A 72,089-nucleotide genomic window follows, 5' to 3' on the forward strand; every position below is an offset into this window, starting at 1 on the left:
ATTTGCAGAGGAGTATAGGAAGTATATGGCCTTTTAGCTATGATTAAGTTATGCTATGTGCAAAATTCTACCAGACGGCTTCCTCTTTCATTTCTTTCCGTCAACCCATATTCACCTACTATGTTTCCTTCTCTCGCTTTTCCTACTCTCGAATTCCAGTCACACATCACTATTAAATTTTCGTCTCCCTTCACTATCTGAATAATTTCTTTTATCTCATCATACATTTCATCAATTTCTTCATCATTTGCAGAGCTAGTTGGCATATGAACTTGTACTACTGTAGTAGGTGTAGGCTTCGTGTCTATCTTGGCCACAATAATGCGTTCTCTATGCTGTTTGTAGTAGCTTACGCGCAATTCTATTTTTTTATTCATTATTAAACCTACTCCTGCAGTGCCTCTATTTGATTTTGTATTTATAACCCTGTATTCACCTGACCAAAAGTCTTGTTCCTCCTACCACCGAACTTCACTAATTCCCACTATATCCAACTTTAACCTATGCATTTCCCTTTTTAAATTTTCTAACCTACCTGCCCGATTAAGGGATCTGCCATTCCACGCTCCAATCCGTAGAACACCAGTTTTCTTTCTCCTGATAATGGTGTCCTCTTGAGTAGTCTCCACCCAGAGATCCGAATGGGGGACTATTTTACCTCTGGAATATTGTACCCAAGAGGACGCCATCATCACTTATCCATACAGTAAAGCTGCATGCCCTCGGGAAAAATTATGGTCTTATTTTCCCATTGCTTTCAGCCGTTTGCAGCAAGGCCGTTTTGGTTAGTGTTACAAGGCCAGATCAGTCAATCATCCAGAATGTTGCCCCTGCAACTACTGAAAAGGCTGCTGCCCGTCTTCAGGAACCACATGTTTGTCTGGCCTCTCAACAGATACCCTTCCGTTGTGGTTGCACCTACGGTACGGCTATCTGTATCGCTGAGGCACACAAGCCTCCCCACCAACGGCAAGGTCTATGGTTCATGGGGGGGGGGGGGGGTATGAATACCCATTTCGTATTTCACTGGTGCCTAATGTTAACGCTGGCATAGACTTCATATTCACAGATTCAATGAATTCCATATTACAGCATTAACGGGCTCAAAATATTAAATGTCAAGGTGAGTCGTGGTTTAGTGGGGGTGGGGGTACAAGGAGGCAACACACCAAGTTTCACGGTTTGCCGAACTGGTAAGTTTCGTGGCGATTATTTCTTTTGTTTCTCTAATCATTTACTGACACACAAATGTTTTGTAAACGCCAGAAGTTAATTTCCAGGCGATACGCGTCGAAAGTCTTCATTGGTTTATGGTAACTTCGTTCTCGTTTGGTTGACTGGACTGTCAAGCTTATCTTTGGAATGGAATGTATTTTTGGTAGAGGAATAAGCACACACAGTGCGAATACACGCGGTATGACGTGACTTTATATGACGGTCCCTTGACACCTAGTGTGTCGGCCATTATTAAGACTCATGTGGGAATAAGTTACTGATTCATGGAGTTTGATATTTGTTCTTTGAGACTGGTGTTTGTTAACTGTACGATATGTTTATTCTTGTCATGCTGCGTTCCGGCTGATCTGTTAAATAAAAGCAATTATCTTTATATGTCAATGTTAATTCGGCCTACATAACTATTGATACCAAAATAAGAGTTGTTTCACATTGGAAAACTGCTTTTAATTTACCCTGTAATACGACATTCTCATGGAAGATGTGCATGAACGGTTACACGCCATCGGCAGTAAGATCCAGCAACTGCAGCAAAAGATTGAGTTATTGGAACTTTCTTCGGCTGTACAGCAGTAAATGAGCACAATTCCATGAGATCATTGGATACACACATTGCAAAAAGAAGTAGCATCAAATGAAACGAAACGAAGTTAGCTGTTCTGGTGGTTTCCGATATTAAAGGAAAACGGTCACTGTTCCTAAAAGTGTTGTGTTCTTGCTATAAATTATATCATACGTTTACCCACAACAGGTTATGGGCCCAGATTTGAACGTTTCAGGTTCTGAGAATTATAGTATTCGTTTGCCAAACTGTTTTTCCATTTACCAGTTTATTCGTGAACTGCAAAACTTTTGGAATGGCAGACACAACGCTTTAGCTGAGTGATGATAGTAGACGTACAAACACTCGCAAATTGTCAAGTGATGATCAGTGGGAAATATGGAAATGGCAGATTGAACTTTGTTTAAAGGAACATTCTCTTTATTCGATTGAATATGGTATACGTCAGTGTCCGTCATTATCGGGAGGAGACGAACCGTCCAACGCATATCGGCGCTGGCAACGGGACAATGCTCGGGCAACTCGTATCATTGGAACGGCGCTGCTATTTATGTAAGAAAGAAGACTGACGTAAAAGAAATTTGGGATACCCTTACGTCACTGCATGAAAAATCTTCATTGCAGCGACTGTATCTGTTGTTCGATTGTTTCTAAGAAACGTCAAAAGATGACGTCATGTCTGTAACAAAACACTCGTCGCTACTCGCGAACATTTTCCATGACGTGTGCAGTGAGCTGAACAGAATTAATCCAAATGTAACTTTGCTCCTTTCGCTGCTCCACCATCGTATATTCAAAACGTTAGGATCCGAGTATCAGTTTTACAGGTCAACCTGGTATTGTGTTCTTGAACCTGAGCAGACGGCAAAGCTTCTTATTGAGAATTTGCGTTAGATTGAGAATTCACTATTTACACAGGCAGCTGGTGCTTTCTACACAAAATCAAAATCGGATGAGCAACATCAAAAACAGAAGAAATTTGCAACAGAGGGGAGTAAGCCAAAGAAGAAAGAAAGTTGTACATGTCTGTATTGGAAGAAAGCTGGACATATTGTCGAAAACTGTCGAAAGCTCATGGCTGCAGAATAAGCAAAAGCGACAACTAACAACAATAATAATTCGAGTTCCGGTCTAAAAGTGAGCAGCAAACCAGATACATTTCTAGCCACTAGCTTGTAGTCTCATGTTAATTTTTATAGTGCAGATTCTTGGATTTCGGACTCTGGCACGACACGGCTACATTCGAAAAGTTTCCCATTCCACAATGTGTACAGACTGCTTGCAAAGAAATTGTTTTTGCACATGGGACTGGCAGAATTCATATTGAAATATTCATAAATAAAAGGTGGCCACCTACTTTGCTTGAAAATGTCTGGTATGTACCTTATGTCAGACACCAACTTTTCCCTGTCTGTCAAGCTACACAACGTGGATATAATGTGACTTGTGATAACAAAGGTGTTATCATTCGGTGACATAGTGAAATAGTTGCAACAGGAAGACTAGTTGGTTGAGTATACATTATGAACATCAGAGTTTGTACTCCGGATTCACAAGTAAAGATTAACTTAGCAACTTCAGAAGAACAACTACAATGTTGGCATGAGAGACTCCGTTGTCAAGATAAATGTCATACAAGAGATGTGCTCTCTCGTTTCGGTATATCAGTTAAGTGCCCTGATACCACATCGTTTCGTGATGGATGCGTTCTTGACAAATCCCACCGTAAAGCATTTAGCCACAAACTGTCGGTGAATTGATCAATGCAGACGTTAATGGGCCCATGTCTATTGATTCTATAAATAATTTTCGTTACTAGTGATTTTCAAACATGGTTATTCTCGTTTCGTTCGGATATATTGCATGCGAAATAAATCTGAAGTGGCTAACAATTTCAAAACATTTTTGAAGGAGTGTGATGCGGTTGGTCATCATGTAAGCGAAGGCTGCAGATTCTAGGTTTGACAAGGGAATGAAATATTCAACGACATAGGCTTCTAAAACGTAACAATGCAGAAAAACTTTAGTAAGGTAAATGTAATGCATTCTTTCAAAAGACAATACAGAATCCTTGGCAATAGAAGAGATCTACAAGTGAAATACAGCACAACACCAAAATTCTGCATAAAACTGAATAATGCGAATAGCTTAATTCATCACATGACAGAGACCTATACAGTAGTTAGGAGAGGGTACTTTTAAACACCTCGAAATCTTCAAAAATATCTAAATTTTTGACATAATACTAATAGGCATGCATCTGGGTCTTCCTTCTAACAAAAAATATTAACTATTACTTACAACTGCTTAATATTTATGCTCTATATAATACTCTCAGTACACTCAAAACCCATGCACTAAATGACTTACAAGTCAAATGAAAATTAGACTTAATTTATGACAGACCAGACGAAGATGAAGGAGAGAAGTGGTAGTGTGTAGGGGCATGGTTGGCTTATCGCAAGGCGACAGCTGTGCCAGTCCACACGTTTATGTCATGCAGTCTCTGCTCATAGTAAGTGTTCACTGCAATTTACACGAATCCAACATAATTACCTTCAACTTCATTAACCACAGAACCTTTTGTCTGCTCACCAATAACCTTAATGAAAAAGCCTCATACATCTCTTCATATCTTCCATCTGGAAGATAACAGCTGGAAGTCGCCATGTCCTCTCTTATAAAATAACATCTTACATCACATCATATCAACATTACTTCGCTGCTCTCTGGGTGTTAACAGACGGAAGTCATCATATCTACTCTTATCACCTTACAGGGGTACAACAGATAAATTCTCTTTCATCATTATAACTCCTATCACTCATTACATCGTAGCTTGGTGCACTGAGTTAATGAGTCAAGCAACTACCACTTACGAAAAATAGAAGGCATGGACAGAAAAATAATAAAAGGTCAGGAAAGAGAATGTAGAGAGACGCAGGAAGAAGAGAAAGAGAAGGCAGAAAAAGTTCATTCCTTTCGTTCCAGCGTCCTATCGGTTTCGGCAACACAAGTGCTAATGATGTAATTACGACTGTGTATGAAGTTGAGACCTAAAGTCACCTAGTACCAGTAATAAACTATGGACATTACCAGGATTGCCAGAATCTAATGGTTTGTCGCTTTTCTTACAAGGCCTAAACGGTGATCTCGCGTTTGTGCCTGATCTTGCAACAAAAACAAACTCTCATCAATGTAAAACGATTTAGTGCGCCAATAATTTCGGAAACGTTGCAGATATGGTGTGGCACAGGACATTACAGAGCCCTTAAAGCACTCACATCTGTGGAACAGGTAGTAGGAACCTAGTGTCATCAGACGACACAGAAATGATGCTTATAGGAAAGACAAAAGAAAAAAAAGTTGATTATGACACCAAAACGAAATGGAAGAAATTCCATGAATGACTGGGAGACTTTGTGGTTGCCAAACACATTGTGCAAGCTGCATATCCCCAGAGATTAACTGAAAGCCCTGAAAAATATACCTTAAGAAATTTCTCATCACAACGACTAAGCATGACATACCTCCATGACAACAGAATTAAAAAGAAGGATAAGAAATTTACGGCAGTACACATGGTCAATCGAAGTGTGTTTCTAAACTAACATCCGAGCAACATACATCTAAGGGGCTTATCTAAGAACAAATGCACATTCAGCATACCTCATAGTAATTAGACTCACAAAAATTTAAAGTTCAAATTGTTCTTGTAAATAAAGTCACGTCCAAAGAAATGGCAATAGCTGTGTAAGAGGCAAAATTTATACTATAATTTACTTATCTCTAAGTTCCTCTCTGGATAAATGGCTGCAAGGCCTCAGCACATATCAACACTCACAGTACAGTTGTTGGGTTGCGATGCATGGAAGAGACGGTGGTGCCGGAGGCACGGCGGCTGAGGGCCGTATGCAAGCGGTACTCGTGTAGCAGCAGAATGTATGGCGAGGCGGCTGGCTGCACGGCATTGAAAGTATGCACCAGAGCATTGAGACCAGGACCCTTACAGAGTCAGCAGCAGGAAGCTGACCGACTGTGAAGGTGGAACGACGCCTCAGCAGGTGGGCCAGGCAGCTGGTCCTCAGCAACAGCAGAGTCGGCGGCGCGGGTATCTTGGCCAGTGCATAATGGCAAGACTTTGTTTCCTGCCACACTGCGTTCAGTGGACGAGCGTCGTCAGTGGGTGATGCAGGTGGGTGATACGCAACTGGATGGTGGCGGCAGTGGCAGGGAAGCTGCACCGACCATGGATAGGGGGCCCATGCGCTCTGTGAATCACAGCAGTGGCAAGGACATATCGTGCATATTCCTTTCGTGCTTCCGCACCTGGCTCAGAGTTAGCTGGCAGCAACGGGGATGCTGGGCCTGCTGCGACCATCAAATAGCGCCAGAGCGCACTTACTACTCACGTGCACTGTGAGGTGCAACTCAGTGACTCAGTGAGCTTGTGTCGGTGCTGTGTGCTGCTACAGGCAGGCAGTAGATTTTGCCCCAAGTGCTGGTATGTGCAGACATAGCATCTGGCATGGCATCATAGCCAACGCGCTGGAGCACACAGGCTCGACTCGTGGCACAATAACAGCAGTGAATACTGACTGACAACATCAGACATGAACTAAAAGTAAACGACCACCGTATGGACAGATCGGTGGGAACGAATCACGATACTGACTCCAATCTACATAGGCAAGGAAGTGGGGAAATTATTGTTGGATCCGACTTATTATGACAGTGTACAGAAGGTCGAGCGGTCAGGAGTTGTAAGTAGGCATCCAGGGCTCCTGTTGAATGACAGTACAGGAAATTAGGTAAAATAAAGAGAATATGTTTCAGTGTACGGCATGGAAGGGGCACGCCTAGGGTCTGAAGTTACCAGGGTTAGGCCAGTCTAGTAGCTCAAACAACTAATTGAAGTGGGCAGTGGAAGGGGATGTTAACTGATGTTGGTGGCCACTCATGGAATGCAGAGCCAGAGGCTCTGCCTCCCATTAAGGACATCTGTTCTGCTCGAGGTCTGGATCACAAGACAGAGAGGCAACTGTGCTCTGCACTGCAGAATGCTCCAGCATCCACACGCGTGACCTGTAACCCACACATGCTATTGGCTAAAGCCGATGATGTGAATTCACTAGCAGTATCAGTGTAGGGCTCAAGGCGTCTCTTGTCAGCAGCTTTAGCTGGACAGATCTGTCTCGGTTCTGAAAGACAGTCAACTTGTATCAAGTAGGCATAGCATACGTTGCTCTGGGAGTAAACTTGTAAAGATTCGACTGGGCCATTAAAACAAATTTTTTAAACCAATTCCCTAAAATATTTCTTGACTGGCTGCCATCCTGTACAGTATATACAAGTCCAACCGACCTTCACTTAACCACTGTTCAATAACATATAATTGAATTCTTTTGTTTTTTCATAAAAGAAATGATGACAAGATACAGACAGAAGAAGAAGAGGAAGAAGAAGGTGCAGAGAAGTGCACATATAAAAAAGCAAGGAGGAAACAAGTGAAACGATAATTAGTAAATTATCATAACTTGAAGATGTTTGCCACCTATTCATTTCTGCAAGCAGTTTCACAGTTCTCTAAAATAAGTAAATGATCAGCTAATGTTTGTCCAGTAAAAGCTGCATTGTTCATTGTAGGCATGACATATGCAGCACTTGAATCCTTTTATGTACTTCTGATACACTTAGCATAGCCCGAAACCCTAAAATGTGGACATCCACAACAGAATTGATATCCAGACTTCTAGTCTGGACCTTGATAAAATGGTAGAATAAGGCGAAGACTGCTGATGTGATATCATATCTAACTGTTCTAAAAAGGCGTTTTTTTTTAAAAAAAAAGAAGTTTGACTACTATACCTCTTACCTGTAGTATAGCCCAGGTAATCAGTACTGGTTCTTTTTTAGATAAGAAAGTGCGATTGCTGCAAAACAGTGACTGTGATGTTCCTATTGAGATCCAAACCAAACCATTTCAGGACAGCCAAATGAAACATTGTTACTTCACTTTTATGATGATATCGTATGGCTATATTAGATAAGAAATGAACAAAATAAAAAAGGTTATAGCTTACACATCATGTATATATATTGTTCTTTAGATCCCATGCCCCTTGTGTATTTTTCACTGGATTGAATCTTGTTTAAAAGTTCCTTTTGTTGGCACAAATAAAATTTTACACATTCAACTGTCAGGCTATTTCTCTCCTTTATCCACTTTGGTTGTATTAAGGAGAACAACATCTCAGCACGCGCATTGTATGCTGGCACTTCAAAGAAAAAATAAGCAATTTTAATTAATTCTCTAAACTGCTCTTCGCTGCTAGACAACTCAACATGCTTGCACCATTTTTTCTATCTTGGTTCAGATTTTCCATCATCAGTGGCCATGATTTCTTTTTTAAGTTTGAAAACTGATCAAAACACTTTTCATCATAAATTTTGCACACCAAAAGATGCAGGAAGCCTGTGTTAATGGGTGCTTAAGCCATACTGGGTGTTACAAATGGCTTACATGGTTTAAAAATGGCCAGATGGAAGTTAAAGCTCACCATCATTCATGAAGCCCTCTGATGGCTACCGACGACGCTCATGTCAGGAACGTGAACGAAGATGTGCTTGCCAATCGAATACTGACTGTCCAAGAGATTGCAGAAGAATGTAACAATTCAGTTGGATCATGTCATGAAATCCTGACACATTATCTTGGAATGCATAGTGTTGCCGCCAAGTTCGTCCCATGGCTCATGATTCAATACCAGGAAGACCTTCACCTCGCAATCTGTGAAGAGCTTTGGATTCGCGAATGAGAACGAGATGTTTCTTGAGAGAATCATAACTGGTGATGAGAGGTAGGTATACAAGTATGACGTTGAGAGCAAGTTTCAGTCTTCACAATGGGTCAGGAAAGGTTCTCCAAGACCAAAAAATGCTTGTCAGGTCAGGTCAAATCTCAAACCCATGCTGATAGTTTTCTTTGACTTTGAAGGATTAGCTCATCATGAATTCGTGCCACAAGGACAAACTGTTAATCGATGGTACGGTCAGGACGTATTGTGGTGCCTGTGAGAAAGTGTGGCGAGACAATTCATGGATCTTGCATTATGATAACACACTCGATCTTGAACAAGCGGTCTCACACGAGGGGAAATTCCTAAGTCGGCTTTCGTATATAAATAAACGTCCGTATTGTACGGATTTTTCATTTAGCTGATGCTGTCTGCAGACTCCTACAGTGGTGTACCAAAGAAGAAAGAACATTGAAGCATAAGTTTATCTCGATCAAAATCGCTATTGATCTTGATGAGTTCGTGTGATAAAGTACTGAAAAGTGAAACCACATCTTAGAATACCGACATTTATTTCCTAGCGAAAATATATACATACAAACACATGAAACAATTTTTATAAGGGAGTAAATAGGTCTCTGTTATCTTATCCATTATTATTTTCTTACATAACTGATCACGTCAGAAATAACTGAATTTTTCTGTTTCAACAGAGATAACATTTTCACTTAAAATGTTGTTTAATGGTAGTTGTTCATCAACTTATGTGCTTATTTATGCACAGTGTAAGTGTAAGCTCTGTTCTTTCATTGTAAAACATAAGTAACCTTCCGCTTTCAGATATCTGATCTACTGCTATAATACGAGTGAATGCGGCGAAAGTAGGTTAACTTCCGATGCTACTGGGCGACGACACCGTCAAAACTTCTCTCCCGAGAAACCAAGGAGTTGCGAGAAACCATGAAAACGACGTGCATGTGACAAAGCCACCATGTGAAAGGCTTTATGGAATGTTTTCAGGTGACGTGACAGCAAGTGTGAACTGGACTTACTGCAGCGCCACATTTAACTAATTCATTCTCTTCCCTGAAGTTAGCGTAGTACACAATACGTCAACACAACGTCAAATGTTTGTTGCCAGCTTCGGAGTGGAGACGATGCGAATACACGTGGTGAAACTTTTGCCGCTGCTGTAGATGGGGACACGAGCAACGAACGTAGATACAGACATATTGCGAACTTAGTCGGGAAAATTACTGCAAAAAGAAAAATGTTTATAAACTCAGTGTATATGCGGTTTGCATGCGCAAATAACGGTAATCCGCAAACCGGCGGAAAAACGAACTCCACTACATTTTGGCGCGACGGAAGTGCTCTACCGTGTGCCCTACTATGTATGAGGAGCTTTGCCCATTTCCGCTTTTGAGGTATAGCATCTTTGAGTGTAGCTGTGTACTGTGTATTGGAAGTGGCTTGTCATTTTGTTGTGTTCGTTGAGGTTAGAATTAAAGAGGGACAATGCCAGATTTTCTTGGAGATGACATGCGAAAGGTGAAGAAAGAGGAAAAAGAAGAAGAGAAAGAGATTAAAGGTTGGTGTAGCTTTCATACGTTGGGTGTAATTTAATAAATGGACGATTATCAGTAAGATTTCTCTCTTTCTGTGTTGATGTTCCGTGACATTTTAAAGCAGTGTGAAGTTGAAGAAGAATCCGTGATCAGTTTATGTATGGTTGGTTTTCGTTCAGTTTATAATGTTTAGAGTTTGCTCATCTTGTTTCTGATCATTTTTCATAAGCTCTGTGCGTAAAAGTACAAAAATACTGTAAAGGTTTAAAAGCAAGGCTGCAAGTCAAGAGGCTTGATTTTGAGCAATTGGGGTCTTTACTGACAGGATATGCTGCTTTACCATAGTTTATACACTTTCTTAAGTAATAGCCTTTACCCTGCTTTTAAGCATCATAAGGCCATTCAAGACGACAGGAGCCACGAGTTGTTGGTAGAAAATGAATATTATTTAATTATTTTTCGTGTTATTAAGCCAACTTGTTTCAGGGATGTGTAAATTTAAGAATTGTGCTTTGGGTATACACGAATGTGATAATGCATCTGTTGAGCCGTTCTGATTTAAGGTTTCTGCAATTCCGATAAATGCCAGGATGGTTCCTTCAACAAGACCATTGCTGACCACCTGTCCTGTCTTCATTAAACAAGTGTGTGTGTGTGTGTGTGTGTGTGTGTGTGTGTGTGTGTTAGTATGACTTATGTCTTTGTATGTATTATGCTGACAAATCATACATCATTTTCAAATGATCATTGACTGAATAAATTATGAATATTAAATACTAAAGATTGTAAAATACGAAAGATTGCAGTAGACTTGTAACTACAGAAAAGTCTTCTGTTGCAGCTCTGGATGAAGGTGATATAGCACTTTTGAAGACATATGTAAGTACCAAAAATTTTGTCATAAAATTTTGTTGTGTATGAGCCATTTATATAAAATTGTGATTTGTAGGTACCTAATTATTATAAGTTACACCTTTTTACTAGTCATGCAGTTGAAAAACCTGCCTTAAAAAAGTTTATTTTGACTGGGAGTTGTATGTCAATAAGACACTTGATATTTGCTTAAGCTTACAGTGTCAACTTTGCTGTTGATATCTGATGTGTGTGTTGTGATTGTTATGAGGGATTAGAGTAAATAAAGTCTCAGAATAACAGTAAATTACAGCTGTTATTCAATATGCTAGTTGTGCACGAATTACATATACATATGACTTCTGAGGGCTGAGTGCGATTGTGAGATGAGGGGGTATTAGAGACTGATACCATGAGAATTGTGAAATTCATGGTTGTTTTTTGAGCATGTTTCCATCAACATAATTCAGAGAGGTAACTGTTTAGGGGGAGGATCCAGATGACACAGATTCTGAAGCAGCCATTGGAGTAGAGTACCTTACATTCAGCAGCGACTTCTTTGCTGTGTAGTCAACTCTGATCTGTTTGGTGGTGGCCATTCATTAGTATGGATTGTTTGTGGGCAGTCATGCTTACATAAAACATACTATGTAGAAGATGCGTCAGAGCTAGTGTATGATGTGACTGCTTTCATAGGTAGCCCTGTCACTGATATGGTAGGATATACCTGTCATGATATAGGTATAGGATATACTGGGTGGTTGCATGGAACAGTTCTTGCACCTGGATCCTACACAGGGATATGATCCATGTGCCAAGGAGATTGGCGTAGAGGCATTCATATGCAATAGGGATTTTTTGTAGATTGAGTGGGTGGCAGAATACCACTTTTATGGTACAAACTGTATGTATGTCAGATGACCAACTAGTGGACTGTTTGGAGGGTAATGTGTTTCTGTGAAAGCTTTAAGAAGACCTTCACTATTTTGGGCAAGGGATTGTCCGACGCTTCAGAAGTGCTGTCCATGGATAGCCAGACAATATGAGAGGGATGTTTTAGTATGGAGATATTGCAGCTATCAAACTTGAGGTACTGTTCATAGTTAGTGGGCTGGATATGGACAAATTTATATAGAGCCATCAGGGAAATGGTCAACATCAAATAGGTGTCATACTTGGGCAGGGAGGAGCATATGAAGCAGGTAGGAGAGATATACATAAATGATCTGACAGGCAGGATGAGCAGCAACTACAGCTGTTTTGCTGATGATGCTGTATTGTAGCCTATAGGAAGTTGTTGTCATTGACTGTAAGAGGATACAAGGTGATGTGGATGTAGTTTGTGTGACGAATTGCAGCTTAAGCTAACTGTATAAAAATGTATCTTAATGCAGATATGTAGGAAAAACGGTCTTGTATATATTCACATACAGCAGTAATAGTGCAATGCTCGACAGTCAGGTAAATATCTAGACATAATGTTGCAAAGTGATATGAAATGGGGTATGGTGACGGTTGTAGGGAAGGTTGAATGGTTGACTTCGATTTGACAGAATTTTAAGAGTGGTGCACATATAAAGTCAATGGAAGTGTCAGATTCCACCTGTCTGCTCTGACCCATGACATAATGGTGGTGTGGTGTGTGATGTCACTATGGCAGTGTTTTTTGAGTTGGGTGTGTTTGTAGATGTCATGTTGTATTTGATCATGTCCTCTGGTGGTGGATGTGGACGTGCTGAGTTAAACGTGTGGTATTGGGTTCATGTGAGTTTTGGTTGTCATCATGTTAACATGGTTTTGAGTTTAGGTAGTTGCTGCAGTAATATGGGTTGTGGAAGTGTTTTCGGTGGGTTCTTGTTTGTGTGTTTGATGTTTTTGTGAGGTCTGATTAGTTTGATGTTTGTTGTGGGGAAAGAATTCTAATTTTTTATTTGCTTTTTTGCTAGGTATGGATATGACAGTGATGTTCATGAGTGTATCATTACATTCTGAGATGGGTGATTTTATTATGTCAGACATACAGTTTCTGCAGATGTTCGGTCTTATTGCTGAATATGTTAGGTGTCACGTTTGTGGCAACAATAAAAGTTTGACGAGAGTTCTGGCAGCTTGGATCAGGGGGTTTCTATATGTGGCGCTGGTGTGGGTGTATATTTGTGTGTGTGTGTGTGTGTGTGTGTGTGGGGGGGGGGGGGATCAACATAGCTGATATTGCCGCAGGCTTTGGTAAGTGATTTTTGTTTTGGTTTTATTCTGTAGTAATTATGATTTATTTGTATGTTGTATATTCGTGGTAGGTCGGCTGAGTTTTAATTGATGCAGTGAATATGGGGTGTTTGGGTTTTCGAGTTGTGATTTTGGTTCCACTTTTTGGAGTTGTGGGTGTTGATTTTTTTTTTTTATAAATAGCTGTTGTTGAGCTATATAGCGCAAGGGAAATTTGAAATTCCTTTGCTTTTGGTGGTGTAGGGAATGTTAAAATTTAATTTTTTTTATATTTGTTTTGGGATGGTGCGGTGTGATATATATAGCTTGTTGCTGCCCTAAACTCTGAATTTTTCGCCATTGTCCTGTTAGTTTCATTTATTTTTGGAGTGAGACATTATTGTGTATGTAGTGACGGCATTGTCATTTTGAATACACTGGAAGTAGCGGTTTCTGCCATATTGATGTCGTGGGTCAAAGCAACGGGTGGAATCGGATACTTCACTAATGTCGAATATAGAACACTAGTGTGACCCATTTTTGAATACTGCTCAAGTGTACTGCATCGTGAACACACATTCACCTCCAGTTATAGAGAATTTTCTCTTAATGCTTGGTATATCTTTCATGCATAACTAACAGTTCTGTTTAAATAATGAGGTCAATTCAGTCCTTACTTTGTGTTGCTTAATGTTATAGATAGCTTTGATTAATATTAGTCTTCCACAACTGTCTTCTGGTATCAACTCCCTAAGCAATTTACACTTTTTAGTGGTTAGCTGTTTGCAAACCTGAAGATATAGCAGCAAACAAAGTGACACCAAATCCGAAAAATTCTCACCTGCTCTGATTCACTTAGTGCCTGCTAACCACTGCAGCAGATGTATCCAATAGACAAAATTATCCAGTTACTACAGGACAAATTACCCGTCCTTGAACAGCAGGAGAAGTGGGTAGCATTCTGCAAGGTTCTAAGAGATGTAACAATTCGGGAAAGTGACATAAACTAGCAGCTAAGGAGGCCTGCGGGGAACCCATTGTGACAGTGCACAGTTTACCTGCAGGCTATCATTGTACCACTGAGTCAGAAAGCCGTGTAACTGTTGGATGATGAGTGGCAAGGACTGAGGGATAAAACTTGCATAGTGGACTCCACTTGCATTTTTTGTAGTTTATGTGCACAGGTGGGCATAAAAATAGTCAGGTATATATTCGTTATCAGGTTTAAGTCTCCTGAATTTACAACTTAGTTTTACTTTGTGTAATGAAAAGTGTGTCAAATATTGTGCATCTTAGGCACCAGACTACACTACAAATCATTCTGTTACCTTTTTTCATATTCATTGGCTTCACGAACTCTCAACCAGATTCACCTTCCAACTGAACCTAACCAGACTGAGAGACAGCAAGCTGCAGTTAGTGAAACCAACTGTGTAGCTGCAGCGGACCAATCACGTGGACAGGATGAAGTCGTCATGATCAGGCTGCGAATAGGGGACAGTTCAATGTATGGTGTACAATTTGGCGCAAGGATCTTGCAGTGTCTGATGCCTGTCGCATACAAATCACCACATGCCAAGTTTCAAGAGTGCACTACAGATGCATGTGTGTGCACCCTCAAATGCGCGCGCCGCACACACACACACACACACACACACACACACACACACACACACACACTCACTCACTTTGTTGAAGACTGTGACCCACAAACCTCCATCTGAAGACCTTGGACTGCAGTTCAGACAGTTCACAAAATTTTAAAAGCTTTGCAACACTCAGCTCACCATTACCTAAAACAGAAGTCGGCTGCCCACTTGCGTATGCTGCTGCTGTCTGATCAGAATATAAAATGCACTCTATTAAGGTGGCATGCAACAGGTATCACACATGAATAACCCTCCCCCTGAGTGTAAAGGCATGCAGTAATTGACTGTACCCTATTTGAAGACACGTGAGGATTACTTTACCCCATCGTAGTGACTGGTACGAGTTCCGTCACAGTCACATACTTAGCTTCACGAAGTTTTGTGTAGGTTTGTGTGTAAGGCCACAAGTCTATGCAAAAGAACTTCAAGGGAAATGTTATATATTTTATTCCAGTACAGGGTTTCTGTTAGGTAGCAGGGGTAAAATACAGGGAGGGAGGGCTATTTACAACTTGTACAGATAGGAGACACAGTTACTAGTAGAGGAACATGAAAGGGAAGCAGCAGTTGAGAAGGCAGTGAAGCAGGGTTGTACCCAATCCCTGGTGTTATTAAATCTGTACATTGACGAAGAAATAAAGGGAACCAAAGAAAAATGTCTAGTAGGAATTGTTCAGGGGGAAGAAATAAAAACTTTGAGGTTTGCTGATGATGACATTGTAATTCTGTCAGACAGTAAAGGGCTTGGAAGATCAGTTGAAGGGAATGGACAGTGTCTTGAAAGGAGGATATAAGGTGAACACCAACAAAAGCAAAACAAGGGTAATGGAATGTAGTTGAATTAAATCACATGATGCTGAGGGAATTAAATTAGAAAATGACACTTAAAAGTAGTAAAAGCGTTTTGCTATTTGGGCAGCAAAACAACTGACAATGGCTGAAGTAGCGGATATAAAATATAGACTAGCAGTGGCAAGAAAAGTGTTTCGGAAAAAGAGAAATTTAACATCATATACAGATTTAAGAGTTAGGAAGCCTTTTCTGAAAGTACGGGATGCGTCAAAAGAATCATCCGATTAAAAAAGGTCACTACTATTATGTTATTTGAGATATGTGCATGAACAATGTGCTGTTGAAAAGAGCAAATTATTCAGTTTTAAATGGTTCCTACTAAGTAGCAGCAGTGTGCACCCACTCCAGTTCTAGTAAAACTGGTGTGGGGACAACAGAAAGCATTTTGTGTTCTACATTTTGCATTGTGCTGGTTGTAAATAGCTGTACAGCGTGACTTTCGTACTCGGTATGGTGTGGATCATTGGCACAGAGCATTAGACGATGGGATGAACAATTCGGAGAAACAGGTTGTTTGTGTAAAGGCAAATCGCTGGGCCATCTCAGAGTGTCTGACACAGACATCCCAGCTCGACAGCTCAATGTGCCCCCGATGTCCAACAGGCGTGTGTTGCGTTGATGGTTACATGTGATACCATGCAAAAATCAGCTACTGCAAGCTCTTCGTGAAGGTGACAAACAGTAATATGTGGAGTTTTCTAATTTTGTTCTTGGAAAGATGGAGGATGACAGTTTTTTTCCACGCTTACTTTTTAATCCCGAGGCAACATTCAATTTAAATGGAAAGATGAACTGTTATAATGTGAGACTATGGGGTATGGAACAACTACATGAATTTGTACAACACGACTCTCCAAAATTTAATGTGTTTTGCAGTTCCACAGTAAAAGGCGTGTGGTCCATTTTTTCTCTGCCAAGAACACTGTTACAGGAAGCACATATATCTATATGCTTGAGAACTTTCTTTTCTCACAGTTGGAGACTGACTCGAACGATTTCATTTCCCAACAGGATGGGGCACCGCCACACTCCCATCTGGAAGTGTGGGAATTTTTAAATCAAAGGATTAGTGACCAAATGATTTAACCTTCCATTACTGGCCTCCAAGGTCACCAGACCTGACTGTATGTGACTATTTCTTGTGGAGTGTTTGCAAAAGACTCAATTTATGTGCCTACATTTCCTACAACAATGAATGAACTGAGACATCGCATAACGGCAGGTGTGGAAGCTGTAACTTAAGACATGCTTGCTGCAGTGTGGGAACAGTTAGAATACCACATTGACATATGTCGTACATCTCATGGGGGGCGTATTGAACACTTATGAAAAGGTATGAAAAAACGAAAACTTTGAGTTTTCCGTTCATTAAAAAACAAAATTCATTGTATGTTTGTTAGTTTCAGAAATATAGTCATGCCAAATCGGATGATTTTTTTTTTTGATACACCCTTTATTTGTATTGAGTGTAAATGTGTGTGGAAGTAAAACATAGCTTAGACAGAAGAAAATGAAAGCTTTTGAAATATGGTGCAATAGATGAATGCCGAAGAATAGATGGGATAGATCACATAACTAATGAAGAGGTGATGGTGTTACAGAAGTGTCAGATTCCACCTGTCTGCTTTGACCTAAGACGTCATCAGTATGGCAGAAATAGCTACTTCCATTGTATACAAAATGATGACAATGATGTCACTACATAAACATGCAACAAATGTGAATAAAAATAAAAATGAAAAAAAGTGAAACTAATTGTCAACTGCGGAAAATTGGGGATTTATGGCAGGGACAAGCTAAATATACAACAATTACAAAACATTGCACCACCCCAAAACAAATAATATAAAAAAATTAAATTTCAGCATTCCGCTACACCAACAAAATCGCAGGAATGGGAAGTATAGTGAAATGCAGCTACCGATACCAAAAAGAAAACACTTACAACCCCAAAAAGTGGAGTCAGGTATTTACCTTGAACATAGCTCAGCCACAGGTATACCAACAAACTGACACCTACATCTACATGGCTACTCTCCAATTCACACTTAAGTGCCTGGCAGAGAGTTCATTGAACCATTTTCATACTACTTCTCTAGCATTCCACTCTCGTATGGCGTGTGGGGAAAAAGGAACACCTAGATCTTCCCGTTCGAGCTCTGATTTCTCTTATTTTATTATGATGATCATTTATCCCTATGTAGGTGGGTGTCAGCAAGATATTTTCACATTCAGAAGATAAAGTTGGTGATTGAAATTTCGTAAATAGATCTTGCCGCAAAGAAAATCGCCTTTGTTTCAGTGACTGCCACCCTGACTAGCGTATCATATCAGTGATACTATCACCCCTCTTGCGCGATAACGCGAAACGAGCTGCCCTTCTTTGCACTTTTTCGATGTCCTCCGTCAATCCTACATGGTAAGGATCCCATACTGCGCAGCATATTCCAGCAGAGGACGGACAAGTGTAATGTAGGCTGTCTCTTTAGTGGGTTTGTCACATCTTCTAAGTGTTCTGCCAACAAAGTGCAGTCTTTGTCTTGCTTTCCCCACAATATTAGCTATGTGGTCTTTCCAATTTAAGTTGCTCGTAATTGTAATTCCTAGGTATTTGGTTGAATTGACAGCCCTTAGATTTGTTTGTTTTATGCCAATTGCCACTTTTTGCACCGTACAGAAATTCTCTCTAGGTCATTTTGTAATTGGAATCGATCATTTGATGATTTTACTAGACGGTAAATTACAGCATCATCTGCAAACAATCTAAGGGGGCTGTTCCGATTATCACCTAGATCATTTACATAAATCAGTAACAGCAGAAGGCCTATTACACTACCTTGTGGAACGCCAGATATCACTACTGTTCTATTCGATGATTTACTGTCCATCACTACGAACTGTGACTTCTCTGAGAGGAAATCGTGAATCCAGTCACACAACTGAGATGATACTCCATATGCATGCAATTTGATTAATAGCTGCTTCTAAGGAAAGGTATCAAAAACCTGGAAATCTAGGAATATGGAATTGATCTGAGGTCTCCTGTCAACAGCACTCATTACTTCTTGGGAATAAAGATTGCCCAAGAATGATATTTTCTGAATCCGTGTTGGTTATGTACCAATAAGTCATATTCTTCAAGGTGATTCATAATGTTTGAATGCAGAATTTGCTCCAAAACCCTACTGCAAATTGTCAGTGATATGGGTCTGTAATTCAATGGGTTACTCCTATTTCCTTTCTTGAATATTGGTTTGACCTGTGCTGCTTTCCAGTCTTTAGGAACAGACCTTTCATCAAGTGTGCGGTTGTATATGATTGCCAAGAAAGGCGCTATTGTGTCTGGAACCTGATTGGTATACCATCTGGACTGGAAGACTTGCCTTTCTTAAGTGATTTGTTTCGCAACACCTAAGATATCTACTTTTGTCACTCATGCTAACAGCTGTTCTGGTTTCAAATTCTGGAATATTTACTTCGTCCTCTTTCATGAAGGAATTACGGAAAACTGTATTTAGTAACTCCGCTTTAGTGATACCATCATCGTTAACATTTCCATCGCTATTGCGCAGTGACGGTATTTTTTGTGTCCTTCTGAATTTGGCATGCTTTTCTCATTGCTTCTGCAACACTGTTCTGGCGTGTTTTGTGTACCATGGTGGATCAGTCCTGTCTCTCAGTAACTTATGTGGTATGAATCTACCTATTGCTGTCGATACTGTATCTTTGAATTTGAGCCTTATCTGGTCTACACTTACATAATTAGCTTGCAAGGAATGGAGACTCGCTCTTAGGAAGGCATCAAGCAGAATTTTTATCTGCTGTTTTAAATAGATATATTTTGCGTTTATTTTTAGTGGTTTTGATTGATATGATTTTAAACCTCGCTAAAATGACCTTGTGTTCATTAATACCAGTATCCGTCATGATGCCCTCTATTAGATCAGGATTATTTGTGGCTGAGAGGTCAAGTGTGTTTTCGCAACCATTTACAATTCGTGTGGGCTCATGAACTAATTGTTTGAAGTAATTCTCAGAGAAAGCATTTAGTACAATTTCGGAAGATGTTTTCTGTCTTCCACCAGCTTTGAACATGTATTTTCGCCAACAAATCGAGGGTAGATTGAAATATCCACCAGTTATAAATGTATGAGTGGGGTACTTATTTGTAATGATATTAAAGTTTTCTTTGAACCGATAAACCATTATGTCATCTGAGATGGGGTTTGGTAGGAGCAGCCAATTATTATTTTGGTGCGGCTGTTGAGTTTAACCTCTACCCATAGTAATTTGCAGGAACTATCTATTTCAACTTCGCTACAAGATAAACTACTACCAACAGGCACAAACACACCACTGCCTACTTTATTTAATCTACCCTTCTGAACACGGTTTGCGCCTCTGTAAAAATTTCGGCAAATTTTATCTCCGGCTGTAGCCAGCTTTCCTTTCCTATAACAATTTCAGCTTAAGTACTTCCTACCAGCGCTTGAAGCTCTGGTACTTGTCCAACACAGCTACGACAATTTACAACTACAATACTGACTATTGATTTGTCGATTCTCGTCGTTTCTTTGCCCTGTACTCTTTGAGACTGGAGCCCTTTTTGATCTTTCCCGAGACTTTCTAACCTAAAAAAAACCGCCCAGTCCACCCCACACAGCCCCTGTTACCTGTGTAATCACTTCCTCTGTGTAGTGGACACCTGACCTATTTAGTAGAACCTGAAACCCCACCACCCTATGGCGCAAGTCGAGGAATCTGCAGCCTACATGGTCGCAGAACCATCTGAGCTTCTGATTCACTCTCTCCAATCAGCTCTGTACCAAAGGTCCGCAATCGGTCCTGTCGACGATGCTGCAGATGGTGAGTTCCGCCTTCATCACACTAGCAAGACTGGCAGTCTTCACAAACTCAGATAGCCGCCAGATACTAGAGAGATTCTTTTCTGATCCATAGCGACACACATTAGTGCCGACATAAGCCACCACCTGCAGGTGGCTGCATCCTGTACCCTTCATGGCATCCGGAAGGACCCTTTCCACATCTTGGATGACTCCCCCCGGTATGCACATGGAGTGCACATTGGCTTTCTTCCCGTCCTTAGCTGCCATATCCCTAAGGGGCTCCATCACACGCCTAACATTGGAGCTCCCAATGACAAGCAATCCCACCCTCTGCACTTGTCTGGACCTCTCAGGAAAGACCGGCCACTGCTGCAACAGGTGAGGCCCTTGCTGGCTCAGAAGTAGTTTCAGCAGTGGGCAGTACCTCAAGCCAGTTACGGAGGTGTAAGGGTACAGCCTTGCGGCCAGCACCAACTTTCGCCTTCCGCCCAGGGATTCGCGACCCCGCCACGGTTTGCCTATCACCACCTGGCAGGGATGTCCGAATCAGAGGGCACAGTGGCATCAGAGATTCCTGGCAAATTCTACAGGTTCCAGAGGTGCCAAAGCACTCGCCTCAGGTGTCCCATTGTCACTGTGGCCCAAGGCAATAGCCTGGAGCCTGTAGACCACGACCATCACAGCTTCCGGCTGTTTACGGACGGTGGTCAATTCCCCCTGAAACCGTACACAACAGGCACAGTCCCTATCCATCCCTAACATTTTTTCCTCTCTTTTTATCTCCCAAGCCATTCAAAACAGATGACTGACAACTACACGAATTTACCCTATACGGGTACTGAAACGTGATGCTACAACTCTCAAATACTATAATACGCCCGAGATTTGTGAATTAAACTATGCAAGTACCCAAAAACACACAAAGAAGTTAAGAATTAAACTATAATACAAATAAGTGAGCTACGAGTGAGACTTGCTGCTGGCTGCTGCTTATCAAACGGCGGCAGGGAGCTACAACCCCGAAAGGTGGAACCAAAAAACCTACTACTCAAAAACCCAGTACCCCACATTCACTACATCAATTAAAACACAATTGACGTACCATAAATATACAACACACAAAACATCACAGTTACTAGAGTAAAACCAAAACAAAAATTTCTTACCAACAAAATCCTCTGACAATACCACGTAGGTTTGCCACCACACGCATGCACGCTCTCAGGCCGACAAAGTCACATGTACATGTCCCTGGTCTGAGCTGCCGGAACTATCGTCAACCTCATGTTGTTGCCACCTAAAATATTAACCAATAAGACCAGACATCTGCAGAAACTGTATGACAGACATCATATCATCTCACGTCTCAGAATGTAATGATATACTTTGAGCTTCCCTATCTTATCCATACCTAACAAAAAATGCAATTAATAAAAAAATTAGACTTCTTTCCACAAAGCAAATACCAAACTAATCAGACCTAACAAAAATGCCAAACACACAAACAAGAAAAAACGCTACTAACTCACTCAACACTTCCATAACCCACGTTACCGGGCCAACTACTAAACTCGAAACAATATTAGTACAATGACAACCAAAACTCCAACTAACTCAATACCACTCATTAAACTCGGCATGTCCACATCCGCCACCAGAGGGCACCATCAAATAGAACACATCTACAAATACAACCAACTCAGAAACTCTGTGCCATAGTGACGCCACACACCACAGTACCATTTTGTCGTGGGTCAAAAAAGACAGATGGAATCAGAGATAAAAGAAATTTGTGGCACAACCTGACCAGAAGAAGGGATCTGTTGATAGGGCACAATCTCATGTATCAAAGGGCCACCAATTTCATATTGGAGGGAAGTATGAGGGGCAAAAATCATAGAGGAAGACTAAGAGATGAATATAGTAAGCAGATTCAGAAGGCTGTAGGTTACAGTAGTTATTCTGAGATAAAGAGGCTTGTACAGGATAGAGTAGCATGGAGGACTGCATCAAATCAATCTTCGGACCAAAGACCACAGCAACAAGAGGGTCTCTTTAAACATTCAGTCATTTTAAGAAAACTTCTCTCACCACATTTTGGTATGGGTGCCAAAGACTTGATACATTGTGTGCCCAAAAGATTGTATCAGCGTTGTTGGCAATCATGATGGTACTATGGTTGTGTTGTATATGCTTTGCTCTGTGGTAATCTTACCTCACCGTAGAGAAGTGTAGTTCTGGTACAGTCTTTTGGTGTACCACATTTTGATGGATTATGTTTCGTATTCACAAAAAAGGCAGCAATTTGTCTAGTTAATGGCTTGCCCTGTATTTAGATAAGTGGTTTTAATGTTTTATGGGTTATCTAGATTCCTGATAAAGTATTAGGTACGATATTTTACGATGTGTAGTGTGAGGATTCCTTGTCCTTTTCAACTTAGCTGACCAGTCAGTTTTCCTCCATTTTGATCTGCTTAAAATTATTCTTGCATTGGTTTTTTGTCAGCAAAGGCTTACCAGTTGTTATTTGTCTGAGAATCCTTTTTTTGTATTTCAGGGCCAGGGACAGTATACAAAAACTATAAAAGCAGTAGAAGATGATATCCAGACCATAATTAAACGTGTCAATGAGCTAACAGGAATAAAAGAATCTGACACAGGTTTAGCAGCTCCAGCATTGTGGGACTTAGCAGCTGATAAACAGACGTTGCAGAATGAACAGCCATTGCAGGTGTGTGAAGTGCTTTTAAGCTCTAAATCTACATTTGTAACTGAGTTCTGGGATTGAAGTATATTTCATACCATGTTTCATATTCTTTGTTTTTTGTTTGATTTGTCTCATTTTTACTTGTTTCCTTCACTTTCATTTCATAAAATCTCGAACAAGTACATTATTTTATTCTCAAAAGTGGATACTTGGTCAGAAATTTTTAGATGGTTATTGTGAGATGTTTGAAGCTAGGAATTGATTGTGTGTGAAGTGTGATTAGCAGTAGTGATAAGTTCATTTGTGCATAATAAGTTATGAATATATCTTTCTTGTTCATTATTGCTTGATTCTGCAAGACTGTTTCAGAATGTGTGCAGTTTCAACCATTCTGGCCAGTCTTGTGAAGTTCAATCAGGGATTAAATTTTTAAATACACATAATGCCACCCTCAACCTGAAGGTTGGTTAGATCACAAAAGTGCTTGAACTTGGCAATTTTTACATTGTCAAATCATTGCCAGATGTGACAGGAGTGATATGTGAAAAAGAAGAATCCTAGGTCCAACTGGGACTAGAATCTCAATCCTTTAGTATGTGTAGTCTGGCACTTAACCTTTGAAATAAGCCACACAGGTGGATATAGTAGCGAGAGAGTGTGCGCGCGCCCACATGCGTCCCCTTGGATAGCAGTTTGGCAGGTTTAATGGGGAAAAGCCGGTCGAAGTGGCCGAGCGGTTCTAGGTGCTACAGTCTGGAACCGCGTGACCGCTACGGTCGCAGGTTCGAATCCTGCCTCGGGCATGGATGTGTGTGTTGTCCTTAGGTTAGTTAGGTTTAAGTAGTTCTAGGTTCTAGGGGACTGATGACCTCAGAAGTTAAGTCCCATAGTGCTCAGAGCCATTTGAACCATTTTAGTGTTCATTAGTGGGGAGGGGGGGGGGGAGGCAGGAAGGGTGACAGACAATTAGAGGGGCAGACGAAGGGCGCAGGTGTGCAGGTTAGTGATGCGGGAGGGAGGGGTGGTAGATGCATGGGTTAAGCAGGCGACAAACATAAACCAGGAATGGTGCAGCACTCAAAGAAGATTACATGGAGGCATGAATTGGGAAGGCGTGACAGGGCACAAGACAGACAAAGGTAGGGAAGTATTGGTTGGAGGGTGTGGGGACAGTAAGTTAGCAGAGATTGAGGCCAGTAGGAGTACAGGAACAAAGGATTTGTTATAAGGATAACTCCCCTCTATGTAGCTCAGAAAAGCTTGTGCTGGAGGGAAAGAAACAGATGGTGTGGGTTGTGAAGTGAACATTGAAACCATGCATGTCATGCTCAGCATTGTGTTGTGCTACTGGGTGGTCAACTTTGTTCCTGGCCAAAGTTGTGGCAATGGGTATTCATTCTTGTGGACAGCTGGTTGCTGGTCGTAGCTATTAGGTGAGTGGTCTCTTACTCCTAAATTCTTTAGGATTGATAAATCACCTTTCTTGAGAATTTCCAGAAGTTTCCTGGGCAGCTTTGTTGAGAATTGTGAATGAAACAATAAGCAGTCAAAAACTGTTTGCACTATGGGAAAACAGTGCCCACAATAAAAAAAATTCAACGGGGGATTTGTATACTCGCCCTTAGAGTGCTTTTTCTCATACCTAGTGACTTTCATCTTTTCTAACATCTCAGAAACTGGCTTGCCTCAAACCATTTTGATTAAAGGTATAAACTGCAAAACTCTGTGCAAACTGGCTAAAATATTACGTGATAGAAATTTATGCCAAAGCTTTGAAGAAACTGCTGACTATACCAGAAGTGTTGGGAATAATATGGCAATTGCGTGGGAAAAAACATATATATGAACTTCTGACTTCTTTAATAATTGCTCTATTTTCAACAGTTTTTGTCTTTTCACTGAGTACTGTGTATTTTGAATTGCATCTTGTGCATCAATTTTTAATATATGTGCTGTAAATAATATTAATTACCGTATATCTTTGACATGTACAAAGTAATCGCTTTGATATCAGACTTTGCTCTCTTCTGGCAAACATTAATTCCAGCATATTTACCAGTGTTACTTTAATGCTAAAGTATCAAGAAAGTTCTTAACACATTAAAGTTGGTGTATTTGTATTCTCCCAAAGCACAGATGCATTTAAAAGTATCAAGATTTTGGTATGTGTCTTCTCTTGAAACAGATGGCATTTTATAAAGGGCCTGGGAGAAATTAGTATTATTAAAAGGCACATAACCATTTCAAAATCTGGGTTTAAGTTGTTCTTCATAGCAGCTCATTCAGCATGATGATACTTTTGACATAGATGTGAAAATATTTGTTGTCATTTTGTCTCCATGCCTGTTCTTTCGTCAATATAATTTTCTGTTAAGAAAAGCATGTCATTTGTTTCAGATGTTACGGTTTATATTAAAAATTATGTAGTGAAACATACATTAAGGATCTGAGTCTCTATGGAGGGCGTTTTACACATTTAAAGGGTATTCCAAACTAGTTAGTGAAATCCTGAATCCAAGGAAGTTTACGAGTTGTACATCTAGAATTTTAAATATAACTGCTGTATAGCTGATACCTGATAAAGAGAAAGGATTATTGTGTCTAGTGGATCACTGAAACAAGGAAGCAATTACACACACTTGAAGAAGAGTCTTGCTATCAAATATTGATGTAGAATTGGAGAAGGCATTATGTGATGTTCTGTGTTATGTAGAAGTAGACTTGGATTATGGTAAAACTGAAGATTTTATGAACATTTGAAATAAAATGTAGCAAAAGTGTTAAAATTTAAGTAGATTGAGAAAGTGCAAAATTAAAAAGTACTATAAAAAAGGTGAGGAAGAAAGTCTGTCACCACCCTCTTATAACCCAAGTCGATTCATTCATTTTGAAGTAAATTTAAGTTTGGGCAGCTGGTCACAGTTTCACAGAACTTGGCATGCTGAGATAGTGACACACTGTCGAGAGAGGTAACAATGGTAGAATTTATTTCAGTAGTTTTCATAGTACTTACCTATTATTATTCTTCGCTGTTGAAAGTTTTAGGCTTGTAATCCATGTCGGTGTTAGATACTGAAATGCAACTTCGTATACTGATCTAGGTAATGCTGGGCTTTGTTTTCTTAAATAATATGAGCACTGGTTGAGTTTCTGTTGTCAAATAGATATATTTTTAGTAATTGCATTTCACTTCATAATACAGTTAGATGAACCTCCATGCTAACTCAACACACACATAACTCACACTCCATACTTGTACTGAACAAGAATGAAGAATTATGTATAATAGCATGTAGCAAAGGAAATACTATCTTATATCAATCTATTCATGCAAAATCATCTTCGGAATATACATCGCTCAACAAAAAATTGGAGTACCATCGTAAAATATAGTCTAAAATACTAGAGGTCTCATTGACCTGGGCACTTCATGCATTATCCAGTTAGAGCCCATATACTGGATGGTGTTTACTACTGGCATGCTTTGTGGCAGTTTCCCTGGCATGTAAACATACTGCTGCCACAGCGGCACACAGCGAGCAGTTCAATATCAACAACAGCTTCATTCAGTTTGTTAGTGTTCGGCACTGCAGTAACGTGCCACATAGAGGCATGCAACACTTCGGTAAGAGTCAAGATAGTGGTTTCACACCCAGCAGGTCATACACAGCAAGATTTTGCCAGTCAGTTACATGACACTCAAAGTGGTATGTCTAAGATGTGGAGAAAGTACAGAGAGATGGTAAATGTAATTATAGACCTCGCAGTGGTCATCCTTCTATGAAAACACCAATGCAGAATCATTTCCTCCAACTGTCAGCTCGCAGGTGCCCAGCATCAACTGCTATAAATATTGGAAATGTCTTCTCTGGGACAACAGGGATATTTGTATCTCAGACCAAACAGTGCATCATTTCAGAAGGCCAATGAGAAGTTTGGCACTAAGCAAATGGAACCGACGGAATCGAAGGACCTAGGGTCCTGCACATCAACATGACACCATTGCAGAATGTAGTAATGTCATGTATGCTGATGAGACCAGGACTGGTTTTTGCGACCAAACACTAGATATGTTAGCGTTTAGAGGACAACTAAATGACACCAGGAACACCAATACAGTCCATCTGTTTGCAGGTGGAAGCGTAATGTTCTGGACAGCAGTAGTGATGGGACAGTGGATCCCTAAGTTCCCATGTACGGCAATTTAGCTGGTCACCAATACCTCAAAGAGGTTCTACAAATGACAGTAAGGCCCTAAAGACGTGATGTTGGTGACAACTTCATCCTAGTCAATGACAATACAAGACCGCACTGTGTCTTGGTACCTTCAAAGGTGCAACATCAACTGAATCCATTGGCCAGCACAGTCCCCAACATGAATGCAATTGAGCATGCATGGGACCTGTTGAAGGCGACCATTGCAGAGCATTTGAATCCACCTGACAGTCTTCATGATCTCGCTTAAGCTGCCATAGAGGAGTGGGACCTTGATGGTCTCATCCAGAGCAAGCCTCACAGAATGGAACCTCATCTGTGTGTGGGGAGGACATACTACTGAAAACTGATAATCATTTTTATGAGAGAGAGATTTTCACTGCTTCTGTTTTCAAAATGTATGTTTAGGAGACAGCTTGCTTTGTTTTGTAATGATTTTTTTTTGTAAGTAACATAAATCCTTCTTGTTTTCAGAAGGAATTATGTTTATTGTGTTAATAAGGTATCGTACAAACCTCAATGGGTGTATCTTATATAAGAAGTCATTGTAGTAAACTGTGTGATATTCCAAGCTTTTATTGAAGTGTGTACATTACAAAAAGAAAGTACAAACAATTGTTTATTGTTGCCTTTCTTTTTAAGAAGTCCATAGCAAATGTAGTAATTACCTAAAATGTTTATATGTGTTGATATTTATACATTTTCATATGGTTAGTTGGTAATGGATTTTTGGGTTTCGATTCTTTAACTTGGGACTCAAGTCATTTCATATTATTTGAGATCAGTTAGTGCATTTTGTCTCACCATAACCAGTTTTATTATAGTCTGTGTAAATCATGTTAAAGGACTAGCTGAGAAACCCGGTGTTTGGGTACTCACTTACAGCAGTGCATGAGACTTCGCATATATGGAATTTATTTTTCACTTAAAAAGCTTTTTTGTATTCAACATTTGAAGTAGTATGATTGGCAGTGCAAATGAAGAGCTTGTTTGTGTCACTAACAATTGAGAGCGCTACATGGCCAGATGAAAGCAATGTACACTAGGTTCCATACCCGCAACATGCATTGTGTGGCCTTGTGCTTTGTTTGTGGTCATGGCATGACACAAGGAATTGTACACATTTAAAGCAAAATGGTTAATCGTTAGGAATAATCAGGATTTAGTATTAAAAAAAAAATTTGCTCACCTACCCCACTTCTCGTCAAAATTACCACTTCTATGATATGTTGGAGAGAAGTAACTTTGTCTCTGTGAGTGAGAGGTTCTGAGAAGAGAGATAATGCACGGCATTTTCAGATTAACAATTGTGTGTTGCTTTCCCAAAGAGCGAGTTAAAGCCAGATGTTCTCAAGCTTTAGCAAGACTTTTCTCACAATCATCAATGGGTTCTTGAGACCCCACATAGTGCCCAGTCTCTTCGTCGTTCTGACACATTCAGGAAGACTCAGCCATTATCTAGATGTTTTAATCAAAAACAAAATGAAATCAAAATGTTTTGAGTAGACAGTTACAAAGCAGACTGAAGCAAAGCAATGTCATTAAGTTTTCAATACCCAAAGCAAAATCATTTATTCCATATATCCTAGCCAAATAAATTCACTATTTGCATTTGTAAAGACAAGAATGTGCATTTATTCTGTCACTGATGTAAACTTTTGAAAGAACATCTGCCACAAAGTTAAAAACAGCACCATCTATTGGTTCTTCGGTGTATTATGCCATCATGATCAAACTTGCGAACTACTAAGCTGAGCATACAGTTTTAGATAAAACTTTAAATTACAATATCTTTCTTTTTCTGTGATCAGATTTTGATGAAATGAGGCCTGTATCTTGCCCCAATCAATGCTCAAGTTACCTGTGAAAATTATATGTATATTCGTTTAGTAGCTTTGAAGATTGGCATGTGTAAACACACACACACACACACACACACACACACACACACACTCTCTCTCTCTCTCTCTCTCTCTCTCTCTCTCTCTCTCTCTCTATGGTTTCCCAGTTTTATTATTAGTACAGATAATGCGACATGGTAAAATCTCCAGAAATATTGAATGTTTAGTGCTAGAAGGAGCAGTAGAGGAACAAACTGTAGAAGCAGACAAAGATTAAATTTTTGAAACAGATTACTGGCAACATTTAATGTATTGTTATGTCCAGAGTAGGACAAGAAAGGAAGAGATGGGGTAGGTATCAGATTAGAGTAGCCAGTAGACTGACAACCATGGTTTTGATTTCTGGCCCAAAATGACAAATACTTAACTGATGTTGGCATTAGAATAACAAAGTGATTGGTAGCTGTATGTGAAGAGGACACACAACATGGCAAAAACCAGCTGGATGTTGCTCTGTTCTGTTTGCCATTATTATATTGCTCTGCTACGTCAGCTGCAGATTACCAATCATTTGCTGATGATTCTTAAGGTCAGTTATCTGACTGTTTTCATTCATTTTCTATATGTGCATGTTTCTCTATGTGGTAGTTTATTTGTCCAAGAGAATATTGGAAGTTATCAGTGATAGTCCACAGAAAAGTGATAAGACATTAAATACAGTCCTGCAAAGGAAAATCTGTGGTGCGCGTGTGTGCGTGCACACGTTTTGTCCAGTGTCAACTGCACACTTATAGCTGCCACAACTGTACTAAGTATTTGAGTGATGAAAAACTGATGGCATTGCCTCCACTTTCAAGCACAACTGTGCTTTTAAGTGCCAGTCATTTTGTTGTTCAGATCCAGTTGGGTACATGAAATCAGATAATGCTGGTGCATATTACATTGTTGGGCCATATCTCTCTTCCTGATGTGAGTTATTGTTTTGAGCTTGGTTTATAGTAATGCTGTTTAAGGTGTAGTTCTGTGTTCAAACTCGGAATATTTTCTATTACCTTTTTGCAAATGATTTATTAAGACTATTTATTTTACAAGATGACCTGGTTGTAAATAAACATGTCTGATTTTATCACTGTTTTTAATATCTACAGTTACATATTCTTGTGTAGTGCCTCTACAGGGTAGGTTGTTGCTCCTGTTTCACTTTATAACACTAATCTGGTGTTTGTTATTTGTAGATTCCGTTAATGTTACTACTTGTCTGGGGTTGATTTGACTGAACATGTGCCTGATTGGAATAAAAGCAATTAGATTCAAATTTATTCTCCTGTATAGTAATGTATCTGAAGATACTAAAAAATGACTGGTTTTGAATTGAGGTTCTTTGACCAGACAAAATAGTAATTCGCCAATAATAATGATCAGTACAGTTAGCTCAAATCAAGTAATTAGTCACAGCACAAATGGTAATGAACTTCAAAATACTCCTGGATGAACACTATGCACTGTACCCTCTTCAAGTTAGATACGCAGAACAAGAAAAACCGTCTAGAAAGTGCTAACATCAATTATGCTAATCATGCATCATTAATAGCACTCTGAATGTGTTTCAGTAACTTGCACTAGCTAGTAAGTTACGCACCCTGCATGTTCAAAGAAATACTTACCATCCGATTTTAAGAAAACTGATGATTGAAAAATTTGATTTTATCACATATTGCAGTCTGATATACTCTCTCGATAAAGGACTGAATTTCTTTTGTTATATCATAGCTACTACATCACCTAAAATGAGGTAAAACATTGCACAAAATTTTAGAGTTTGCAGAGGTAAAAACATTGCAATGTGTGAAATGTAGATAAGATATCGAAGTTTTAAATAAAACTGAGAGCAGAGCGATGTCTTGTTTCGTTCTCTTGTTGTTGATTTTTATACGCAACAGACAGTCCTGTGTGATTTGCCCCTTTGTCCCTGCAAATGGGGAATTATGAGGGCATTCAATAAGTAATGCAACAATTTTGTTTCTGAAAGCAGGTTGATTTTGTTCAGGATTCCAGCACGCCATATTATTCCCCAATCTTATGATTACAAAACGTAATTTTTTCAATGTAATTTCTGTTCAGTGCAACAGCCTTATGCCACCTTACTGGGGAGGGGTTAACCAACCGAGACTACTAATGAGCTACAAAGATAGATGCATGTAATGTCCCTAACTCTGATGTAGTGCATTAATGTACATTTTAACAAATCTTTAGTTTACATACATAATAGGTGGAAACAAAATATTGTCAGTGACAAACAGCTGATTAATGAAGGAATCAAGAATGTATATATGAGGTCCTACAATATGTTATTGCCAACTATTTCACTTTAGGTTAAACTCCCACTCAAAGAAATTGTTTAAATCTTGACACAAATATTAAGTAGAGACTTTATGCTAAGTAATCATGAGAAAAATAGTTTAAGTATGGGGACTCTTAAACTGTGAGATACTCTTTAGCACTCCTTTGCAAACACCATCATTGTGTGAAAGAGTAGAAAATATGTACACAATATTCAGTAATAAAATTTAGTTTGCAGACCTGTCTGATCTTCAGGTAAAATTGTAGGCTCTTAAACTGGCATAGTGCAGTACCTGTTTTACTACTCTTTTCAATCTCAGATTTGTGTACTATCAAAATTACTTTTAACAGTGCTTCTTTGAGAAATCTTAAGCAAAAGCTTTTTACAGTATTAACTGTGTAACTTACTTTTACGAGCATGCAGAGAAGTTGAAACAAGTGAAGCATCTCTGATTAAACTACTAATTCCACTTAGTAATTAACACAGTGAAGAAAGCAAATTAATTTTTTGCATTTCCACTTTCACCAAATCTCAGATTGCATAAAGGAACACGAATGGAAAACTAACTCAGGTAATATGACTTAGGTGAATAAGATAGGCCTGACAAAATAAGTTCAGATTCACGTGTATGTTAAATAAACATCATAAACTACTAGTTAATGCTAATATTACAACTCAGAAACATTACTTTGCCAGGAGGTAGACAAAGAATTAAGCTGCAGTGGTGACGATGCTGACGATAATAGTACAACCGTGGCTCTTCACATCATACTCTCTGAATCTCATCGTAGCATTATAATATTAAACCAGAGCATGTAAATATATGCCATATCATTAAGAATTCTACTCAGTTGCATCTGTGGTCTGTTTGGAATAATTTATGTGAACTTTATCCTAGCTCGTTACTCTGCGTGTTTCCTCCTCCTCTACTTGCTTTGTTCTAGAATTAGTGCATACTCTACTTGCTGTTACACGTTTTCTATTGGCTTGCATACCATTCAGTCATGCTGGGACTTCCCTCTGTCTTTTCAATATTGATTACTATCTTAATACCTATGCATGAATTACAAAGATTACGCACAGTATAATTGTCACATTTTCATACTAAAGACAAATGATTTCATACTACTGTTCATTAGAATACATGAAAAATTATTCAAGAAATAAGGAAATTGTGATGTTCAGATAAATGTGATAAAAAGTGTCGCTGTTGCACTATTCATACATAGTGCAGATGTAACGACTTCTCCTGTCCTAGTGAGAAACAGTTTCGACATGATGTGAGATCAAAGAGATCTGCAGTTAATTATTAACTGATGTCACCAACAGGTTTGTATGTCGTGTATGTTGAGTGCATTGTACAAGTACTATTTTCATTCATTAACATAAACTTTTAGCAATACAATTAAGTTTCAATTTGAAAAATGTTCTGTAATGGGATATGAACAAATACTAATACAGGTACAACATGTGATTTAATATTTGTAATATTTGCAGGTTGCACGGTGCACAAAAATCATAAATGCTGATTCAGATGATCCAAAATACATAATAAATGTCAAACAATTTGCGAAGTTTGTTGTTGATTTGGCAGATTCAGTGGCACCTACTGACATTGAAGAAGGAATGAGAGTTGGGTAAGAAAAATAATTTTCTGGTGAATGTTTCAGTTCTATTTATAAAAATCTTTTTCACAAATAAATTTTGTGTATGTGCATACACATACATACATTAACTTGATGGAGTACATTTAGAAATTACAAATTTAGTATAGTGTTTGGTCATGATTTTGACTGAGGATTATGTTAAAATTTAACTCATCAGATTATTCTTCAGCATTAAAGTTGTTGCAAGAGCATGCAGGCACTCGCTTGCACGCACGCACGCACGCACACACATACACACATGCTCGTACAAAATGGAAGTGTTTAAAACTGTTAGCTATGAGTATAAAGAGGAGAGCTAGCACTTTAGCAGTAGCTCTGTTCTGACTCGTGAAGGAGAAACTGGAGTGTTCTGTAGTAGTAATAGGACAGATGGAGTACTCCATTTTTACTGCTATGTATTGCTTAGCATATTTAAATACACTTACTCTTCTGCCACAGTGACTGCTTCTTGCTTTCATGCTCATCTGATTTGAATTATTTGGTCTTCAGATAGATTTACAAATTGATTTCAAAGATTTTTCTTAATGTGAAGACATAACTGCCTTGTCTGTGCAACACTCCACTTCTACATCACATAGTAAAAATACCTACTTTTCTGCTTTTATCGTAGAGTCTTTACTGTTGCGCAGGGACTGATCCAGGTGATGTTGAAATGGTGTAATTGATAAAGATAGAGTAATTGCTGGTATAATCTGTGTCAAAATGTTGTTGGCACTTGATGAAATATGTGGTATTTATACCTATAAGCATGTAAACCTTATTCATTATGTTTTGGGATGTGTGTCGTCTTTCTGCAAACATTTGGTAATTTTGTTTCTTTCTTTGACAAAATATTTATTTCAGAATAAAATTCAGTTAATTTGTCAAAACCGGTAAAAGACACACAAATAGTTTGCAAGTGACTGTATTTCATTCTAAAATATATACTACTGTTGCTGAAAAGTAACAACTACAAATAAAATAACAAAATACTTACGAACTGTTTGCTTCTGTTACAGTCCCTTCATATTTGGAGCTTCTTGACCAGTATTTTGTGGTGGTCATCTTGTGTTTTACTTCCTTTACTTGGTATTGTCAACTATTTTCCTAAGACCCATTATTTTTATTGTTTTGTAATATATGCAGTAATAGGGTATTGTCTGCTAGTTTCGGCTTATTGTCACATCAGGATTATCATGAATATATGTTCATTATCTTCTTTGACAGCTCTATTGCTTCTTTGTACAAACATATGTAGGTAACTGTAGATTATTACATTAAGTACTTCAATCTTCAGCCTTGTCACTGAACCATCCACATCAGTGCAGTAATCATGTTTACACCTAAAAGTAGAAAGTTTCTCCTGAAATATGTGTCTTGAGATTAGTGTGTTAATTAGCTCTGAAGAGACTTTCTATGAAAGTGTAGATTATTATTATCTGGTGTGCATGCCTGTCTGCTACTCAGTGCTTCTTATTTTTCATTAATTTTGATGATCTGTCTACATATACATAATTATATTTTGTCTTACATTTTCTGTTGATTTATTTCATCATAGGGTCTTAGTGAAATACTGTGTAGTTGTGATGTGTTCAAAATGTTTGAAACAGCAAGCAGCAATATTATTTGAAGTGATGCCAATACCTGTTGAATAGACCTTGTGTTGTAGGCTACCATAAATGTTTTTGCTATTTGTGTACTCATTCAGTACACCCCACAAACATAAATCCAAGTATGTCAAAATATCATTGGTGTAGGCCAAGGATAGTCAATCTTTCTTACTTATTGACCATATTTATATCCCTGTTAGTAGTAAAATTTGCTAACAGCTCACTTGTTCCACATTAATGATTTATTAAATAGGGAAGTAACTTTATAAAATTTCTGAAGTATTGTTACAGTAGGTTAAAGCATATATTGCATTTCAGGACTACGACACTGTGGACTATAAGATACACTTCAATTTTTAGGCAGTTTTTAAAAATAACATTTTTACCATTTTTACTATTAAATTCCAAGGGCAGACTAAAAAAAAAATCTTAGTTTATAAAACCGAACTGACTTTAAAAATCCCTGAAGATTTTCATCTGAACTTCCTTCTTCATTGTTATCCTCTTCATATATAAGATGGTCTTCACTGCCATTGAGAGCATTACTTATGCCAGACTTCTTGAAAGATTAGCAATGTCTTCTCTCTCTCTAGACCATGACTGTTTTATTCACTGACACACTTCTTTGATTGTGAGTTATTTTAAAGCTCCCTTCAGTGTGAATTCATATTGGATTTCATCCATCATCTATTTGTTATTTTCCTCTCTCATACACAGTTTAAATGGTTTATTTGTAAAGACATCAAGAGATTGCAATTGTGAAGTAAGTCCTCCCAGAATAACAGCAAGCTCTGTATTTCTGTGTCTCAATTTCTCTTTGACAGAATTTTTCAAATGACTGTTGAACTGATCTAGCACAAGAACACCTTTCCATCTCTCCCACACTGTTAATCCATAATTTCATACCAGCCTTATCAAGCCAACCTTGTCATGCACGTGAACACCAACACCTGGTGGTATTTCAGAAGGTTTTGGGATTGTTCTGCACTTGGAAATGATTACTGGATTAAGTTTAGTACAGTCAGCACATCATGAAATGAGAACAGCATAGTGCATTTTTTCCTGGCCACAGTTACAGTTTTAGCACCTTTCATGCCAACCGTTCAGTGACTCTGAACATCAAATGATAGAGGAGTTTTGTCCATATTCATTATCTCGCTTAGTTCCACATTGGTTTTCTTTCATTATTGAATAATAAAGTGCTGAAAAGGTAATATTTTCTCTTCATACTCCTGTGGTGTTTTCAGAGATATTTTGGTTTTGGTTCACATGCTAAGTTCATGATGCTTAACAAACCTGTAGCAGCAACCGACTCCATCCTTCTAGTCTGTTAAGTTCCACTGTAGTGCTAACTTATGAGCGTGTATTTGAGTCATTTTTGTATTAATTCAGATGCAATTTCGATAGTATCTTTTAATCCATTTCAATAGTCATCTACTAGTTTCGGCCTTTTGCATTCAGTCCTCTGTTTTTTAGTTCGTTATTAGCCTGCCAGTCATGAATGGTTTTTAATGTTGGTGGAGGGCTGAAATGCCACTCAACTGCTCTGTTTCCAGGCTCTTCTGTATATGTGATTTCTTTCAGTTTATGGCCCCCATCATATGAGTAACTTATTTTTCCATTGCAAAACTAGCTATGGTGCTAACAAAAATGTTGTACTGTTACTGATAACAAAAATCACTTTCAGTTAAAGCTCATTGGCACTGTAGCTTGCAGTGATGCATCATAGGCAAGACAGTGTTCTGGTTTGGTGATGGTGGGGCAGGGGGGGAGACAGTGTTTGCAAGCTTGTGAATCCCTGAAACCCCTGTTCGTCGTGTTGGTGCACTCCTGTTAAGAGTTGAATGCAGTGTTGCCAAATAGAGATAGATTTCCTGTGGCTTGAGAGTATGGCCATTTTTAAGACTGGCAGGAATTTTAAGTCAAACACTGGACATTTTTATACTAATTTCGAGTATAAACTGCACCTGAATTTTGGAAGCAATTTTTTGGAGCAAAAAGTGCATCTTACAGTCCGTAAACTAAGGTAATAACAACTTAGCAAATATTTTGTTAACTTTTTATGAAAACCCAATGAAAATGTGTTAAATCACTTACTGCCCTCCACCCATCACTAAAACTGAAATGCCCATTAGTGGGCAGTAGGGACCAGCTTGACTATCGCTGGTGTAGACTCTTCTAGTATACCAGGAACTGTTTTAATGACAATCATTAGCACAAAAGGCATGCTCATTGTATTGGAGATATTTGCCTATTTTTACCTGTGTGTAAATTCTTAATCAGAATAGTGCTAAGCTAGATGTGGGACCTCAGTTTTGGAACCTCAAAAACTAGAAGATTAGAATGTGTATTTCAATATTCCTGGTGACCAAATGTTCCCCTTCCTTCTAAGTCTTCGGGGTGACTATGCTGTGGTCTCTCTCATCTTCCAAGATGACGACTGCCATGTTTGCATGGATGCACATATATGTTCCTGACTTGGTGATGGCTAAGGTATCATATCACACGTCAACTGGCGGTCTACTGTATTTACTGGAATCTAAGCCACACTTTTTTTCCGGTTTTCGTAGTCCAAGAAACCACTTGCAGCTTAGAATCAAGTGCAAAGTAAGCAGAAGTTCTGAAAAATGTTGGTAGTTGCTGCCACAACTAACTTCTGCCGTCGAATATATGTAGCGCTACACAGGCATGCTTTGCAGGCACAAAGATAAATACTGGACCCAAACCTCTGCATCAGTAAATAAATTTTAAAAAAGGTAGAAGACGAGCTTTTTTCTCCACCGCGAGTTTCGGCCACTGCATTTTCATACATTATCCAACGAAGTAAAGAGAAATTCTGTATTTTTCATCTTTGAATGTAGCAGCCTTTCAAATATTCATAGCAACAAAAATAATTTCTTTACACAAACATACCAACAATGCACAAGGCTTTAGGATTGTTGAATGAGTTGATACACAGGGGCTCATTAAGATTTTACGTAGCGGCACCTATTGCTTCATGGAATTTTGTGAAGTGCTTGTTGGTGTTAGAGAACCATAATGAAGCGCTTTCATTATAGTGCCAAATTCAAGAGGAGAGTTATTTCTTTTGCAGAACAAAGTTCTAATTGTGCTGCAGGTCTGTGATTTGGGACTGATGAGAGCAGTGTCAGGCAATGGCAACTGCAGAGAGACAAATTATTTGAATGTTCAAGTAGCAGGAAAGCATTTAGTTGGCCAAAGTGTGGCTGATATCACGCACTAGAAGTGATTTTAAATGAATTTGTTTATGAAAAGCGTCAGAAATTCCTGCCTGTGAATGCCGAAATTTTAAAAATTAAGCACATGAAATTGCTAGAGAGCAAAAAATCTAAAATTTTAAGGCTAGTCACAGCTGGATTGATCTGTTTATGAAGTGCTGGGGTTTTTCACTTCGGAGGTGAACTTCAGTTCAGTTGCATGGAAGCTGCCAAAAAATTATGAAGAAAAACTTGTGGAATTTCAGCACTTCATAATTAGGTGGCACACAGAAAAGCAATACCATATTGGTCAGATAGGAAATGCTGACCAAACTCCTGTATATTTTGACATGCCTTCAAATTATCGGTTGATGCAAAAGGAAAGAAAGACATAAGTGTCCTTACATCGGGGGGTGAAAAACAGCGGATGTCCGTCATGCTTGCTTGCACAGCAGATGGGCATAAATTACCCCCATTCATAGTTTTCAAGCGAAAGACTTTACTGAAATTGGAAGTGTTTCCAAAAACTAATTGTACGAGCAAACGAAACTGGGTGGTTTATGGAGGGCATGGTGCTGGAACGGATTAGGTGTGTGTGGAATCGTCGTCCTGGTGCAATGCTTGGTTTACGCAGTCTGTTGGTATTAGAGCAAAATACAGGCCATACAACACCTGCAGTAAAACAAAAATTACAGGAAAGCAAAACAGACTTGGCAGTAATTCCAGGCGGGATGATGTCAATTCTGCAACCACTTGACATCTGTTTGAATAAACCATTTGGGGACTAGCTTAAACGCTTGTACACAGACTGGCTTTCAAAAAGCGACAGGCAACTGACACCGACAGGACAAGTAAAATGTGCGAGTTTGTCGCAAGTGTGCCAATGGATTTATGATGCATGGAAGTGTGTTCCGAATCGGACTGTGCAACAAGCATTTAAAAAATGTTCATTATCCAATGCACTAGATGGTACAGAGGACGGCGCTCTGTATGAAGAAATGAGCAACAAAGAATCGAGTGATAGTGATTCAGAATCGTGACTGATATTTTAAACATGTCATATAAGATGTTTTACAAACCTAATAAAATTTTGTTTTAATTTCCAGCATTTAATTTCTAAGTTTTTATCATTCTTATTTTATAAGTGTTGCTACTCTGCATTGCACAGGATAGAAAAGCATTCAGAGCTGCATCAAACCAGTCTATGGAGTGAAGAAGAAGACGACGACGATGACAACAACAACAACAACACTCTGCATTTGAAGTCATCCCTAAAAATCTACTATGAAAATCTGACTGGAAAGACTGTTTGGGATGTATGTCAATATGGCCAACTCTACGTTCCGAATTTTTTTCCTACCTGTGACAAGAGATGGTTGCTAATAGAAACTTTTATGAATCATGAATCACATGCAGTATTCTCTTCACCATAAGAATAATAGGAATGTAAACATTATGCCATGTATTCTTTCGTGTTTGCTGTTATCTCATTTAAATCCTGTCTGCCTAATAAACTACGAGTGACACAACAGCAAACACAGAAGAATATACATATCATGTCATGTTTATATTTGTATTATTCTTATTCTGAATAGCGATAGTCAGAAATGAAGCACAGAAACTGACTAGATTTTTAAATCTAAGATGACTCTAATTTCTGTGCATAATGTAATGTACTAAACAGGCACCTGCAAAGATTTTCAAAAAGAAAAATTTTCGCTAAATTCTCATTCAGAACATCTTCTATCATACTCAGTCTATTATTTGGTTCTTGTTGATCATTATCAAAGAAAGCAGCAGTGTAAGTAACAACAGATAGCAGTCTCTTGCCATTGTTTTGCTAATGAGATAATTCCTCTGTTTTTGTTGTAAGCGGCGGTAGCGCGCACAATGGCAAGCCATGCCGCGAGTGGCGACAGGTTGTAAACACTCATTATCAGAGTGCGACAAACAGTGCATGACACAGTATAATAATGCATTTTCAGTTTAGTGACGTAAACACCTATAACAAAGAGAACGGCACTTATCAGATCAAAGCAAAGTAATCAATCGCTTCAAACCAGATGAAGCATGTGAAAAAGGAAGGGTACTTGTATAAATACAGACACACAGCATTGGCTACCTGGTAAAGCTTAACTGCTAAGCTTATGACTTGAACCAAACTACTGTAGCTGTATCTTCATCCATTTGATCTAAATTGTCTGATGTTACGATGGACCAACTTTGTTTCGATTTGGAGGGGCAGTGTAAAACTTTTCTCTCACCTTGAATTTTGAGTCTCAAATTTCAGGTGCAGCTTAGATTCAGGAAAATTTTTTTCCTTGATTTCGAGTCTGATTTTTCAGGTGCGGCTTAGATTCAAGTGCAGCCTGGATTCGAGTAAATGCAGTAAATCACCTGGTCTTAATCCCATAGAAAATATCTGGGCTGGAACAAGAGATGAATGTAGTAGTCAACATCCTCACAGTTTGGTAGCTTTTTGGAATCTAATAATCAAGGAATGGCATCAGCCAGATGTGGTGTAGTTGAAGAAATATTGTACACCTTGTTTCCTATCAAACTGAGACCAATTGTCAAGCTTAATGATACCATTACATGGTGTAGCATGATGATTCTGACTTATAGTTACAAAAATGTTTTTGTTTCCTTATTGCAGTGTGGATCGCAACAAATATCAAATTCATATACCTTTGCCACCAAAGATAGATCCAACAGTCACAATGATGCAAGTTGAAGAGAAACCAGATGTTACATATAGCGATGTTGGAGGATGCAAAGAACAAATTGAAAAATTAAGAGAAGTTGTTGAAACACCACTATTGCATGTAAGTGAACTTTTGTAGTTGTGCTTGAATTTGACATACAAACTGATATTGGAAGTACAAATTCTCTTTCTAAAAGAATGTTTCATTGTTGATATAAAGCTTTTTATTTCATAATGTTATTTTTTACTTAATTATATCTTTAGCATTTTATATATTTTTCAGCCTGAGAAGTTTGTAAACCTTGGAATTGAACCACCTAAAGGAGTCCTCCTCTTTGGTCCTCCTGGCACTGGTAAAACATTATGTGCAAGGGCTGTTGCAAACAGAACAGATGCTTGTTTCATTAGGGTCATTGGGTCCGAACTTGTACAGAAATACGTAGGAGAGGTTAGTGTCTGTTTTAATATTTTACTCATATTTGCGCTTTACACAGTTTTTGTATGAACGATTAATCAGTGAACCTTCAAGAGTTTTTATTTCCTAATAGTTGTTAAAGTTTTGGTACTGAATGCTGTTTGAAGTTATCATTGTTTGTTATTGAGCTAATACAATTCTTGTCATTACACGAGTTTGGCAGTTTTCCATAGCAAACATAATATGAATGAATTCTGTAAGAGTTCCAGTTAAGGGGAATCCTTCATAAGTTATCATGAACTTCTGTCTGAAGGTGACCTTATAATGAAAATAGAAGTTAAAATGAACCTGTGCGCACACACACACACACACACACACACACACACACACACACACACAAAAAACAGTTATCATTCACACTGCATACCCTACAGATAGATACCCTTACTATATGCTGAACTATGGAAACGAGTAGAAGATTTATGTACAAGATTTTTGCCATTTGTGGAATATTAAGAAGTCAGCTGTGACGATTTAGGTCAGTTTTGAGGAGCTGTTGGTCACACTGTTGTAAGGTGGTATCATAGTGGTACCGTTTCTCAGTACAGGTATCAGAAAGCAGGTGGGCTCAGGTATTTCCTCACAGCAGTTTGGGTATTGTGAAACCCTTGTTTTTTATTGTATTTCGTGTAACTGGGATGGTGAAATCACTGGATAAGGATTTGATTGGGGAAGATTACTCCAGGTTTGTGGTTGAGAGCTATAGGAAGCTTTGCAGTGGATGGACACGTGGAAGGATGGAATGGGAAGGGAGGGAGGCAAGCACACTTTGTCATGTATTTCTGACTGGGTGTGGTTTGAAAGACAAATGTTGAAGAAATACTTACTTCCTGTGTTATACACTCAAAAAGGTAGGTGTGTGTGTAAAAAGGTGTGTGTGTGTGTGTGTGTGTGTGTGTGTGTGTGTGTGTGTTTGTAATCTCCTCCCAGTCTCTGAATCTATTTCAGCCAAGTTTGGTTCAGAAGCAGCAGCCCTCAAGAGTATCAGCTTATAGGGTTCATAAATTCCTAGCTCCAATGGGAGTGGAGGTATAGGCAAAAACATGTTTGTCTCAGCTCCCTGGCATATAGGCTGCTCTGCACAACAGACATACTACATGGCCCCCCCCAGGGGGCCCAAGTCCTTTTGTGGGTACGTGTGTGGCGTGCACGGGGCCTGAGCTATTACAGCCGCCTTTCCTTTCCTTTGAAGGCTGTATTACCATCCATGTTCCTCTCCCTCCCTATCCTTGCTGGTTTGTCCCTGCCTCCTCTTTTCCCTCTTAGTGGACTTTGTCGACCCGGCTATCCTCCTGGCTTTGTTTTGGTCTGTGCTATTGTTTAGTTTGCTGTATCCATCTTTTCGTCGTTTTTGGCCCCCGTGGGGTTTGACCTCCATTTCCAAAAATTTTCCGTTCAGTGTGAGCCATTTGGAAATGAACTCCCTACCTAGCTTCCATGGTGCAGGTTCCTCTCCCCCTTCCCTCCCCTTTCCCTTTGTACCCTGGCCCTCATCTTGTTAGGTCATCAGCATGGTAACCAGTCAGTGTGGTGGGGCTGTTAAGAACCCACTTGGCTGAGCCCCCTGACACCACAGTGATCACACTGCTAGTACCCGAGCTGTTCTACATCTACATTTATACTCCGCAAGCCACCCAACGGTGTGTGGCGGAGGGCACTTTACGTGCCACTGTCATTACCTCCCTTTTCTGTTCGTCGCGTATGGTTCGCGGGACGAACGACTGTCTGAAAGCCCCCGTGCGCACTCGAATCTCTCTAATTTTACATTCGTGATCTCCTCGGGAGGTATAAGTAAGGGGAAGCAATATATTTGATACCTCATCCAGAAACGCACCCTCTCGAAACCTGGTGAGCAAGCTACACCGTGATGCAGAGCACCTCTCTTACAGTCTGCCACTTTAGTTTGCTAAACATCTCCGTAACGCTATCACGGTTACCAAATAACCCTGTGACGAAACGCGCCGCTCTTCTCTGGATCTTCTCAATCTCCTCTGTCAACCCGGTCTGGTACGGATCCCACACTGATGAGCAATACTCAAGTATAGGTCGAACGAGTGTTTTGTAAGCCACCTCCTTTGTTGATGGACTACATTTTCTAAGGACTCTCCCAATGAATCTCAACCTGGTACCCGCCTTACCAACAATTAATTTTATATGATCATTCCACTTCAAATCGTTCCGCACGCATACTCCCAGACATTTTACAGAAGTAACTGCTACCAATGTTTGTTCCGCTATCATATAATCATACAATAAAGGATCCTTCTTTCTATGTATTCGCAATACATTACATTTGTCTATGTTAAGGATCAGTTGCCACTCCCTGCACCAAGTGCCTATCCGCTGCAGATCTTCCTGCATTTCGCTACAATTTTCTAATGCTGCAACTTCTCTGTATACTACAGCATCATCCGCGAAAAGCCGCATGGAACTTCCGACACTATCTACTAGGTCATTTATATATATTGTGAAAAGCAGTGGTCCCATAACACTCCCCTGTGGCACGCCAGAGGTTACTTTAACGTCTGTAGACGTCTCTCCATTGATAACAACATGCTGTGTTCTGTTTGCTAAAAACTCTTCAATCTGATATTCCGTAGGCTCTTACTTTATCAGGTGACAGTGCGGAACTGTATCGAACGCCTTCCGGAAGTCAAGGAAAATAGCAACTACCTGGGAGCCTGTATCTAATATTTTCTGGGTCTCATGAACAAATAAAGCGAGTTGTGTCTCACACGATCGCTGTTTCCGGAATGCATGTTGATTCCTACAGAGTAGATTCTGGGTTTCCAAAAATGACATGATACTCGATCAAAAAACATGTTCTAAAATTCTACAACAGATCGACGTCAGAGATATAGATCTATAGTTTTGCGCATCTGCTCGACGACCCTTCTTGAAGACTGGGACTACCTGTGCTCTTTTCCAATCATTTGGAACCTTCCGTTCCTCTAGAGATTTGCGGTACACGGCTGTTAGAAGGGGGGCAAGTTCTTTCGCGTACTCTGTGTAGAATCGAATTTGTATCCCATCAGGTCCAGTGGACTTTCCTCTGTTGATTGATTCCAGTTGCTTTTCTATTCCTTGGACACTTATTTCGATGTCAGCCTGTTAACGCCTCGTGCTTGCCCAGGAGTCGATGCTCATCATTTTTGGGGCACCAGGACTCCCGGCAATGGCCGCCGTGCCACACGGCCCTTGCTGTGGCTAGGTGGTGCCCACAGGGCGAGCCCCTGATCAGAGTGGGTGGTACTAGGGCGGACGTCTTGCGCATGAAGCGACAAAAGCTTCACCACCCTGGCCATTCTGTTGCCGTCTCTAAGAGTGGTAGCAGACGTGACACTCCTTCTTCTGATCCTTTGGCCTTCCCCTCCCTGGCCACCCCCTGGGAGGAGGGGCAAGCTCACTGACTTGGGTTTAAACCTTTCCCTCAGGACCTGGTTTGACGGTAGTTTTCCACGACCAAGCCTTTGTTTTTCGTGGAGGCAATTGAAGATAAGTATGGCGAAGTTGAATTGATAAGTAAAATGTGGTCCGGTGCTTTGCTCATAAAGACATCTTCTGCTGCCCAACGTGACGCCCTGCGTGCTTGTGACGTCCCAGTCTCTGTCACGTCCCACCAATCTTTGAACTCAGTACAGGGCATTGTTTTCTACCGAGATCTTCTTCTGCAATCTGATGAGGATCCTCTCGAGCGGCGAGGGGTTCGTTTTATCCGCCGTGTGCAGCGAGGCCCTCCAAACAATCGCATCGCTATGGACGCCTTTATCCTGGCCTTCGAGGGGGATGTCCTCCCAGAGAAGGTCAAGGTAATGGTTTATCGGTGTGATATAAAACCTTACATTCCACCAGCGATGAGATATTCTAAATGCTTAAGGTTTGGACACGTCCCGCTGCACCACTGATCCCCTCTGGTGACTGTGGGCACTCCCTCCATGAGGGGAGTGCCTGTGCTCCCCCGCCCATGTGTGTAAATTGTAATGGACAGCATTGTCCACGCTCGCCTACATGCCTGGTGTTTGTGAAAGAAAGGAGGATTCAAGAGTACAAAACCTCAGATAGGCTTACCTACACTGAGGCTCGTCAAAAATATGACCGGCTCCATCCCGTGTCTATGACTTATACATTTGCTTCAGTTACATCCATTCCCCCTCCTACCCCCTCCTCTTCCCAGCCCAACCCCGTTCGCCCCATGCCTTCAGCCTCCTCCTCCTCCTCCTCCTCCTCCTCCGCCTCCCCCCTATCCCACTCCCCCTCCCCCTCAGTACCCATACCCCCCCCCCCCCCCCCCCCCTTCAGGTGCTGCTCCCCCTCCCCCGCCGGAGAATTGCTCCCCTCCTTCGGCGGCCGCTGGTACTGGAGCTCCCTCCCGGAACTCCTATTCCTGGCACCCCGCTGAAAGGCGATCTACTGCTCCACATCGGCAGCGTGATCCGCGGCCAGTGGGCGCCAAGATTGCCTGGTGTAATTCCGTGCATGCTCTCGCAGAAGTCTGCCCTTCTATTCCTTCCCAAGAGAAGCAGAAATGCAGGGACAAGGTACCCCTTGAGGTGCAGCCTTCCCCCTACAGTCAATGAACCAACAGAGTCTGACCCCACCTATATGGATATTACCTCATCCTTATCGGTAACGGATAGCGACTCGGTGGCGTGACTGACTCTGGTCCAATCACTTCCATTTTGGACTCCAGCTTGAGAATCCTCCAGTGGAATTGTAATGGATATTTGGATCACCTTCTAGCATCTTTCCTTCTACTCTGCCACTTGCATTGCGCTCCAGGAGACCCATTTTGTCAGTTCTTACTCACTGACCCTCTGTGGGTTCCACGCTTTGTCGGAACAGAGCCGTGCGGGATTAGTCAAGCGGTCTAAGGCGTTGCAGTCATGGACTTTGCGGATGGTCCCAGTGGAGGTTAGAGTTCTCCCTCAGGCATGGCTGTGTGTGTTTGTCGTTAGGATAATTTAGGTTAAGTAGTGTGTAAGCTTAGGGACTGATGACCTTAGGAGTGAAGTCCCATAAGATTTCACACACATTTGAACTTTTTTTTGTTGGAACCGAATTGGCCCCTTGCGAGTTCAACAACTCCCTTCTACCTTCCTGTTATTAGGGGACTTGAATGCCCACAACCCTCTTTGGGGTAGTCATACGACTACTGCCCTGGGCAAGGCAGTTGAAGCTGTTCTGGCGGGGCTTGACCTCTGTTTACTAAACACAGGCGCTCCCACACACTTTAGTGTGGCACATGGCACTTTGTCAACCATTGGCCTCTCCATCTGCAGTCCTGGCCTTCTTCCCTCCATTGAGTGGGGCGTCCATGATGACTTCTGTGACAGCGACCATTACCCGATTGTTTTGATCTTCTTTCAGTGTGTCTCATTGTCACCCTCCCAGGTGGGCCCTATCTATGGCTGATTGGGGTGCCTTCTCCTCTGCTCTCTCCCCCCCCCACCCCCTCCCCCCCACCCACCCCATAATTCCACACGACAGTGTTGATGAATCTACTCGGACCTTGACTGCCTCCATCCTTTCAGTTCTTCTTCACGTTTCTCCTGCCGGCCTTAGTGGACTCCGGAAATTGCTGCAGCCGTAAAAAGACTGCCACCGTGCGCTTCAACACTTCGAGCAGCACCCTTCTACTGCTCTTCTTCTGGTCTTTAAACGATTCCGCACCCAGGCCCGCTACCTAATCAAATTTCAGAAACGGATTTGCAGGGAACGATATGTAGCTGTCATAGGACCCCACACCCTCTCTTCACAAGTCTGAGCGAAACTCCAGTGAATTTTTGGCCACCGTCCTCCCACCGGGGTTGTAGGAATTTCCGTACATGGTGGTGTTGTTACCAGTCTGGACTTTGTGCCATAAAATTTTGCTCAACACTTTGCTGAAGCTTCGGCATCGGCTCAGTATCCACCCACGTTCCTTCTCCTGAAAGAGCGTTCAGAACGACTGCCTTTTTCTTCTGTTTCTTGCTGCTCAGAACCGTATAATGCCCCATTTAGCGAGTGGGATTTTGGCAGCACCCTCGCCCTTTGTCCTGATGTGGCTCCTGGACCGGATCGGATACATGACCTAATGCTCCAACACTTATTGGTGGCTGGCCACCGTCGTATCTTGACACTCTTCAACCATCTGTGGGGTGAGGGAGTATTTCCTACCCAGTGGCAGGAAAGCATTGTTGTTCCGGTGTTGAAGCCAAGGAAGCATTGTTGTTCCGGTGTTGAAGCCAGGGATGCTACATTTTCAGTTGGATAGCTGCTATCCAATTAGCCTTACTAACACCCTCTGCAAGCTCCTTGAACGCATGGTGAGTTGGCGGCTGTTTTGGATCCTTGAATTCCGTGACCTTATGTCATCGACTCAAAGTGGTTTTCGCTGTGGCCGCTCTATGGTGGGTAACTTGGTGCACCTAGACTCTGCTATCCAGTCGGCTTTTGCCCATCGGCAACACCTCTTTGCGGTCTTCTTTGGGCTGCATAATGCCTATGACACCACCTGGCGCCACCACATCCTCACCACCCTTCACGAATGGGGCCTTCGTGGCGCTCTGCCCATTTTTTATCTGTAATTTTCTTTCTTATTGCTCTTTTTGGGTCCAGGTTGGCTCCTCCTACAGCTCTCCCCATCGGCAAGAAAATGGGGTTCCACCTCTGTGATCTCTGACTTGCGACTGGTGCCTTCCGGACTAGCCCCGTACCTAGCCTTCTTGCAGAGGTGCCAGTTTTGCGTCAGCAACAGCTGATATCTTACGTGCTCCGCATTCGCTGCACCCCAAAGCACCCAAATTATGGTCTCCTTTATCCAGACATGGAGCTCACCCTGCCACAGCAGCCACCACGATTTGGGCTTACCATGGCTGTCCACATTCAGTCGCTCTTTTCTGAGCTCCAGCAATTGCCTTTACCACCTCTCTTCTCCGCTCACACACATACCCCTCCATAGTGCGTCTCTCGGCTGGAACTCTGTCTTGATCTCTCAATTGATTCAAAGGATTCTGTCCCTCAGATTGTTCTTCGCCACCAGTTCTCCTGCCTCCTCAGTTCCTTTCAGGGTGCAGAAGTGATCTATACTGATGGCTCCATGGCTGCTGGATGCACTGGTTTTGCTTACACCTATTCGCGACGCACGGAACTTCGCTCCTTGCCAGATGGCTGTAGTGTTTTTACTGCAGAATTGGTAGCCATCTTGGGCACACTGGATCATATCCGCTCCTCCTCAGGACTATCCTTCACTACCTGTAGTGACTCATCGAGCGGTTTGCACGCAGTCGGCCAGTGCTTCCCTCACCACCCGTTGGTCATCGCTGTCCAGGACTCCCTTTCTCTCTTCGCTCAATGTGGATGCACAGTGGTTTTCATTTGGACCCCAGGCCATGTTGGTATTCCTGGCAATGAACTTGCTGATCATCTGGCTAAGTTAGCTACTACCAGGCCCCCTCTCACTATTGGCATTCCAAAAATAGACCTTCACTTGGCATTACGTCGTCAGGTTTTGGGCCTTTGGGATGCAGAATGGAGCACTCTTTCTTCGCCGAACAAGCTCAGGGTAATTAAGGATAATGCAACTCCATGGCGGTCCTCCTTACGGGCCTCTCGTAAGGCCTCTGTCATCCTCTGCCGGCTCCGCATCAGCCATACTTTTTTGACTCACGGTTATCTCCTCCGTCGTGAGGACCGCCCTCTGTTGTTGTGGATCGATGTTGACTGTGGCTCACCTCTTATTGGACTGCCCCAACTTAGCCATCCTATGACGGACTTTTAGCTTTCCAGAATCTCTCCCCCTGGTGTTGGCTGACGATGCCTCAGCGGCAGATCTCGTTTTACGTTTTATTCGTGATGGAGGTTATTTAAGGGAGGGGCCTTCCACCTTATCGGTGAGTGAAGGGGATGGCAGGCTTTCATGCTCTCCCCTTCACCCCGACTGGATTGGCTTCAACTGGGCTTGGTGGTTCACCCTGGCCCTCTGCCTTCCCACTCCTTTCCTCATGTGGTCTGTTATGTCCTGAGCATCTCTGTCTCCTGTGCTTCTTCCCTCCTGTCATTAGTCACTTTCTTTCCCTCACCTTGTCTTCTGTACTTTTCCTTCCTTCCCTGTCAATAGTTTCACTTTATGGATGTTGTAGTTCCCTCTTTTAATGCGGGATTTTATCGGTTGTACTTAATCTCAGGTTGGAGGCACTGATGACTGTGTAGTTTGGTCCCTTCTCCAACTAACCAACCAACCAACCATACTGTGTGGACACAGTATTGGCCTATCTTACTGATCTGCTTTGCAATGCAGCCCTGGTGTCAGAAGCAAGAAACATGTTTTCAAGCCACTAACATGTTGTGGCAGTTGTAGTGGCCTTCTTTATAGACATATTTTGCAGGGGATATATCTGTGGATGGGCATCTGGGGAAAGCTTCAGATGTATAGAGAACAGGAGGGCCCAGGAGGATAAGCAGAGAGGGAAGGGAAAAAGATATGGACAAAGGGAAGGGGAGGAAAATATGTTCAAAGAGACGGGGCAACAGAAACGGACTAAGAGGGAGGATAATGATACGGAGAGACAGAGAGGGTATGGAGATGAGGTGGACAGAGACAGGGCAGAAGAGCTGGACACAGTGTGGCAGTAAGAGATGTGTGCAATATATGTTTTGTATGTTTATGTGAGCGAAGATGCTGGGGAAAGGCTAGTAACGGATAAAGAGGCATTGGAAACGAGCCCTTGACAAATCCAGAATGATAAAGCCTGTGTTTGTGGCTGAATATAAGGTCCTGAGAGAGCACTTAGGCTTCTTTGGGGGCCAGGTTTTTAAATGATAGTTGGAAACTAGTGTTGAAAGTCTATCAAGTGTGTATGAGAGCATTGTTTTTTATGTGAAGTTGAAGCAGTTTATGGAGTTGTTTGAGGTAGAATAGGGCATCAAAATTTGTGTTATTAAGTGGAAATAGAATGTATGTATAGGTTTTATAGCTTTGTCAGATGGTGTTTAGTATAATGTTACAGCTATTGGATTGCATGGGTCTGTCTTGGAGATTGGATGTAGAAAATTAATTGTTGTTGTTGTGGTCTTCAGTCCTGAGACTGGTTTGATGCAGCTCTCCATGCTACTCTATCCTCTGCAAGCTTCTTCATATCCCGGTACTTACTGCAACCTACATCCTTCTGAATCTGCTTAGTGTATTCATCTCTTGGTCTCCCTCTACGATTTTTACCCTCCACGCTGCCCTCCAATGCTAAATTTGTGATCCCTTGATGTCTCAGAACATGTCCTACCAACCGGTCCCTTCTTTTTGTCAAGTTGTGCCACAAACTCCTCTTCTCCCCAATTCTATTCAATACCTCCTCATTAGTTACGTGATCTACCCGTCTAATCTTCAGCATTCTTCTGTAGCACCACATTTCGAAAGCCTCTATTCTCTTCTTGTCCAAACTATTTATCATCCATGTTTCATTTCCATACATGGCTACACTCCATACAAATACTTTCAGAAATGAATTCCTGACACTTAAATCTATACTCGATGTTAACAAATTTCTCTTCTTCAGAAACGCTTTCCTTGCCATTGCCAGTCTGCATTTTATATGCTCTCTACCTAAATTGTGTCTCATATTACAATTAGACGAACTTTGTTTCGATTTGGAGGTGGGACCTAAAACTTTTCTCTCCCCTTGAATTTCGAGTCTCAAATTTCAGGTGCGGCTTAGATTTGGGAAAATTTTTTTTCCTTGATTTCGAGTCTCATTTTTCAGGTGCAGCTTAGATTCGAGTGCGGCTTAGATTCGAGTAAATACGTATCTTATTGAAGTCTGAGGGTATTTCGCCTGTCTCATACATCTTGCTCACAGATGGTAGAGTTTTGTCTGGACTGGCTCTCCAAAGGCCGTCATTGGTTCTAATGAAATGTTGTCTACTCCCGGTTCCTTGTTTCAACTCAGGTCTTTCAGTGCTCTGTCAAACTCTTCACGCAGTATCGTATCTCCCATTTTGTCTTCATCTACATCCTCTTCCATTTCCATAATATTGTCCTCAAGTACATCACCCTTGTATAAACCCTCTATATACCCCTTCCACCTTTCTGCCTTCCCTTCTTTGCTTAGAACTGGGTTTCCATCTGAGCTCTTGATATTCATATAAGTGGTTCTCTTCTCTCCAAAGGTCTCTTTAATTTTCCTGTAGGAAAAATTAATTAGGATATAGAAAATTAATCTGGAACAATAAAAGGATTTTATCAAAAGAGCAGATGTAGGTTAAGGAGAGGTGTCTCGGTATTTTAATTATATAGCACCTGGGTGGTGAAGGTTAGAGACTGAGGAAATAGAAAAGAAGGGAGATCCAAGAGATGGCGATTTTTAAGTTAAGCCCATTGAGAGGTATTCAGGGCTACTCAGAATTTCAGAAGGAATTCGGGTGTTGGGTTTTGTGAAGGTGCGAGTGAAAGTGAATGTTCTAAATCTCATGGTATGGTGAATCTGAGGAGGAAAAAATGTGGAGGACAGAAAGTAGAAATTGAAAAACACTGTAATAAGTAAATGATCATTTTTGAAAGAAGTAGTTGTGATTGAGAATTGTTAATATGACAGAGGTGAGAATGTGGACTATGTCCAAAGGAGGGAAAGTCGGGAAAGTCATTGCCATTAACGTTGTGCAATGTAGAAGCTGGAATTTGCAGCACAAGATATCATTTGGCTGCCCATAACAAATATGCAGACAACAGATAAAAATATAAAACTGTATTAAATATGAAAATATGTGAAAAGATAGTGTAAAACTGAAAAATAACTCAAAGTTGCAGTGTAGTTGGCGTTAGGTTGGCAATGCTAAAGACAGTGGTGTGCATGTAGAGTGAGAAGAGGATCTGTGATTGAGGAGGAGGTAGGAACAAATACAGTCAAATACAGTATGGGTGAAGAAACAGGAGACAAGAAGAGAGAGAGATCGGATAACAACACCTTGACAGTGCACACTTGGCTGCTTGCATCATGATTGCGTACAGCAGTGTCCAGTGGCACCATTACATACCCCGCCCCCCTGTCCCCTCTGCACAAAGCAGAAACTGCTGGAGAAGACGACACAGGTGGTCCATGGTCCAGCAACATGGAACCCAAAAATGAGATATCAAAATCTAAGTGGATGTGCTTCCAAGGTTCTGCAGTGTCAGGCCTGGGAGAGAATCACTTGAAAGGTACAGCATAATGGACATGACAGGCTGAAAAATGGCAGACCCATTCAGTATTTGGTCGGCAGTATTGGGGATGGGGCATTCAACACTTAACTGAATTTGTATACTTTCTAAATGTTATGCATTTCAAACCCATTTGTCTCAGACTTTCAGCAATAATATTTCTAACATAGCTGTTGAGTACTTCCCTTCCCTTCCCACCCCATTCTCTCTTTCAAAACCCCCCTCTCTCTCTCTCTCTCTCTCTCTCTCTCTCTCTCTCTCTCTCTCTCTCTCTCTCTCTCTCGCACACACATGCGCGCACGCGCACACACACACACACACACACACACACACACACACACACACACACCATTTGGTGTGGAGTGATTTGAGTTGAGGAATTATCAAAAAGGCGTGAGTAGTACTTATTTCAGGTGTTAAGATTATGATCAGTGTACTGGCGTTTTGTGGGGGAAAGTTTTGCTTTTTTTATGTTGGTTAAAGTTGTCCTTGTAAACAGAATTACCTTTTTAGTGTGTTCAGTGTTTTCTCTTCAGCTAATCATTTTCAAGTACTGTTTCCTGTGTCACAATGTTTTATTGACAGGGCTTTTATCACCTGTTTCACTGTTGTCATAGCAAGTTAGAAAGAGGCACAACATAGCTGCTGTAACTTGAACAGTGAAGTTTATTAAAATTTGCAATCAACAACAGCCATTCAAATTTGATATCACTGTTATCATTTGTTTTTATAGGGAGCAAGAATGGTTCGAGAACTGTTTGAAATGGCACGCAGCAAAAAGGCTTGTCTTATATTTTTTGATGAAATTGATGCTATTGGAGGAGCACGTTTTGATGATGGTGCTGGTGGTGATAATGAAGTCCAGAGAACTATGTTGGAACTTATAAATCAGTTGGATGGTTTTGATCCCAGGGGTAACATTAAAGTAAGTACAGCGTAATGTCTTGGGCAGCTTTTTGGACTACAACAAAGTGAGAATAAACAGAGAGAGGTCACAAATGATGTAAAGGTAGGTAAGAGAGTTCTGCTTCCCAAATACAGAATTGTAGTTAGTGACAGCAGTAGTGAAGAATATTTGGTGTTAGACTACCAGAAGCAGAGTTTTCTTCTTAAGAGTTTTGAGATAATGACATTTTATTGTAGATTTTTGTTCATTTTAATTCCTAAATTATGTTCCTTTAATGCACTGCATCATTACACCCTGTTTTTGAGTGAGTGAGTGAGTGAGTGAGTGAGTTAGTTTTAAGGGGGTCGTACATTGTAATCCAAATGGAAACGATGACAATAGCAGTAATTAACATTATTATGAAAGGAATAGAGTGTTACTCACCATACAGAACTGCGTTAATGTGTGGGTGGGTGGGTCGTGTGTTGAGTTTAGAAGAAAAGATTTTGGCTGAAAGCTTAAATGTATAGCAGTCTTTTTGTTGCACCTGTCTGTGATTCCAATTCCACTCTGTATGGTGAGTAGCAATCTATCCTATTCATATATTATTGTTGTTCCGTCCTGCACTTTCCATAGTTCGAAAAACTATCTGGGTTGTTTTCTGATATCTTTTACTTACAGTTAAGTTAAAACCAGAAGCATGTCAGTAGGCAGGCTATAATGGGAATGCATGCCATTACTAGACACAGGGTGTATACGCTCCAGGAAATCTGGTAAAAAGCTGGAAATTTGTTAGAATTCCAGGAATTTTTCATTGTTTTTGTTTTCAGTTAAATTTTTGTAATTCTGACTGGTAAAAACTGATACTGTAACAAAGAATGTTACTATATCCCGCTACTGCAGAATAATACTGCTGCAATAAAACATAAATGATAAAAAAATGAGAATAAAAGTTAAGTTGCAAAGGAAATGTGCCATTTACAACAACAAAACACAGTGCCAACAGAAAAATGTGTCAAAGGCTTTGTGACGAAGACTATGCAATACTTCATAACAACAAACTGCTTCCGATGGGCGTGATGTCACAACTGTTTGCATTAGGTTCATTTGAACAGTTGTCAGCTGACTTGTGATGCGCAGTTGAGTCAGGTATGAACAGTATCTTCTCCCTCTTCTGGCTACTTGAAGTGTAGCTGTTAGCTGTATCAGCAGTTGCAACAAGCAGCCAGATGCTACTTGGGAAAATTTTGTGGCATGCCCAAGCTGCCAGATTCGTGCCTGCAAGATAGTCTGAGTTTTACTGTGCAGGGCGGTAGTCTCCATGTGACCCATGTTTTTGCTTACAGGTAAAAAAAAAAAAAAAAAACTGATTTCTGTGGCCATGTGGCCAGAAGCTATTACGTGAATTAAAATACATTCACATAATTACAGAAAGCTGAAATGTGTTATTAGTTTCAGTTTTATGATCTTATTTTATTTCCACAGTTTTGGTATTCAAGCATTAATACTCTTGCAAAACAATGAAATTATTTTTGTCGATTTGCTAAAGAAATTTGGCTTTTATTAATCTTTTCCACAGAGGCAGTCAATTTATTTGTAATGAAATGTTTCATCCCACACAATTGGCTATTTTAAACAGTTTGCTGAATTTCAAGAGCATGTTTTCATCATCTGGTACGTATTGCTTTATGCCATAATAAAGAACAAAACATGAGATACTACGGTACTGGTACTCCAAGAAAATTTGCATCCTGAAAACCACACTGAAAAGCTTAATATCAGGTTGGGAATCTGGACATACAAATTATGCATTTTAGTGTGGTTTATGAAATTCCGATGCTCTTGGAGTATCCTCTGATATCCTGTTTTGTTTGACATGATGTAAGATCTCTTAATGCTACATATGGGATTCCTACATCATTGTAGCTGTGCGTGCACACTGATGCCAGTCTGGCGTGCCCTGACGTCTGTTGAAATTAATTCTAACAGGTCGCAGGAAAATATTGCGAATGGTGGTTTGAAAAATGTTACTTACAAAGTAAATTTCATTTTACAGAGGATGAATTATGTTCATGTGAGAATGTACTTCAGATATATGAAATTGCAGAGTGTTTGACCCTCATTTAAAGCTTAACACTTTGAGAGCCAGCCACGTAGAAGAATTTCGACCCCAGAAGGCCAAACAATTATGTATGATTTAAAATTTTACGGGCACTTTTGTGTGATGTATCTTAAAGCTTAACACACTCAAAAAAGACCAATATTATATATGAAAGCTTAGCTTTTCTTGTAGCTACACCATGTGTGTTAATTTAAACTATTATGTTCTCCTACTTGTGTGATCGCGCTACTTAACAGTTATATTGCTATTGATTGACTAATCCTGTGTCCTACGTTCTGAATATCTGCAATCGTCGGCTGGCGAGATCACATGACAAGAGCTATGATTGGCTTACAAAAGCGCATCACAGTCTTGATTTCAGTGCTTCAGAAATTAACATGCTGTGTTTGGTTGAATTCGAATATATACTTTCGTAATAAAAAATATGGTCGCATCATAATATGAAAATATGCCACGTACACGTTGCTGCACATCAAAGATCTTTCCAAAAAGCTTTTCTCTTTTTCTCCTGGAATTAGTTTTCTAAAGTGCCGGGAAGTTGTACACCGGTGTATAAAACCTTAACCATTCAAAGAATTGCTAAGTTTTACAGTACCAAGCGAAAGAATACTGTCACTTAACACAGAAAGTGTATCATCACCCAGAACAACTGTACTTAAATTTAGGAATGGAATGCTTAGGCTGATAGAAGTTACAATTTCAACACTAAATTCTTTCACAGGAATTGATAATTCTAGGAAAATGAAAAGATTATGCTCCTGGTGTAATATGCTAGATTTATCCCCTTACTACAGGACTTAATGCTGTCCAACACAATATGCTGTGTTCATAGTTCCCTTTTTCTCTTTTCTGTTCAGTTGTCACAATAACACCTTATTTTGAAGTAACATTGAAAGCCTCTTTTTTTTTCTCTCTCTCTGCAAGGTCACTTGGAATTTTCTAGGCATAAGTGGTTGGTTATACGTATAATTACTAGTTTTATATATTAAAAACAGAGATTCCATGACTTACCAAACGGGAAAGCGCTGGGGTAGATAGGCACAATAAAAAACACACAAACACACACACAAAATTTCAATCTTTCGCAACCCCCGGTTGCTTCGTCAGGAAAGAGGGAAATAGAGGGAAAGATGAAAGGATGTGGGTTTTAAGGGAGAGGGTAAGGAGTCATTCCAATCCCGGGAGCGGAAAGACTTACCTTAGGTGTGTGTGTGCGCGAGTGTATACCTGTCCTTTTTTTCCCCCTAAGGTAAGTCTTTCCGCTCCCGGGATTGGAATGACTCCTTACCCTCTCCCTTAAAACCCACATCCTTTCATCTTTCCCTCTCCTTCCCTCTTTCCTGGCGAAGCTCGAAATTTTGTGTGTGTGTGTTTGTGTGTTCTTTATTGTGCCTATCTACCAGCGCTTTCCCGTTTGGTAAGTCATGGAATCTCTGTTTTTAATATATTTTTCCCATTTTTCCCTTTTTAGTATCACACTAAGATACAGTATATTTTAGGTTCTAATGGCCACGAACAGACCAGACACACTGGATCCAGCACTTATGCGACCAGGTAGATTGGACAGAAAAGTGGAGTTTGGCTTGCCAGACTTGGAAGGACGGACACACATATTCAAGATACATGCTCGTTCTATGAGTGTTGAGAGAGATATTCGTTTTGAACTACTTGCTCGACTCTGTCCAAACAGCACAGGTGTGTAAATTCATATGATAGAAATTTTATATAGCTGTTATTGCAAACGAAGTGCCTAACTCAAGTAATTTTCCTCGTTTGTTTTCAGGTGCTGAAATACGATCTGTGTGCACAGAAGCTGGAATGTTTGCAATCCGAGCAAGAAGAAAAGTTGCAACTGAGAAAGATTTTCTAGAGGCTGTAAATAAAGTTATAAAATCATATGCAAAATTCTCAGCAACTCCAAGATATATGACATATAATTAAATTTATTTTCAGATTTAATTTAAAAATTGTGATTGTCACTGTGACAAATATGTACATGATGATCAGTAATTCTGAAGTTATTGTACTGTGTATGTGTGTAAAAATAAAAATTTATACTTCAGAAATTTGCATTAATTTTTTTTGATTTGATGTACAGGTTCAGGAATTCCTGTGCACATTTCTCTCTACTTGGCTGAGAGTAAGTTCTATAATTTTTGGGTAAATTAGCTGATTGACATAACAAACACTAAAAAAAAATCAAAACTGGAATGAACCAAGATCTGGAAGCCCTAAATACATTTTGTGAAATGTAATAGTCACTGTAGTTTCAACATTGATATTCATCCTACACCATGCTGTGGAGTGAACAGTGGCTTTAGAGTTACTGAATTATGTAGTTGTTCATGAGGTGATGCAAACCAGTATTTGAGTATTCTTTGTTCCATTTCCAAATTGAGCAAAGCTGATTGTCTTATTGTCTGTGCTTTAAGACCTCTTATGTATGCCGTAGTGTTTGTGTGAAGTACTCATTGATTGCAACAAAATTCTCATAGGATCTGTCTTCAAGAGTGTTTGAAGTTCTGCCAGGAAATTTACATGACCAAACTTACTATCTGCCATCCAGTGCTATGTTTTTAAGACCATGTATCATCTTCGTGGTGTTTATTTTGGCTAGATTGAAAAATTTCAAGTGAAACAGTAATTGATCTCATATGACAGAGAGAAACGTCAACATCACCAAAGTACTGTACGTAACAGTGACTGGGTATGTTGGCAAATGGGAGATAGGTGCAAATAAATTACAGGAATGTAGCTGGGTGACGTAGTCCACAACTGGCTGCATTCTCGTGAGTTATCTGATACGCTGGGATAAACTCAGGTCTCACTGATGTATGTAGTTTTTCTAGATTTCTAATTGACATGAGTTTTGTGTGATACATGTCCTGTGGATACGGTGATAACGGTAGGATGTTATGTTGAAATGTTTTGTACTACTGAACTTTATCTTATTTACGTTGGTCATGCTCGTGGTACTGATTTGTAACAGTTACGCAGCTTCCTGAACTTTAGAAATGATGTTGGTATTGGTAAGTATATTAACACTGAGGTGTTAATTGGTAAATTAAAACAATGTCCATTCTGACATTTTCATAGAAGTACCCCCAAATCAACATTGTTGCAGGATTCTTCAGCCTTAAGGTGAAGCCTTGCATATGTGCCTCATGTGCTGCTCTTTATGCCAACAATTTGGCCACTAAACGCTGACATCAAAAGCTGAACAGCTTGCATAAAATTTGTTTGGAAAAAATGCTTATGAAGAAACTGAGTAGTCAGTGAGTTCTGAAGAGGAGAGAGGCAAAGAAAGCATTAACTTGGAGAAACCAGAGTCATATAACACAACCATCTCCTTCCTTTGCAACTTCATTTAAATGATTGCTTTATTGGGGAAAAAAGTTGTGACGTCTACACGCATTGAGGTCTTGGCATCTGGTGGAAGTCGGCTGTGTCCTGCCTGAAGGTGGAGTCAGTCTTTCAGTAATCCATCTTCAGTCATTTGGTTGTGACATACTGTGCTGGCCTAATGACAAGTGTTGTTACTATGATAGCAGGTGTTTTCCAGCACACGTCGAATAAAACTCATGAGAAGTCCTGGCAGGAGGCATCGATCGCCCTCTTGAGCAGTACTATCAGCGGAAGTTCGGATGCTACTTGCTGTCATGTTTGAACTCTTAAAAGCCTTACCTTGTCAGCAGGTATCATTCAAATGCACAATGGAGCACACATTACAGCATTGCTGGGGCTCATTCTGTGTCATTGATATCTCGCTTTGTGTTCCGCTAGTGCTCAGTGGGAGATGCCAAAACTTCCTCTGCCTTGTCCTTGGATCTTCTGTGGTGTTGCGTGAAGTTGTATTCATGATTGCAGCTGGTATCCATGTAGTGTCATTGATGTGCAGCACATGAGACAAGTTACACGACATATGCTCTGCAATTTACTTGGAAATGTATTTATGGACCTGGATTAATTTTCCATTTTGATGCAGCATTAAATCTGCCCAACTAAGGCTTTGACATGTAACCTATTGCCTCCTACACCTGCGAGAGCTGCTAGCCTAGTCCTCAATTCCTACGAGCTCTGAGAAGCTCTACAAAAGTATTCCTCAATTCCTACGAACTCTGAGAAGCTCTACAAAAGTGTTTCAACATTTGGACCTATCGGCCTCAGGTATAGAATCCAGGCACTTTCATCGCCCGTTTGCAGCTGCGGCGGCGGCTGCTGCTGCTGCTGCTGCTGCAGCCACTGCCAGCACACCTCTGCAAACTGCTGCTTCCTGCATGGATTTTTAAAACTTTATTTCTAAAAGTTGCCAGAGAACATCAGCCTTCATGGTAAAGTCAAGCTGTTGTGGTAAGGTGCTTAGATTACAGCAAGTTTGATATATCTTCTGAAGGCTGCACGAACACCCTCTCCCCTCCTTCCACCAGAAGCCAGACACGTGCACTGAAGTCCTCAATACTGCAGTACTGCTGTGAACAGGCAACTAACGGCCATTAAATTGAGGCAAAGATTGCTGGGTGGTGTTAGCAATCAGTGTTGTAATTTGCATAAGATCTTAATAATATAATAAATTTAAATGAAATGTAGGGTACAAATGTACTTATAGCTGAATGATTAACAACAGTACAATTCATATTAATAACAAATGAACAGGGCATAGACTGGTAAGATAATTAGAACCATCAATGCCTCCTAAGGCTAATTAACCAGTTGGTTTATTTCTGTATGATACTCCACAAGCTGGTAATTTACAAAAGTTTACTGGCCATAGCAACAGTTTTAAGATATTTTGATGAAACTCAGCATAACATATAACAGCGGATTACATGCCTTCATAACAAAAGCATGGGGAATGTCATTAACATACACCATTATGGAACATACAGGGTGACAATTATTGAACTACATGGAAAAACTGTAAGTTAGTTAGAAACTATGGTGTACACACACTTAAACATTTGAATGTCACTACAGATATTCAGATTTTGGTAATGACATGTATGATATACCTACTACAATTGGCGATGATGTGGCGCAGACAAATAATCTGCATGACCTACTGAAGTGTCGGAACATTGATGCTGTCGAGGACCTCATGAATGGCTGTTTCCATTTCAGCAATGGTTTTGAAGTAATTGCTGTAAACCTTGTCTTTAATGCAGCCCTCACAAAAATAAGTTCAATGTGTTCAGGTCCAGAGCACATGACAGCCAGTCAAGCCCCATGCCAGTGGCCTCTGGGTATGCCAGAGCCAGCCAGAATATAGTCCCAAAGGTGCTCCTCCAGGACATCAAACACTCTCCTGCTTCAATGGGGTTAAGCTCGGCCTTACATGAACCACATCTTGTCAAAATCGGGGTCACTTCGGATATTGAGGATGAAATTATCTTCAAAAACCTTCACGTACCGTTCAAGACCCACCATGACATCAAGGAATATCGCACCAATTATTCAATGACTGGACATTGCACACCAGTCACCAGTTGATGGTGAAGAGACTTCTAGATTGTGAAATGCTGATTCTTAGTCTGGCAAATGCGCCAATTTTCCTTATTGACGAACCCATCCAAATGAAAATGGACTTTGTCTTTAAACCAAACCATGCATGCACATACTAATTCCCATCATGCCCCACAGCCAACTGTCCAGTTGAATGTCCTAATGCAAACTATTCAGAAGTTATGATGACTAACATACGTAGTGGCATCTACATTGGATTGATAGATAGAATAATGACTAGTTATGTTCTGCTATCTATGTATGAGGATAAAGGTAATAACAGAGAGGCTAGATATTAATGTTGCTCAATATCTAGGTTACAGGAACTAGTCTGCAGAGACTTTTTCTGTGTGATAAGTTAGGTGATGAAGTATAGAAGGTAGTCATCTGAGGGCTAGGTTGTAAACTATTAAGTATCTCAGTTTAAGATCTCTCAAAAGCTATTTGTCATGGGCCACATACTTGGTATTATTATATCTTGCAATGTGTTCTGAGAAAGTTATAGTAATCTTTGTTTGAGGGTGAGAGGGTGTATTACTCAATGTCTAATTATTGAAATATATTTATTTGTAGCTAACACTACAGTATTTCCCACAAGGCAGACAATACCACGTCTAGGAATAAAATTATGCAAAATGCATAATTACATGTCATGCAGGGTGCATCTGTGAAGATGAGGCATAGTTGTTGCCTAAGGTCTAGGTACCAGTGGGATTAAATTTTCTGTCCAGGACAATGTACAACGGAATACTCCTGTATGTTTGTATTGTATGTAATTCATGTGTATTTTAGAAGAATGAAGTGCTTGTCCAAGGGCAAGGTGTTAATGTCAACTGATACAGTACATCATAGTATTAAATATATTATTAATACACTTATTTGTGATTCTGAAATTGCACAGGCAAAAAAAAAAAAAAATCCTTTTGGTTAATATTATACCTGAAATACAAATTAAAAATCCATATTAACACAGAACATTGCTTTTGTTGGATGATACAATAAAGGAATTTATCAAATATATACTGAAGTGATTGAGTACAAGTTAGTCACTTTCAACATTTAACCACAAAAACAAAAAAAAGCTTGGGTTGTTGACGGATCTTTAAACTGGAAACATGGAGCAGAACGGATATGGACTCAGGCAACAAGTTCTTTTCATACTAATTGCACTGAAGCATTAAAAAATCTCGAACCTACTAATGTCGTTCAGTCGACAACGTGATTTCGTGTAAACAAATAATGCATAATTGAACAGCATTACCGAAACTAGCATATTAAAGGCACTGGCGAGGCAGGGTCTCCCAGTACAAGGATCCAACAATGGTGCAATTTCCAACTTTGTGATGTTTATTTTAGGATTGAGCAGATGTGGTAGAATCAAAATCTTGGATAGAGAGATGGTTACAAATGGATTCACAATGATAACCAAAATTAAATTTTTCAAGCTGATGGCAACTACAGTCTTGACAAGAAATATGGATGAACAAAAACTGCTGAATATTTTTTGATTTCATCAGCTAAAAATTGTGATGTATCACAAAGTGAACAAGTCTCTGTTTGACTTGGATTTGTTATTGAAGATTTGACAGCGAATGAATATTTTAATGGATTTTATCCTGCGGTTAGTACTTTGGCAGTAACTTTGTTTAATCTTCTCAAAGACATTTCAGTCCTGCACAAGATTTCTCAGATCTTGGAGACCCATTTACGATGCTGCGTCAGACATTTCTGGCAAAGTCTCATGATTGCACTCACAAATACGCAAAGAGCAATCTCGAGCATTGCTTGCGCAGTGTGATGCTTATAATCTTTATCACGTCGTGCAGGATGGGACTGAAAAACTTTTACCAGCAAGAAAATTTATTGGAACAATGAATGATTTAATGAACTTCATCCGACATTCGCCGAAGCACTCTGCTCAGTTCAAATAGCTGGAGACTAAAGTTGAAAAAGAAACTTTTACCTACTTTTCAACAATGTATAATTTAAAGAGTGATCAAAAAGCTTCCGTTTGAGGGTGTTGCTGTAGCGTTTATGCAACACAGTGCCACACTTATGCGGGTATATAAGCACCAACTTGTTGGAAAGGGATTAGTGTGGAATTCGTGTCTTACTGACCTGAGTGCAGTAAATGCAAAAAAGTGAGCTATGGCGAGATTATTACCAAATGCTTCCAAGTGGGACCAAAGTGTTATTATTCTTTTCCTGCAGCTGAAGGACAAATGCCGGCAGACATCCATTGTAGGATGAACAGTGTGTATGGAGCAGCATATCTGTTGAAAACTGTCCCCATGTTGCAAAATGTCATAACGCAGCTGGTACACCATCTGAAGAGGGAGACGCTCGAGCAACTGCCCTGTAATCCTGATCTCTGCCTTTGTGTTTATTATCAGTTTGGTCCCTTAAGGGTAGACTGTGGCAAAAATCATGAAAAAATCACAAATTTTTTTTTATTGGCTTATTTGAAAATAAATATAATTGAGATTATTATCCCAATTGTTTTCTTTGAAATTCGAACTGCAAATGATATAAAAAAATTAAAACCATAAGCAGTGTAATGCGCCATGCCCATTTTTTAATGTACCCAGTGAAGGAATAATTTTCTTGCCCAATTTTGCCTGTGAACCTGGAAAATGAAGCTTCAGAAGGCTGTGATATTTTGTACACAACACATCAGTGTTGTATAGAAGGCTGTGGAGTCATTTTGTGGTCTGAGCAGGCAAGCAATGTGGTATAAAAGGCTGTGGAGCTTTGTAAACAAGTTTTGTGCTGTTTAGTGGAATTTGAGTGAATCTGGATGTACTGTTATTCTTTGTGTAAGGTTGAATATATTTATTGTTTTTATAACGCCTAGGTCTGGTAAAGTATTTAAAGATATAATAAGTACCATATTTCCAATATAACACAAAAAACTGATGTTGAAGTTAGGGCCAGACCTGCAGATGCAAACATTAGCTTTCTCCAAGTGCATCTAAACTAAAACTTGGGGAAAGGCATTGTGTCAGAAGAAACAAATTTCAGAATTGTGGATCTGGAATTGGTGGCAGGGGCACTTAGAAAAGCCTTTTCATGGAGGATATGTGGATTTGATGGATGATGGAAACAGAGGAGGTCTCGTTTGCATCTTGCACATTTTATGTCGAGACTGTGATGATGACACACCATCCAAGACATCGAAGACCAGTAACAGAATATATGAAGCCAATATTGCTTATGGACTGAGGTGTATAGGGATTGGAAGAGATAGTGGAAACCTTTTATGTGGTATTATGAACATGCCTGGTACTCCCCTAAAATTTACTGCAGTGAATACTATTCTCCTTAATGCAATTGCAGAAGTAAGTGAACAGAGCATGAAAATGGCAGTCCAAGGATCAATTAAAGAAAATTGTGATGCAACCAATATCAATAGCAGTTCCTGGATGAAGAAGAGTTATAGTTCACTGCATGGAGTTTCAACAGTCATTAGCTTCGACACTGAAAAATAGTATACTTAAAGGTGATGTCTAAATATTGTTCTGAATGTTCCTTGTACGAGGGTCAGTCAAAAAGTAATGCCTCCTATTTTTTTTTCTACGTTTAATTGTCAGGAAATTTAAATGCAATTACATAGGTTGAAAACCACAACATTGAGGATCATTTTGTCATTTTTCAATGTAATCTCCGCCCATCTCTACAGTTTTGGTCCATCTTTGAACAAGGGCATGTATCCCAGCACGGTAAAAATCACAGCTCTGCCTCCTAAGCCATTGACGCACGGATGTTTTGACGGCCTCCTCATCTTCAAAATGAATCCCACGATGAGCTTCTTTTAGTGGCCCGAACAGATGGAAGTCTGATGGTGCCAGGTCAGGGCTGTATGGGGGATGAGGCAAAACTTCCCATCCAATTTTGACAATCTCGTCAGAGGTGTGACGACTGGTGTGTGGTCTTGCATTGTCATGCAAAAGAAGAACATCTGCCATTGATTTTGTTGGGCGAACTCGCTGAAGACGTGCTTTAAGTTTTTTGAGGGTTGTGACGTATTGAACAGAATTTATTGTGCATCCCTGCTCCAAAAAATCAACCAGAATCACACCCTCTGTATCCCAGAAAACTGTTGCCATAACTTTCCCTGCCGATCGCACAGTTTTGAATTTTTTCTTCCTCGGCGAGCTTGTGTGACGCCACTCCATTGACTGCCTCTTTGATTCGGGTTCAAAAAAATGCACCCATGTTTCGTCCCCGGTCACAATTTTTTTCAGAAACTCATCTCCCTCCAAACGGAAGCGCTGCAAGTGTTGGGAGGCTATTGTTTTCCTTGCCTCTTTATTCTGATCGGTTAACATTCTTGGAACCCACCGTGCACAAACTTTTGAGTACCCCAATTGTTTAATAATCGTGATCACACTGCCTTTACTAAGAGAAATAATGCGACACACTTCATCTGCAGTCACCCGACGGTCACCACGAATGATGTCATCAACTTGCTGAATGTTGTGTGGAGTCACTGCACTCACCGGCCTGCCGCTCCGCTTTTCGTCAGTCAACGGTGTTTGCCCTTCAGCTTCCTTACAACGACGAACCCATCGTCTAACAGTGCTGACATCCACTGTCACAACATCATACACCTTCTTCAGTCTTTCATGAATGCGTATGGGCGTTTCACCTTCTGCATTCAAGAATTCAATCACACAACGCTGTCTCAAACGAACATCGATGTCGGCCATCTTACAAACTTCTGCTGTGCTGCCACCTGTTGACACAGAAAGTTACTACTGCAGTGGATTGCAGAAGAAGGTTTGAGGAATGGCGCCAAATTCAAATTTTTCACTTAACTTAATTTCTTTAAGTAGAAAAAAAATGGGAGGCATTACTTTTTGACCGACCCTCGTACAAGAAATATAGTGATGCTAGTAAAGAATCATAGTGGCAAGAAGCTCACAAAGCTGTTTGTAGTAGGAATTATGTAGACTCCAGCTGGTGGGATGGAAACTGCTAGTATGAAACTCATTTTCATATGTCTTTGCGAAAGTATAGAGATACACACAGTATTTAGGAGATGGAGATCTAGTGCTTTCAAGAATTAGTTAAAAGTCAGCCTTACAGAAAAGACAGCATTATTGAAAAACTGGAATGCTTAGGCTATATTCAGGAGAGGATGGGTGGACAACCCAGAAGACATGTTGCAGACAATAAAGGCAAGTTACTAGAGGATGGGAAGCCTCTGGGAGGTAAAAACAGACTGACAAAGAAAAGAACTGAAAGTCTATTGTGGTGCTGCAGTTAGAAATAACCTCACAGATTTGGATTGTATGAGGAAGGCAGTACGGACCATTCAGTTTTGTTACTTGTTGACAAGACACTACACCTCAACATGTTCTAATGAATGGTGCAAATTTTCGTAAACCGAGGAAATGGAGGAAGCTTACAGTCATAAAAATAACCTTTCTTATGAGGTTGCAATGGCCATTAAACCGACTTTTCAAGCACTGGCTTCACCAGAACTGCTAGAAAAATGTCTGCATGGCAAAATTCAGAACCCAAATGAAAGTTTCAGTGCTTTTATTTGGTAGAGATGTTCAAAGACTGCATTTGTTTCCAATTTCGTAGTGAATACTCTGGAAGCTGCAGCAGTGTTTAATGATGGGAATTTGGGAAGACTTCACATCCTCAGCAAGTTGGACTTTATACCTAGAGTTTACTGTGTCATTCTTTGTGAGAGGTTGAATATATTGATCGTTTTTTACAGTGCCTAGGCCTGGTAAAGTATTTAAAAATACAGTAAGTTCAAATCCAAAATATCATGGAAAATAATAGAAATAATTTACCGAAAAGTTACTGCACTTAATTGTAGATTTATTAGTGTAGATTATTTTGCCATAGAAAAAACGCCAAATTTGCCTGGAAATAATGAAAAAGTGTAGCTTAAAATAGTAATTTAACAAAAACTTCAAAATTCTCTCACAGAATTAAAATTTTACTAACAATTCTGTAAAAATTATTTAAAGGATATTGGATCCCTATACACAAGTGTGCAAAATTTCAGTGAGATTGAACAAAAAATGACAGAGAGATGGATTTACAAGGATATCAGTGCAAGACTGCCACTGACTTCCCTTAGAAAAAGCCTTGAATGGTTGATGATTCCTGTCGGACGAGGCTGTACAGCAGGTAGTTACGGACTTCATCACATAGCAGGACTTGGTGTGTTACCAAATGGGTATCTTCAACGCAGTGCCTTGGTGGCATGATTGCCTCCATGCTGATGGTGATTTTGTGCAATTGGTATACCAATTCTGGACTGTACGGCCTCCTAATGGAAACTTTTTGATCTCCATTATACATTACGATTAAGAATTTTATTGTATTGTGACTGTTGCTGTAGAGAGAATCGATACTATGGTATTGATTATTTGCAAATGTCCAAGACCTATTTTAATTTAAATGGCTATTTAAGTTTTTCATCGAGCAGAATTACGTAAGTCTAATCTACGTGTCATCGAATCTTATGACCAAACAGAAGCAGTTATTGATGTTTTAAGTGATTCTCATGACTCTAACTTTAAGGAAATTTGGCGTAAAAGTGATCAAGCTGTTGCTGATCTTAATCTCGATGCACCTGAACTGTGTCAGCACAAAGCTCCGAAGTGTCCCATCACGGTAATAAAGGAAACATGAAATTCAAAACACTACAAGAACTTTTCAGAAATTTATATTCTGACGTTTTTGACCAGCTGATTGCGTCACTCAAGAGTTGATTTGACACTGATTCTGCAAATTTTTTAAATCCTTGAAAAACTTTGCTCTCGGATATCCTACAGATAGTGATGAAATGGTAAAATTTTACAAAACGGGTTGTGATGGAGAGAGACTGGTAAGCGATAGAGAGATGTTTTTGCAACTTTTGAAGAGACAAAATGAACAAATAAAAGCTTTATGGAAGTTTTGAGTTTTTTAAAATATGATAGGCAAGAGGGTTAGTTAAAAGTCAGCCTTACAGAAAAGACAGCATTATTGAAAAACTGGAATGCTTAGGCTATATTCAGGAGAGGATTTGTTCACTTGCTTATTACAATTCCTAGATCATCCTGTTCAAATGAATTAAGTATTTCTTTTTGACATCCATTCAAATATTATTTAAGATCAACAGTGTTACAAGATCCACTTAACCATATTGCTATTTTGCATATTCACTGCAATATCACTGACAAACTAGACATGATTAGTTAACTGGATTTACTTCATGACACACAAAGCGCAGCACAATTTTTACATTGTGCAAGTGATTCTTAGTACTGAATAGTATTTAATGAAACACATATTATTTTTTGAATAATTTTGTATTATATCTTATTTTTATCCCTAAAAGTAATTTTGTTAGGAATTTTTCTTCTATTTACAAGGGGGTGACAGGATACCTGAGAGTAAATATTTTCAACGATTTAAAAAATATGCGGAATCAGTGTTGAAATCGACTCTTGACTGACGCAATCAGCTGGTCAAAAACATGAACTGCTGGGCTTGTATCTCGCTACAGATATACTTATTCCACTGGATAACTCAACTTTTATAAATATGTATCTCATTTACACTACCTCTTCCTTATCTTATTCTACAATTTTCCTGTTTCATGACCTTCGTTCTAATTGATTGTAAATGATTTATATATTAAATTATTGCACCTATACAGTCTGTGTGAATGTTGGCACTCAGAATTTTAGGACGATGTGTTAAGCCTTTATGGGAATTACAGTAATGAAGACTGTTTTTTTGTGGTATGTATCCTTTTTCTTACATGCTGTTGAACATTGCTGTGATTTTATGTGCAGTTTTGTATTCTAGATCTGAACTTTTGGCTCGTATATGCTGTTGAGGACTGCTGTATTCTTATGTGCAACTTTATATCTTAGATCAGAATATCTTTCGTATGTAACTGAAACTAGTAATCACAATAAGATTTGTCTGCGATATTGACTTCGAGGATTTTTAATCCTTAATGTATACAAAAAGACTATAGAAAGTTGAGTGGCAAGCAGCCAGCTGCCAGCCAATCACGGTAATCTGTCCCAAGCACTGTGCTGCAGGTGCTTGCAAAATGGGGGTACTGCCCCCTCCTGGAATATAGGTACAGGCTTTTTATTCATTACAGAATTCCTAGCAGTCATGGTCTACGACTCCACTAAACTGTAGATTTAATACTGCCGATCGAGATGAAAAACGCAGCAGCTTTAGCAATCACTGTATAGCTTGGGTTTTTCTTACTTTTCTCTCTGTTCACAAGAAGTTATATCGATCCCCTGGTGTGGCTGCAGTCTCGGTGTTGATTTGCAGTGTAAAGCGATACGAAATTTTACAGAACTGCTCCGAAATAAAGTCTACAATCTTTGCTCTGCCACTTCCTCGTTCAGACCTTGCCAAACTGAAAAGGAACTGGTCTCTTTTCGTGGCGCACGGATTACATCAATTTCCCCAACACACAACGATGCAGCATTGTACATGGCAGTGATCTGTCCCCAGTTCCCATAAAGATGCCTCCTCTCCATGCCCCTCGATGGTCAAAGGAATCGTGACAGTACTTTACCATTTGTGTGTTGAAAAAGGAAACCCACGATGGTTTGCTGATTCTGCATTCTGTTTTAACGACAGAACTATTGGAGTACCCTCTTAAGAACACAGCGATCCTATTTCTGAGCTAGAAGAAGGGGAAAAACGGATGAAGATCGAAAAGAAAGTACTCACCAGGATTGGTACCTTGTCAGTCTATGGGTGCAACAGAGCTCCCCATGCAGTCACAGAGCTATGTATTCTGCATTCCAGTTGGCATGCTGCACAACAGTGTGACTGGAGAGACGAGGATTATCTTGATACAGACCGCTAAAAGTTGATTCTGTCGGCCAATTTGAGGATGAAACTTCCTGGCAGATTAAGAAACTTCTTGGCAGATTAAAACTGTGTGCCGGACCGAGACTCGAACTGGGGACCTTTGCCTTTCGCGGGCAAGTGCTCTACCAACTGAGCTACCCAAGCACGACTCACGACCCGTCCCCAGAGCTTCAATTCCGCCAAGACCTCGTCCCGAGTTCGAGTCTCGGTCCGGCACACAGTTTTAATCTGCCAGGAAGTTTCATAACAGTGTGCACTCCACTGCAGAGTGAAAATTTCATTCTGTAATTTGAGAATTGTTTTAGGAGGTTTTCCATATTCGTTTAGTTGTATACCGAACCTGGGATACACTTTACCTAACCGACCCGAAAAATGTAGCTTTTAAAATACATTTTGTTCAACTTCAGTTGTCCCACTAGACACTAAAAATTGATCCAGTCTACATTTTAAACATTGTTCTAATCGGCAGTAATAATTGTTTCAGCCGACACTAAAAAATAGAAATAATGAAAATAATGCAATAGATCTGTTAAAATGAACAGATGTGAAACTTTATATGCAAACAAAGTGGCACACACAGTATAAAAGTTGAATTAGTATATTTAAAAATTAATTTTATGCTTGTCCGCTTCGAGGGATATAAATGTGGCGTTTCTCACTATATGCAGAAGGATTTTCTCAAACGTTCTGACTTTTCTCCTATTTCAGATTTTTAGTTTTCAGTTTCACCTTACTTAAGAGGTACATGAAATGGATTGATCACGTAGGCTCAGTCATGGGTAAGCCAGATAGCAGGCTTCCACTTACTGGTAGAATATTAGGGAAATGAAATTAGTCTACAAAGGAAGTACCTTCTGCAATGCACATCACAGTGGTTCACAAAGCACTGATATAGATGTAGACGCTATGGGAGCATGAATAAATTATCTTTGTGGGTATTTTCTAGCTCTACTTCACAACCCTTTGGATACCTAGCTATAATCATAAGAGAATGTAATTTCAGGTTGTTGAATGAAAGAGTGGCATCCCTATTCAAATCAATAAGGCTAAAAGATATACTATTGTCATATGCTTACCGTGTTTGTGCCAAAGTAATCTATGTTAAAAGTGCTAAGAAGATAAATCTCAGTCATTTGAGATACAATAAGGTTTGTGTACGGGAGGCGACACCTTTTCAAACTCATCGAACCAGAACTATCAAAACTGACAAGTTTTGAATCTTCTCCCCTCGTGGTAAAATTTCTGTGGACGCCCATGAATTTGGGATACATACTTTTAATCTGTAACACAGTTCTCGTGCTTTTCTAGAAATAATACTCTATAGTTCTGCTAAACCGTACGTTTAGAATGGCCGATTGCGATCACTGTGCAACTTTAAGTTGCTTGTCTGTCAAGCTGTTTACGAGAAACGTGGCGTTTTCATGGTGCGATGCTACTACTTTCGAGGCTCTCTTGCAATGAAGTCTGCTGAGAACCGCCACAGAACAATCTGGAAATAGCACATCTCGTTTTTCATTTGTCACTTTCTCGTTTATCCCTTATCAAGCTGCAGAGAAGCGTCAATCTTGGCTGTAATATGTTTGTCCCCAATTCACTCAAGAACAATTCAACGGCAAGTAGTTGATGCTTTCTTCATGTGCTAACGAGACCCGTGATGGTATGGAGACGTTATATTGTTTTATGTGGCAGAGCGATTTTAGTAGACTGGAGAATATTGCTATTTTATGTTATAGGCGTGTTTATCTATGCTTCTTGTGTGGATCTAGACGCAACGCCAGGGAAGAGAATAAGAAAGCTTGATGCAGAAAAGGGAAGCAATGTTAGAAATTTCGATGTCGTAAAAGCTGCTTTCATCAGGAGTTGGCATCCCGTTGAACTGTATGGAATGCAACCCAATGAATCATGCAATCATACAGATATGAATTCTGCAACCCAGTTGTCACAGCTGCACAACATGCAAGGACCTCGTGGCCTCCTAGGTTTTTAAGTCGGTTCTGTCAGCCAATTTGCGGGCGGTTTTGGGAGGTTTACCACATTCTTCTAGCTGAATGTAAGTCTTCGGTTACATTTTACGTGAACAACTCAAAAATGTAGGTTTCACAACACTTTGATTGTGCTAGTCAACATAAAAAATAAAGTTATAAAAGTAGTCCAATAAATTCAGTGACATGATCCAATGTAATGTTTAGCAACCAAACAACGTACATATGATTATACATGTTATT

The 72,089-nt window shown here is 40.0% G+C and overlaps 1 protein-coding gene across 1 annotated transcript; it reads left to right on the plus strand.

Moving 5' to 3' along the window:
* Positions 1 to 10,029: 10,029 nt before the first annotated feature.
* LOC126236974 (26S proteasome regulatory subunit 7) lies at positions 10,030 to 57,572 on the plus strand. Its single transcript, XM_049946692.1, has 9 exons — positions 10,030 to 10,186; positions 11,005 to 11,042; positions 23,126 to 23,299; positions 33,170 to 33,309; positions 40,803 to 40,971; positions 41,134 to 41,298; positions 53,226 to 53,417; positions 57,000 to 57,195; positions 57,284 to 57,572. Exons 1-9 carry the CDS (start codon positions 10,114 to 10,116, stop codon positions 57,439 to 57,441), a joined length of 1,305 nt encoding a protein of 434 aa, XP_049802649.1. The 5' UTR covers positions 10,030 to 10,113; the 3' UTR covers positions 57,442 to 57,572.
* The last annotated feature ends 14,517 nt before the right edge of the window (positions 57,573 to 72,089 follow it).

The sequence above is a fragment of the Schistocerca nitens genome, chromosome 2, assembly GCF_023898315.1.
Source record: "Schistocerca nitens isolate TAMUIC-IGC-003100 chromosome 2, iqSchNite1.1, whole genome shotgun sequence".
Taxonomy (NCBI): domain Eukaryota; kingdom Metazoa; phylum Arthropoda; class Insecta; order Orthoptera; family Acrididae; genus Schistocerca; species Schistocerca nitens.

Coding starts and splice junctions, on each gene's coding strand:
- LOC126236974 (XM_049946692.1), top strand. CDS start 10,114: ATGCCAGATTTTCTTGGAGATGACATGCGAAAGGTGAAGAAAGAGGAA. Junction 33,310..40,802: donor GAAGAAGGAATGAGAGTTGG/GTAAGAAAAATA, acceptor TCCTTATTGCAG/TGTGGATCGCAACAAATATC. Junction 40,972..41,133: donor TTGAAACACCACTATTGCAT/GTAAGTGAACTT, acceptor TATATTTTTCAG/CCTGAGAAGTTTGTAAACCT.